The following is a 65,770-nucleotide window of genomic DNA, read 5'->3' as shown; positions in this document are numbered from 1 at the left end:
ACCTAGTGTTGACCTTGTTTAGTACACTTTTCAGGTAAATCTCGGGAATCCAAGAGGTGATGGCAAATTGAGTCTTGCACTAGTATTTGGGCTTGGACTTACATGGATCCAGGATTCATTCGCCTTATTTTATGCATTTTTTTGTACTTGATTTTGTTGTTGGATTCACCGAACCCTCTCTTTTTATTCATATAGTTCATGTTCTATGATAATCTCATGCATACGCTATATCTTTTCGGTAATATTTCGAGCTTAGCTCGGGGTGTTACAGAATGGTGGCCCATGCGTGGTCGTAGAGAATTAGGCGGTTTGACCTAGACTACGGCTTAACTAAAAACTCTTCATATAGCATGCATGGTTAAGAATTTTGAATGCAACGTGAATTGTATGAACCTTGTAAGTGTACACTAAGAGTTCGTAGACAGGATCATATACGTAATGATATGAGTACAATTGGACAATGTGTTGGTTTGAGATGAGTACTATGTGATCAACGTGTTGTTTTGTGACGAGTACAATGTGAACAATGTGTTATGTTGTGGAAAGTACAATGTGATGAATGTGATAACATGAGTACAATTTGGTTAATGTGGACAATGTGTTGTTGTGTGGTGGTCAAGTGCATGAGGTCAATGTGGTTACTTAAGGTCAATGAGGTCATGTGCATATTGTTGGATTGAGATGATTGAATTGATATTGTTTGATGATTTAGGGCAAGATGAAGTTATGGCATTAACATGATATAATATTGTGGCAACCCTAAAAGAGCCTGATCAATTATTTTATGGTTACCCGGTATTATAACAAGTGAATGACATCACGAATTGCACACGTTTGGCTTGGAGTATAATAAGGAACCGATATGCTTAATGGGAGTTGATTGGGTGGAGGGTTAGCCGCTGGTACACCTTGTATACATACCCGGTCAATGACTTGGGAGCATATCGGATTCAGATTATACTTTGGACCACTTGTTTTAGTTGTTCGGTTGTGTGTTGTATTGGACATGAGTATATGGTTTGATGATGAACAATTATTATGAACTTGGTATGATGACATGATACATAACGATTCCCCTAGCACATTAGTACTTTTGCCTTAGTGTAAAGATATGATTTATGTGTGACATGTCGGTACGAGAGCATTGACTATTTGTGTGACTAACATGTAAGAACTTTAAGACCAACCTTCGGGTCATAAACTTTAAGATCATTACTATGGTGGATATAATTAACCGTACCGGTAGGTGTTGCCAAGCATTTATGGTGAGAAGCGGGGTGTTGTACAAAATGACAAACCAGAGGAAAGAGGGTTAGGTGAACTTTTGCGGCGGGTACTACTGAAGTTCGCAACAATCCTAATGTAGTGACAGGTACATTTACTCTTAACGATAATTACGCCACAGTGTTATTTGATTCCTGATGTTGAGCATAGCTTCGTTCCTTCGATAGATATTCATCCCCGTGCCTTAAACCATGTGCTTGATATTGAAATGGTCAATGGTGCTCTAACTAGACTTAGTCAAGTACTTCGTGATTGTATCCTGGCTTTAAACGACTTAGATTTATTCATCGATTCTATGCCATTCGATATGGGAAGTTTTGGTGTCATTATGGGTTTAGATTAGAGGCTGGCGATTAATACGGCTATTGATCGTGGTGAAAGAGTGGTTAAGATATCATTGTCTTACGGTAGGGTCTTAAGGGTTTAAGGTGAAATATCGGATCCTTTTAGTTCAAAAGTAATTAGAGTTATCGCTACAATAGTTGAGTTGAAGACCCTTCCAACTGTTCATGACTTTCCCGATGTGCTTCTGGACGATTTATCTGGTTAACCCCGTCTCGACAACTTGCTTTTTGTATCGAACTAACTCCTAACGTTGCATCTGTAGCCAAAGCTCCTTATAAAATTCGCCTTAACGGAGATGCAAAGGTTGGAACCTCAACTTAAAAATCTTTAAGAGAAAGATTTCATCCATCCTAGCCAGTCGCAATTAGGAGCTCCTATTCCATTTCCATGAAGAATGATGGGTCTTTTATGATATGTATCGATTACCGGGTGTTGAACAAGCTCATGGAGAAGAACCAGTATCCATTTTCGATAAATGAGAACTCATTTGATCAACTAGAAGGTGTTAATCCCTCCTCCAAGATTTACCTTCGTTCAGGTTAGAGCAAACTGTGCGTCCATAAGATGACATCTCAAAGACGACGTTTCTTGCAAGGTATGTGCATTTAGAATACACCGTTGTGCCGTTTGGCTTGACTAATGCACCGACGGTGTTCATGGAATTGGTGAAGCGGGTGTGACAGGCCAACTTGGACAAGTTTGTCATTACCTTTACTAGTGATATACTTATTTATTCGAGGATGAAGGAAGATCTTACCGAACATATACGCGAAGTGCTAGAATTGCTTAGAAAAGAGAAATTTCCTCTAAATGCGAGTTTGGATTAGGAGAAGTTCATTTCCTCGGTCACATGGTGAGCAAAGATGGATTCATGTAGATCCTAGCAAGATTGAATCAGTCAAGAATTGGAGGCGTTGAGAGGGGCGAGAAGCAAGAAATTGCCTTTCAAACTCTCAAGGACATGTTGTGTGATGCACCAATCTTGAGTTTTCCGGATGGAGTAGAGGATTTTGTGATATGTTGTGATGCTTCGGGTCAAGGATTGGGGTATGTGCTTATGCAACGGGGCGAGGTCATTGCTTATGCCTCCTGTTAACTTAAAGTGCATGAGAAAACTACCCCTACTCATGATTTAGAGTTAGGAGCGGTCGTTTTTGCCTTGAAGTGTTGGAGACATTACCCTTATGGCACCAAATGTGTAATCTACATTGATCATAAAAAGTCTTCAACATATTTTCAATCAAGTGAGTTGGATGTGAGACAAAGAAGATGGCTTGAATTTTTAGCGATTATGATTGTGATATTCGCTACCATCCGGGCAAAGCTAATGTTGTAGTCGATGCATTGAGTAGAAAGGGAAGGGTCAAGCCGATAAGAACAAGAGCCATGAGTCTCACGGTGGGACAAAGTATTCATGACTGGATCATAGAAGCACACATACAAGCTACTTTACCAGGGAATTTTGGTAATGAAAATTTAGATGGCATAGAGCAACAATTCGATAGAAAAGAAGACAATGGGCTACTTAGTTGAAAGGCTTTGGGTTCCCATTTTCGACAATTTGAGGACATTTCTCATGAATGAAGCCCACAAGTCGGCTTATTCGGTCCATCCGGGCTCGGATAAAATGTACCTTGATTTGAAAGATTTCTATTGGTGGCCGGGCATGAAACATGACGTGGCTAAATATGTGACTGAGTGCCTTACTTGTTTACGAGTGAAAGTCGATCATAAGAAGCAACCCGGTTTATTGGCGCAACTGGTGACACCGGGATGGAAATGGGAACGGAATGCAATGGACTTCATCATGAAGTTACTGAAGACAAGTAGTGGTCGTGATACTATATTGGTGATTGTGGATCGGTTGACAAAGTCGGCTCACTTCTTAGCCCTTTATGAGACCGATAAGTTTAACACAATGGCGCACTTGTACATTAAGGAAGTGGTATCTAAGCATGGAGTTCCGGTTTCTATCATCTCCGATAGAGATACCCGGTATAACTCAAATTTTTGGAAAGCCTTTCAACGAGCAATGAGTACTCAACTCGACATGAGTACGGCGTTTCATCCTCAAACGGATGGACAAACCGAGGGAACCATTCAAATGCTTGAAGACATGTTGATGGCTTATGCTATTGAGATTGGTGGAACTTGGGAAGATCATCTACCATTAGTTGAGTTCTCGTATATAGATGGGCTTTCCTAAAGGTGGAAATGTGGGCAAGTCTGACTTTGTGACATCAGTGAAGACCAGTGTTGTAAATAATGGCCTTAACGGCCGTTATAACGCCATTAAAACTGCTAGGAGGTCCAACGTTACGTTAAGGGGGTTTGTAGGGTAAATTTAAAGGTCTGAGTCAATAATGGTCAAATAATGAATTTAACGGGATTTAACGGTCAAAAAAGTCAAATAACGGCTGACTTTTAACAAAAACTTTCATTTTTTTTTAAAAAGGGAAAATGGAATTGTTTTGGTAAAGAAGATAAGAGAGGGGGAGAAAAAATGGAGAGGGTCAATCTCACAACTTCATAAGATGAAAGAATAGAAAAGACGAAGAAAGAAATAGAAAGGGATGGTTGTTGGGAATCGAAAAAGTTAACAAAAAATGAGATGCTCGCCTGGGAATCGAACCATCAACATGATGATGGATGATATATAGATCAGATCTTGAAGAGAAGATTTAGATAATGGTGTAAAACTTCAACATGAGGTGGATGGATGAGATGTGGTGGATGGATGAGATTAGAGAGAGAGAAAAAAAGGATGGGGTAAAATAATACTCGTAAGATGAAGAATCTGAGTTAATGGTGTAAAACTTCAACATAAGGTGGATGGATGAGATGTGGTGGATGGATGAGATTAGAGAGAGAGAAAAAAAGGATGGGGTAAAATAATACTCGTAAGATGAAGAATCTGAGTTAATGGTGTAAAACTTCAACATAAGGTGGATGGATGAGATGTGGTGGATGGATGAGATTAGAGAGAGAGAGAAAAAAGGATGGGGTAAAATAATACTCAGTAAGATGAAGAATCTGAGTTGTGGGTCCATTTAATATTTTGATGGGTTCCATAAAATAGTTATAACCAATATCAACTTTAGCCGTTTATCTTTCAAAAAATGTCTATACTTCATCTTGAACTTCATATTACATTTCTAGCCTTCCTTAAACTTCATATTACATTTGTAGCCTTCCTTATCTTTTTTTGTTTCAAACTGTATCAACAAAAACAATATTTCAAGTAGTATAATGTTTAATCTTCACCTTGTTTGAAAGTTTGATAGCCACTTTTGTTGTAAAATGGCAAAAAATAGTTATATAGGTACAAATATCAGGTAGAAATGCATGCTTTAACGTACAAACCATGAATATATTACTAATATATATAAATTTTTAAATAAATTCCTTTATATTTTTTAGTCTGTTATAACGGCGTTATACCGCGTGACCGCGAAACGTTATTTACAACGACCTTGGTGAAGACTGAAGATCCGATCTCCTGATTTTCCATTAAACAAATAATAACAAAAATTCAAAACGAAATATATTTAGAAAGAAGAAAATAAAAAACTACCAATTAATCAAAATAACTATAATAATATTAAAATTTCATTTAAAGGATATGACGAAACAATCTAAGCAATTCAACCCAGAACAGATGTTTTGCAATGCACGACATTTGTTTCAATAGTTGCTGAACACTTTTTACACAGGATATGTAGCCACAGGTTTTGGCTTAACATTAGAGATTTCAGAGGTCAGCTACGATCTGTACCAACGCATGTAAAAGAGAGAGCTATCTCGTGGTAGCTTATTTAAACAAACCTTAAAGTTGACTCAACAACTTTGAACTCGTTGCGCAACCTACAAATCTTCACCACACACCCTCCCTTGTCATCCAACTCTAGAAATTCTCATTGAGCCAGGTCAATGGAGACAAACTTGGTTCCTTTGACCTAAAAAAGAGAAACAAAGGAATGTGAGCCAACATACAAAACAAACCATATTCTACAGAGGTATGTTATCACGTTATGTCCCATTGCACTTTATAGATAACAAGTTCATTCCAATTCATAACCAATATGAACCTTTTTTTCACACCAACACCCCCCTAAAGGCAAGTGTTCCAAAAAGTCTTTGCATATCTTTAATGTGTTTTTCATTAAAACTAGTAAGCGTACCTCTGCTCCTATGACAAGTTCATATATGAATACCGAATAGGCTTGGAATGTTGTAAGATTAGAGAGTTTTTCAATAAACTTTAAATTTTGAAATGCATTTTGTCCCTACTGGGACTTGATTCCCCAATTTGAAAGTAGGATAGATTCAGCTCTCCAGCCACTGCTGAATGCAAAGTCAAAGGGCTCAAACCCCTGCAGTCAAATGCCATCAAAGGGGCAGGTTCCCCTCTCTGACTGAGCTTAAGAGTAAGTGAATGACCTTTGCCAGGGTTCATAGATATGGTCCCTTCATTGTTACAGAACTTGCACTGCAAAACCACAAACACCCATGTTACTAGATAAAAAAAAAAAAAGAACAGCTTATGATTCTGTTAATCAGGTCTTATGGTGATGCTAAAATAGTGAATTATCCACGAAGGGTTTCCCAAACCTTTTGCTCGAGAACTTTCTCGTTGAGCCTCATCCATGTATTTGCAACTTGGCACAACCATCACATTTCAACTGCACGGCATAACGTTACTTAGAAACATAATAGCATAACTGACGCATACGGAAAGCGAAATAAGTAATTGACCCTGTTGATTCAAAGGAATACTAGGAACAATTCTTCTAAATTTTCGTTGATTCAAATAGAATACCGAAATTTAAGATTTTCACACCAAAACACACACATGTGATTAGGGGAAAAAATGAGTTTTTGATTTCTTCAAGTTTGATCATTTATAAATAAGCAAGCAAATTTCAAATGGGCCGAAAAAATTAGTGGGCCAAAAGTTATAACAAAATAAAAGTCCAAACAAACACGAAAAAAACATAAAAATGTCCAAAAGTCATAGAAAAAGGCCGTTTCGGGCCTCGAGAGTCGACCTTTGGCGGTTTGCAACTTGATGCTCCTCATTTCTGTGGTCGTTTTGACTGGTCATAAGCCATGTAACTCAAGTTATGCCCATTTTATTGAGGCACTACAACATAGCCTGCTCATCTATATCAATAACAATTGTCCATACTTGAATTACATAACAATTGCTATAAATCATCTGTACATAACATGGAGAAAGAGGTCACAAAAACCTACCTTTTATACAGAATTCACCGACACAAATCACAATCGATGAACTATACAACAGCATATATACATAATTACATATGGAAACATAGCCAAACAAGCTAATCAAACTAACAAATGATATTAAACTAAACGCAGAACAATCGCTCTAAATCATCTATACATATATCGATCAAAAAAAATATATTCAGACAGAATAGCAATAACGTACAACTATGAAGAGGTTACGAAAGCCTAACTTTCAAACTAAATCGTCACAGATAAGCTATAAATTCATGTACGGCAACATATAGATACAGATATATACATATACGTACAAAGTCGCACATAAATGTTTCATGTATTTCAACTAAAAACATCGAGAATATATGAGTATGTGATTAAGTGTAAATGAAATTGACATAGAGAGGGAGAAAAGAAAGAAGAACTTGAAGCAATAAGTGAAGTCAGGATCATCAACACCGCGGTGAGGCTGAAAGTTAGTGAGGTTTTCGAGATATGCGGTGACATACAACATGAACTTCACCATTTATTGGGGAACAAGATAGACCCGGTTTGAGTTATTTGATACTACATGCGATATTACATTAAACAAGGGCTTAACGGAAAGTTTGAATGCTAATTGATTTATAAAATAGTTGATCGCCTCAGCCTTTGTGTCTTCCCGATAGGGCTGTAAACGGTTCGGTTCGGTTAGCTAAAAATTTCAAACCATTTTTCGGGTTTCGATTCGGTCGGTTAGTTAAAAATTTTGAACCGTTTATTTCGGTTAACCGCAAATCGGTTACCCGAAAAATTCGGTTAACCATTTATTAAAGTTATGTTAATATAAAGTTTAAGTTTTCAATTATAATAGTAATTTACATTGCATTAATTAATTTTCTTATGTATAATAGTTATTTAACTACATTAATATTTTGTTTTATAAATAAATATACATTACATCTAACTGTGAATTACTTTTTTCTACCGTTATATTTATGCAATGCTAATTTCTATTTAACAGTATCATGATTTACTATTTAAAATGTCTTTTATATGATATTACAAATATTTTTGATTAGTATCTTAAACAAAGTTAACAACTTTTATTAAAAATAGTATATATATATATAAGAAAAATACTTAGAATATCCAAAACTAATTATAGATTGTGAAAGAGTTAGTAAAGTTGTTAATATTTTAGACAACAATTACCAAAAATTAGCTAAAGAGATATGTAAATGATGTATTCATGTAATACATATATGTGTAAATATACATATATATAATTATATGTAATATATCAAAATTCGGTTCGGTTCGGTTAACCGCGGTAATGAATATTGAAAACCGTAACCGAACCGTTACACTTCGGTTTTTATGTTCTCGGTTTTTTCGGGTTTCGGTTTTTTTCGGTTTCGGTTTTTTCGGTTTCGGATCACGCGGTTCGGACCGGTTTTCCGGTTTATTTCTTACCCCCTACTTCCCGGGTCCATTCATAGTTGGATTGTTTCACAATAAATCTAATAGGTATTTCTTTGGTGTTGTTGCAATAAGTCCTATTATTAAAGGCTAAGCTCCATATCGGACCACATAAACGCATGAGCATAAAGGTGCTTCATTATACAATTAGTGGGTTGGAATATATGACTTTTGTCATTTAGAACTCTTAATATTAAACTTGGTTAGTTACTCATTTGAGCTTCAATTCAAACTTGGTTGTAGCTTTTTTTTTTCCCTATAAATGAAAAGGTGCCATATGAATGAAAGTTGTGGGCAGCATTGCATCTAGTCTTTTTAGTGCTGGAAGATTTACATATAAATTAAATCAGATCGTGGCTGAATCATCATGACCTCAAATGCTGTCTAACCCACACTCATTACCTTTCATGCTGCCTACAACTTTCATTTATATGGATTCCATGATTCTGAGTTTTCTTATGTTGATCGTGGGCAAGTTGAAAGACATTCTAATGCTTTGCCGTCTGATAGCTCTTTGATTCACAACGAGGAGACTGCCGTTCCCAAAGGTTCCACCTAAAGGATTGTCGGTAAATACAGTTAAGAGATTGCAACAGTGTCGGGGGTGTAAAAACATATATAAAGTTGCATCGATCGATGGAAATGTGTTGACACAGATGGAAGTTCCTAAAGTTTACTTAGAGAGTTTACCTAAGGTACAAAGTTTCATTTATCAAGTATAACCTGATATTACTTTCAGTGAAATTTAATAGCAGCCTACAAATTAACACTTATAAGGTAGAGGTGCCAGAATGACTTGGTTAGGTGGGTTGACTGTTGAGTAACGGGTCAAAATGTGCTCAAGTTGAAATGTGTTCTTTTTAGTATGGGTTGAATCAACCCACAAACATGCTTTTTTAATGTATTGTCACCATTGTTATATGTGGTTCATACATCAAATATGATTACAAAAACTACTTTACCACTATGGTACGTACTCAAATATAAAGCATTATGAGGTTGTTAGTAACAAAAGTACAATATGGGTGAAATCAACCCATTTTGACGTGTTACCCAACCCGCCTGACCCGCCAATGTTGCCAACTCTAACATGATATACATTATACCTTCGGACGAAAGTGTCAATCTCTAACATGTCAAGCGGCGGACCAATGTTCGTGATTCTCAACTTCTCAACAGAACATGACTAATTTGCCCACGTACTTCTCTTCAGATTCAGTCAGATTATGGGCTTTGACCTGGTCTTTGATGACCAAAAGTGGATTCGAGAACCAATCATAGAACGAATCTTTAAGCTTGTTTGCAGTAGTTATCTCCGTAACATAATCTTCTGGGGTACAAAAATGAAACAACGTTTTTCATTATAAGAAGGTCACAGAAAGGACAATTTCCATTATCCAAACTCATAAACTCCGGGTAGTACCGTTGGCTTTTGACCATAGAAGTGCTCGATAGAGACGGTAAGCCTGGAGACTAACGCTAATCACTCTAACAGTAGCCTTGCCAGATTTCGCATAATTAATCTCTGTAATGGCGACATTCTCGAAATAAATTCTCAATCAACTATTCACAACATGTACCAGATAAAAATTAGTAGCATAGACGGCTCGAAATGAAATTCATTATACCAGATAGAAACAAAAATAAAATAAGTCACCTTTTTATGGACTCTTTTCTAAGCTGTGGCAATTAGAAAGACGTGCATCATTTATCATAATGCTACAGAAGTGAAACCAACGAAAATGTAAAAAAGAAGTTTTATGAACTAATAGTAACCTGAGTCAATCGAGTCTTGTGGGAAAATAGAACTCACAACTTCTGTGTTTTGTTTTTTTTTTCTGGTGATCAGTGATTCTGGTACTGCAATCTTCTTATATGTTTCCCACAATGAGGTCCTCAAGCATGCCCAGCACTAAGACTAATCCAACATTTTGTCATTCAAAGGTGTTTCTTACCTTTGCCTATCCCAAAAATGACCCATAAAATAGTTTGTGTTGCCCCTGCTGCCGTGTTTTAGTTATTCACAACCAACCCCTACTGAGTGCATATGCTGTCACACGACCATGGAACCCTCTTGTTTGGTGTGTTTTCTGGAACCAACAACAGACTGCATTGAAGGCAAAACACTTTATGCATTATAAAAAAGCTAGAGGCGAATAATTGAAATGATGCAAACAATAAATGGAAAGAACCAACCTTTTTTCGATCTGATCATTGCAAGTCCGAACACTCGTCTTTCCTTTTTTCTTCTACATCTTTCTTTCGAAGATAAGGCTTAGCCATGGAAGGTAATGAGTGTGGGTTAGACAGGTCACAATGCAAGCTAATACATGTTTTGATTTAATCAATATTGGCAATGTGTTATATCTTAAATGGTTAATTAAAACTTATGTTCGGATCACTTAAGGTTCCATGAAAGATCGAGAGCAGGGATGTCTGTAGTCTGTATAGCTGAAGAGAATAGCTATCCATAATTCTACGAATTTGAAACGAACTCTAAAAATCAGAAATAAAGAACTTGGGATCTCGATTGTGCCACTCTGTCTATGCTAAGCCAATCAAAATCTGGGAACAATAATATTATGATAAACATGACTTTGTTATTGTAGTGACTAACCTAGAGAAGATTTCTTGAATAAGATGCTTATAACCACATAACAAACCAGGAAATCCAGCTTTAGACAAATAACTAAGAGCCCAAGGGGAAAAAAAAGGAAGACTTCACTAAAGATATTAAAAGCATTGACATCCTCCACGTATAGTGAGCGAGTTGTCAAGATAACACCTGGAACATACAAAGTCAATGCAACCTTGGAAACACACTAAAAAGTATCCAAGTGACTTACTAATTAATAAAACAGCTAGCTAAATTTAAGTATAAAAGCTTACTGGTAACACCATTATGTTGGTAGATTATATACCATATACATCTTTGAGGTCAGAAAGTAACTTACACCCGAACAAATTAAACAGCATCAGAGGTGACCTAAACCCTTTATCATGGGTATAAATTGCAAGCCATACATTCTCAAATCTTCAAATAATGCATTCTTAACCAACCAACAATAAGGATAAAGTCAATAGGCCACGCATGGCAGAAAAAGAATCTAGTAAAACCCTGTAAGTACACAATGAACACTAAGACTATCCGCATCAGTGCAGGATATCCTTTTAACAAACATCCTAATCAACATGCTACGTCAGTTTTTCATCCATCTTTCCCACAAACACTTTTTACCCACAACAATAATATATCCATCCTTCTTACAAACAACCATATAAATTCTAAAGTAATTTTTGTCTTTTATTTTTATCTCTCCTCATCCTTCTCCATCCTTCTCTACAAACAACCATGGATGGACATCCTCCATGTCACCACGCACATCAATAGTCTTCCTACAAACACCCCCATGTCACCACAAATTTCCTATGGACATCCTTGTTGTGGATGGTCTAACTGAGAACTCATATTATTATTGATATGTAATGATAAGTTTTACAATACTTAGCATTGAACATACACATTAAACTTCTCCCATAGGCACATACACATAGCAAATCATCAAGTGAAATAAATTTTGTGCCAAAAAGGAAACACATATAATGGCCGCTTTGAGCCATTCCTGGAGGGAATTAATGAACCAAGCTTAACAACACACAACTATTTGTATAATATTAAAGTGTTAACAATAACTTTTGAATCATACATTTTAGCAAAGTGGAAAAGGAATGAAGATATACATTAAAAAATTCAAAAAAATGTAAAGGAGAATACAAACATCTAATACTATATTATAAAGGAGGACCTCATTCTTTTAAATTCTCAAAGGATGAATTGAAGTACCTAAATTGCCCCTCTTTTTTATTCACTAATTTAAATATCTCTACCTAATATACCTATAATACCCTTAAATCTCAACTACTCATTTTTCTCTTTTTTCTCAAATCTCAACCACTCATTTTTTCTCTCTCCTCCATAAATCATTTTATTCCTCTAATTTATTTAAAATCTTTTATCTAAAAAATCGTATGTCGATAAATTATAAAAATTGTATGGGTGTTCTTAAAATTATAAAAATTGTATGGGTGTCATTCGATATACTTTCGACGAATTTTCAAATTCGAAGGCGTACGGCTAAGGTATTTGGCTATCACACTCTATGCCTTATCACCTCTTATTATTTATCACCCCACCATCTTATCGCTGCAACGCGCGGACACTATTTCTCGTTATTTCTAATATAACACCTATTTAGAAATCTTCTGAGAATGGGAAGAATGCAGATGGGAAGTCAAGAATGGGTTGATCAAGAATGGGTTGATCCTGTCTCATCATAAACCAATGAAATTCCATAAATATCAATAAATTCTCATTAACCAATTTATAACTTATGTACACCAATTCTTAATTTATGTACCCATTATTAAATCAATCAATATCATCATCTTTTATATATATACAAACCCTATGATGAAACAAAATAAAACATAAATTAACATACCTGATGGAATTCCAAACGCAATTGTCTTTGATCTTTATCCCAAACTTATATATAATAAACCATTAACACAAACCTTTGAATTGCCAACCCTTTACTTTGAGAAACCCTTTGAATTACCAACAGTAACACCCACGATTAATGGAGAATGAAATTAAATAGAACAATACCATTATGAAAAGAGATTATTTAGTTTCAATTTGATTCTTGATTTATGCATATCATTATAAGATAATAATTAGTTATAATAAAATTTTGGGAAAATCTATTCTGCGGTTAACAGCAATACTATTGCTCTCACAAACAATTTGGCACATGATAAATAAATAATCATCTCCCCGGAATTTCCCCAGAATGTGAGGACAAGAGTAGTTGTTAACAGCATATTAGCTAAGCTCTAAAATTTTATAAATAAATGACCTGTATTTTTTTTTTGTTTTCTTTGAACGACGTGTTAGTTGGTTAGTGGCTTGAACCCTAACAATGACATTCAAGCATGTAGTATATTAGAGGTTGGAACCCGAAAGCACCCATGGAGACCAAGACTGCGATAACACACGTCCGAAGAGGTAAATGCGCGAAACCATGTGAAATTAAGATTCGATATTTAAGGTCAATTGCTTTGATAATATTGGTCGAATATTTTTGGGCAATGTTTAAACATTCCAGATATTTAAACGATAGGAAAATTATAAAGATCATTCACTAAATAAATTTTATGATATCGTTTGGAGGATCTGTTTTATGCATTTACAGTTACCTTCTGTATTTTTAGCTGTTGGACCTTCCGGTGTATAATTGCTAGTTTTGTATTATTTTGTTGGTGTACTCCCGGTTTTACCTAAGATCTTGAGTTCGATCCTTAGGGATGGCAAAATCTTAGGGTATTTCCCTCTGAATACTTGTAACAGCTCATAGTCAATATCTCGTTGTCTATGGTACATGCAAAGCTTCACCATTATACGGTGGGGTTTTTCCGGTGTCATATACCGACGGAATGTTAAAAAAAAAAAAAAAAACTGAACTTGTAGTAGGAGTCTTTGTGGTGTAATTTCCCTAACTAATCTTCTGCATGATATTTAATATGAGCTGTTTTGGAATTTATATATATTGAACAATGATCGTTTTTAGTGAGTATGACATTGAACAATGATTATCAGGTTGTTACCTCTTAAGTAATTGACATGGACCACATTGTATACTCACTGTCTCACTTGGTCATAATTCTTAATGATGCTACATTCTTTCACACATTTTTTTCGACTTTTTTACACGCACCAAATAATGAATGTTTTGCTTTCTCTCACCGACTATAATACAAGTAACTAGATTAAATCCGCACGTTGTGTGGGGCTGATTAAGAACGTAAACTAAAATTAACTGAACATTACATTATTAGTCATAGTTTATGATAATATAAAAAATAACCAATCTTTTATTATACAAAAGGGATTAGTTCCCTCGAATGTAAGAAACTTTGAACGAATGTCTATAGTAGGAAATAACTAAAACTGTGTGTATTGTATGTAAACAACTTTCAAATAATGTTTATTGTATGTAAGAATTTCCGTTTCAACCAATTACAATCTGACAAGTGGCACCTGTATATGGTTGTCACGTATGTTTTCTTACATACAATAAACATTTTTTCAAGTTGCTTACATACAATATACATAACTTTAGTTTTTTCCTACTAAAAACATTCGGTCAAAGATAGTTACATTGCAGGAAACTAATCCATATACAAAATATATGTCATATTCTAAATTTGAAAAAGAAAGATGTAAATTTCAAAAAGCCATGTAAAATATTGATAAAATTTTGTTCATGGGGTTGATGATTAATGTAATAATATTGCAATTTTCTTGTAGAGGGTCAATTAAACTTACACATGGATGTTTTAATATTAACAATTACTAGATTGTTAAAATTATACAATTACAAAATCACAAATTATTATTATTATAGTAAGTAAAACTTGATTTTAGACCCGTGTCCAACACTAGACACAGGATTTACGATATTAACAATATTAGATCTCCATACATTTAAGTCATAAAAGCTTATAATTTTTTAAAAAAACACGGTTTTAAGTGTTATATTTTGCAAGTTGTAGTACAATAATCATAGGTTCCTCACTGTTATTATTAGCCTAGACATATTGATGGAATTGTTTGTCGTAGTCATTCCACAAGGCACATGTTATATATAATAATTTCTCTATTATAATATATTTTGAAACAGATATACTCATAATGTGATATTATTAGGAAAAATAATTAAGAATTAAAATATAAACATATTTGTGATCCCGAACTTGACATTCAAGTATATGTATTTAATCATGATGCGCGTTCATAACAAGCATATGTTTATTTTTCAATCACTTGTTCTATGATAATTTGATAACAATTAGGATTCTTCTAATATTTGTTAATAAGTCATTAGGTTTTCAAATAATTTTTTGTAGAAAATATTTCATAGGTTAAATTTTTTTTAGTTAGTTAAATGATTGTAAATTTTAAAAAATATTCTCAAGTTGATGGTTAAAAATAAATATAAATTAAATATTCAATTACTATTATTATAGTAAGTAAAATAATAGAGTAGATAAAAATCATAGTATAATAATAATATTTGATGGTTGGATCTCAAGGCCAACATGTTGGATAAATAAAGACAATAATTCTTGACCCTTTTCATAAAAATTAAGTGCATGATTTTAGCCAAAATGTTGCACATCATTTCCAATCTGTACCTCAAATTCAACACACCACACCAATCTCGAGATTAAATCTAACCCGTGACTTAATTTACTGCTAAATTAAGTTGGTATTTTGATCACAATAATGAAAATTTTTGGGTCTTAACTTTGTTGTGTCATAACTACTGATCAGATTGTTTCTCATACAAACAATTTATTTAAAGATTGGACATGCTACAATAATACAGCACAATAACCAATTAAACATTAATTCATTTTTAGCTACCTTTTCTTATTTATGACAAGATTGGATATCATTGACATGTATCGTTCAGAAAATCAAAAAAAAAAAGGCCCTTCTTATCATTGTGAATTTGGAATAAAAATAACTTAACTTTGGGTTCCTTGTAATGTATGTATATGCCAAACATTGCTTACTATCCTTTTCCTATCTTCAGTATGTGACAGAAACAAGAAAGAAAACAATTGTCAGAAACCATAGATATCAACAATTCTTTATGAAATTAGCCTAAAAAATGTCCCACCTTTATCTCCAGACTATATTGATATCCAACTTTTGACCCCTATACTTTATCCATATTACAATTGGGAATATAAAGTGTACAGTTGTACACACACCAGGATGAAGCACAAACCCAATTGGAAAAAGGCTGGATTCTTTTAGCCTTTTAGGACAAAGCATCCTAACATATATCTTTCATCATCCTTAAAACTGTAATAAGCACAAGAATATCTTCTTTTTCAATACAACAGACATTGCAACTGTTCTTCACATAGGGCCAATAAACAACAAACAATACTATACGACAACAATACCCGGCCTACCCGGCTGGACTTCAGAGCTCCGGGAACTCTTTTCTTCCCAACAACAGTAAAACGAAAAGAAAAGAAAAGAAAAATGTCAAGAATGAAAATGAAAAGGTGCATTAAAAGAAATCAAATTCAAGATAATTATCAGACCCCTTCTTCTCTGGTGCGACCGCAATAGCAGCAGCTTTTTTCTCACCAAGATTTGCTGCCGGTGATGGAATCCTCTCAATTTCAACTGGTCTAGGGACCTCTGGTGGGCTGGCACACCGAATTAATGCCCAATTGACACCTTCAAAGAATGGGTGTTGTTTGATCTCAGTAGCTCCCCTCTTATATGCCAATCTGTTTTGTGGTTCTTTCACAAGCAAGCCTCTGATCAAATCCCTGGCTGAAAAACTAACCACCGGTGACTCGGGAAACCTCAGCGGCTGACCTACCACATTCATTAAAGTGGCTCGGTTACCCGACCCTTTAAAAGGTGTCTTCCCAAACAGCAACTCATACAAAAAGATCCCGAGAGTCCACCAATCTACGGCACTACCATGGCCTTCGTTTTTAATTATTTCAGGGGCTAAATACTCGTGGGTGCCAACAAATGACATTGAACGTGCCCCAGTTGGCTCAGCCATGAGCTCGGGTAATGGGGTAACTTGGTGTCTGATCTCTGGTTTTGCCTTTGATTTTGATTTTTCTCTTTTCGATTTACTCATAAAGAGTCGGGGTGAGAAACACGATGTGGGGACCACACATGACGGTTGGATACAAGAAGTTGGTTCCATGCATGCAGGCTGAACACAATAGGCAGAGTTCCTTCGAAGAGGTTCGTTATCTAGAGATGCTGACTTTACAAGTGTAGGGCTTACCGAACAACGAAGGGAAAGATCGAAGTCAGAGAGCATAATGTGACCATCTTCCCTCACTAGGACATTTTCTGGCTTTAGGTCACGATAAATAATTCCGAGCATGTGGAGGTATTCCATAGCAAGGAGTATCTCTGCGACATAAAACCTACAATATGGAAATCTCAAGGTTAGAGCCATTATCCGAAGATCCCTGCTCACATTGAACTTAAAAGTATAAATGATATTGTTCAGATAATTATCACACACGAATATAAAGAAAGGAAAAACCCTGCAACAACAAAAATAAGACAAGGGGCTTGAAGCTTGTTATTATGACTTCCATAAGCAAGATAATAATAATATTATTAAAGCTAGGCACAGGCAGATGAAGTTACATTATTCTAAATTAATCAGTAGCTGATAGTGATTAAATTAAGAGAAAAATATACATTTTCCTCAATAATCAGTATCCTATGATAATTAAGCTACGGATAAGCAAACTTACGTCTTTCTTAGAGTAATACAGTTTATTTAGGATTGTTAGGAATAGGTAACTATGGTTTTCCCTTATTGATCAGCTTTCTTGGTTGACTAAAAAAAGCTAATAAACCATAATCATAATCTCTTTTACGCATACATTCAAAACTGAATATTCAGCTTTCAACCTTCAAAACACCTCTATAATCTCCATAAAGATTAAAACGGACAACAAAGACAAAGGAATGTTAACAGCTAGACTCCATGTTCTACATATACAGCACCTAAATGATCCACGTATGGTTAAGAAAAGCATGATAATCCATTCATGCTTTTCCAGAAAACCAGAATGGCCAAATCATAGGAGTCTCAAACAGTCAGGCATAGGAAACTTATATGCATCCGTTACTGGAACTAGAGTTGACAAAATGGGCAGGTTGGGTAATGGTACTCTGGTCAAAAGGTGTTTTTTTTGGTAAGGGTTAAGTTGACACCAAATTACTTTTGTCCGAAATTCCCATGTTGTTCATATTTAACTAATGGGTCAATTAGTTATAATAGGCAACTGAAGACCAGTTTGACACATTTGACCCATTTAGTTTTTACATATTCCCTAATTTGACCCATCAAAGATGAAACATAAACCTGTTCACACTAACCAATCAAAATTGTCACATCTAATTTAAGTAGACGAAAGCTTTCTCAGAACACCAAAACACAAGGGTAGAGATTAAGGATCATACTTTACAGCTTGTTCACAAAAACGCTTCCCTGGTTGCCTCTGTCGTAGAGTATGCAAATCACCCCCAGGGCAGAACTCCATCACCAAACATGAGAACTTATCCGTTTCAAAATGAGTATACAAAGTTGGAAGGAACGGATGATCCAAAGATTGTAATATCTCCCTTTCTGTCTGAGCTCTTAGCAACTTTTTGCGACTCTCGAGTGATACTTTATCCATGACTTTCATGGCAAAGTAAGATTTAGTGCCACTAAGCTCAGAAAGATACACACTCCCGATATCACCACAACCCAACCTCTTCAATAACCGAAAATGGCTCAAACCCAAAACCCCGTCTTTCGATCTAACAGCTTGAATAGCTTCCCATCTTGAATCATTTGATTTATGGGGTTTACTGACACTGCTACTTAAACTGCTACAACTACTTTCATCACTTACATCTGTGCTCGTGCTTCCCCTACATATACTACTCTTCCCGCTCTCAACAAGATCAGTTTTTTCACTAAGTTTTCCGCTCCCACTCATTTTTGCAACACTGCTAACCCCATCGCTAACTTTAGCAGATGCAGAGCTATCTTTAATTGCTTCTTTGGGACTTGATAAACTTTTTTCTTGATCAAATGTGGCTTCAGAGTCTGTTTTATCAGCTGAAGATTTTGGATCTTTTTTCTGTTGATTCCTCTTAGACTCTATCTCGACTTTTTCAGTTGATTTTGTGGGAGTCGCAGGCTCTATAGTACTAGTACTTTCTCCCATGGATTGAATCTCGACTTTTTTGTTAATAGGTTTTGAATCCATTTTTAAGCTGCGATTTTTGTTTAGATCAATCAGAGCCACTACAGCATCTCCAACTCTTTGAACAACTGTATTTAAAAAGTATATAAATAATAAGTTATGATACCAATTCACAGCGAGCTCTATATAGATCTTCAAAAACGAATAAATCATAAAATTCCAAGACTCTCGAGAAACTACTAACGGAGATTAATTTATGGCAGTATCGTGCGGGCAAAAAATTCTGGTTCACATCAAAATCGCTATTAAACAAGTTTCAAAATTACACACAAATCGAATAAATGAAACTCACAACTTCAACAAACCAAAAATGGTAAAGTAAACACGGCTAGTAACATCTAGGAAATATATCACATAAATAATTTCCACACCAATCCCACTATCAACAAAGTAACTAAATCTGCAAATCCCAAACAAATCGAGCAATTTCATTTACAGCTTAGACAATACATCTCATAGAAAAAACTTGCATCCCTAAAAAATATATAAAAATAAGCAAATCAAGAAAATTTCTATTTTTATTTACTATTAATTCAAGATAATAAGCTCAAGCAATTAACAGCTAAAATCACAGTCAATATATACTGCAAAACAAAAATCACGATCTGGGATCAAGATTTAAGTTATCTCACTAACTCAAATTAGTAATATTACCTCAAATCATACAAGTAAGTTTTCAATACACTTAACACCAATCAATACCTAGAACAAGATAAGAAGAAACCAGTGAACCCCAAAAAATAAAAATAAAATAAAAAAAGGTTAAAAAGCAAAAGTGTAAATGAAAAGCAGACAGATCTTGAAAATAGACCACCATACCACCTCCCCTTTCAAAACCTTTACCAAAATCAACCCCACAAAAAACCCTAATCCAAAATCAAGTAAAAAGCAAAACCCAGTTTGCATTAACAATCAAATGAGCAAAATTTCTAAAGATTTTATAGATAAAAGTATATTATAAAAAAAAAAAACTTACAAAGATCAAAACTTTAAGGGGTATAATAAATCATCAAGAATCAAGAATCAAGAATGGAGCTGGGAATAGTAGTTAGAAGTGAGGGAGGGAGGGGGGGATTTTCTGTTCCTAATTTGTGGTGGTGTGGTGTGGTTATGGTGGATGGGAATGTGATTGTGTTGTAATGGAAGAGTGAGAAAATTATTTGAGGAATCGATGAGGCTAAAGTTAAAGGTTTGCCACGTTCTTTCATACTATTTTATATATTTCTTTTATTTTATTATCTATATATTATATTATATATGTTAATATTAATATTAATAGTATTTCGGATGGACGAATTGTTTCAAAATATATAAAAAGTAAATAAAGTGAATTTTAAAAGAATAAACGCTTTTGCAGTAGAAAAAGAAATCATAATCAAACTACAATTGGCAACAAACTAAATTAAAATGGATAAAAAATAACAATAATATAACAATTCAATATCAAATAATAAAAAATCACGAACAAATTTTGTTTATAAATTTACTGAACTTGATTTGTATATTAAACATATGAAGAAAAGGAATAATATAAATGAGAATGCTTAATAAAAATATGGATTGTATATATATTAATTTTTTAAAAAGGGTAATTGGATGGTAATTGTAAATATATTTATTGGGATAGTTTAAAAAAAATCTTGAAAAAAGAAGAGAGCTAGAGCTAGATTAATGAGAATGGAAAGTTAGGTCTAATTAGGGAATTAGGGGGGGGGGGGGGGGGGGGGGGGAGTGGTAAACCATAAATTTATGATACCTCTCAAATTCCACCAAGAAAATCATTATAACTCAATTTAACCTTCCAATCCTCCCAACCATACCTCCCAACCCTTTTTACTGGCGCCCGATAAATATTCAACCCTCCCAAATTATTATTTTGTTTTTTTATTTTTTTTCTTTTTCTTTCGTTTCTTCTTTTTGGTCACAACCTCTTCAGCTTATACTTGGACATGATCTATGAATGCATCTGTTTGGTTTCGGGCAACAAAAGCAACAACTATGAACCACAAATAGACATTGAATATGAATAAACAACCTAATAAAAAAACATTGAACCACAAAAAACACATAGTTTGTTGTGGTATTGAAGCTCTCGGTGGTGGCATATTCGATTGATTTGGTGTTTGATTCGGGGGATTGAATGGTGTCCGATTCACTAGAATTCGTCCTCGTCCACCACCATTTTTTGGTTGATTCACTACCTTTCTTGAATCCATGGTAGAGAAGAAGAAGAAGAGGGGAGGTTTTGTTGATAGGAATGAAGAAAAAAGGGGAACACGCGATACAAAAGAGGGCAAATAAAATCTTTTTTTTTTCTTTTAATGGGCTGCTACGTTCGGAATTAGTGGACCCACACTCTCTCTCCATCTATCACCAACGGTATATATTGCCACTAGCCATGTCGTTACCCCATAAATTCGTTAGTGGCGGTGGTGTAGCCGGCGGTTATGAGGCATAAATTTGCCATAAATTCCCCCACTCCGTTCCCCCTTAGAAAAATATTTAGATAGAGTTTTAATATAATTATCTATTTAATAAGCAAATAAAAAATAAAAGAATCTAAGAAAAAACGAGAAAGCTAGATTAATTAGAAGGGAGAATTAGGCGTAAGAAGGGGGATTAGGGGTGTCAAGTGTACCACTACCCCTTCAACCTTCTATTTTAGTTATATTATAGATTAAATTATTACTGTATTATAATATGTTTTTAGGTAAAATAAAACAAGTATTAAAGTAAAACAAATAAACCATTGAAAATCACTATGCATAATGAAAATCATCATGCATCAATTGTTTCGTGAATCTTCGTGCATTAATTTAACCATAATCTAAGGGTCAAGATCTTGTCATATTTGTTTTATCTTAATATTTGTTTTACAATACTCAACCCCATTATAATATATATATATATATACAGGAAAAAGAGAATATAAGGTTGTCCGGCACATAAGCTTAAGTGTGGAACCCCTCACATACTAATATTTTATTATTTCTTGTTTAATGAATAAATGCATGGGCCCCCATGATTTTTATGGATTAAAAAAAACAATATGTGAGTGTTCCACACCTAAGGTTAGATACCCGACAACCTTATATTCTCATCCCCATATATATATATAATCAAACTAGTTATCATAAAACAATACTAGCATGTTGCCTGCACAATGCGATGACGGTGGCGACGATGATGTTGTGGTGACGGGTGGCAGCGGCAAAAGGTGGTACCGACGATGAGTAGCGCAGGCTATTGATATAATAGCTCGTGTAGTTATTTTAAGAGTTAAATGATTTGTGGTGTAATTTATTTCATTAAAAATATTTTAACTATATTAGTGGAGATAACTAAATTCGTAAATGAAGAACATGGTGGTTTAGGAAAAAGAAAGAGGATATTTCTGTCATATCGCATATAGATATAGTAACTTTCAACATTTTCAAAATTATAAGGAACTTTTTTTTTATAAGTAGATATAGATTAAATAGGTAATTTATCGATATGGTGTACAAAGATTAATCTATATTCATATATAAACATATTGTTAATTTTTTACCTTAAAACATTTTAAGGCTTGTGACTTTTAAATTAAGACACAATTTTGGTCATTCAGCTTTAACTTGATATATCAAGGTCATCCATTATCATACAATACTAAAAAAAATATGGTTATTTAACACACTTGAGATCTCTTCGAGGACAATATGGTCCCTTAATATTTCTCTCTTATCTCATTTTTCTCCACCTCGTCGAATTTCAAAATTCGCTAGAATTATAACACTCGTTGTAGTTAATCACGCATCTCAAACTCCAACGTCAAAAACATAAGTAAAAGTAAAAATTATTGTCCATCGTCATGCGCAGACAATTTCCTAGTAAAGTATAAGTATATATACACTAATAAATAGATCTTTTTATGATATATAGTGATTTTTAGTTAAAAGAAAATGTTTGTCTGATTTCAACATATCTATTTTATGTGGATCTAACATTACACTATTCATTTTTTTTACCTGGACGATTTATTTGACTCATCCTTATATGTTTATTACTATATAAATATTTTGATCACCTTCACTTTCCGACAGAGTTAGAACAGAACTAGTTGCGAGTTAACCAAAGTACTTTCAATAAATGCTCAATTGAAAAAAAGTTAGATGCGAAATGATCATTGTATCCTTAATGAATAAATTTCAGTCTCGTATCTTCTAAAATATCTCAATTATCCCTTTTAAATTAATTACATTTTCATCAATTATATACACCACTCCTTATAGCTACAACCACCGGTCGCCGTCACCACCACACCGTAGTCACCTTCGTATGACGCAGTATCGCGCTAATACTTTTTAAATAATTTCAGTTTGTTAGAATTTATTTATTTTTATTATAATTGCATATTATAAATATAAAAAAAGTATTATTTATTTAATATAAAAAAGTATGTTTATCTTAATACTTGTAGCTAAATATTATTGTAAAATATATGTCATTTCATACTTGAATTTTAAATGTAATCTTTTAAAAGTCAAAAAACATAAATACTTTATAAATTGATATAGAATTAAACATACATATATACATATCATTTTTTTAAATTTTTTTTAAAGTTATTTTCGATTCAGACGTGCTGGAGACAATTTTAACCAAAAAATCTTTGGACCTCCAACCCCCTCTTCATTGGAAAATATCTTAAGATGAGAAACCCAAGATAAAACCCGAGACCTTTGAAAAAACTCACCACCAATAGAAAATACCCCTGACCAATCCACCAAAATGAAGTTGGTTATATATGCATATCATTTATATTCGTTTATATTTACAGAAGTATATATACATATCATTCATATTTATATACATATCAATCGTATCAGTGTTTATCTTAAAAGAAATATGGATGTTTATAATTTGGGAAGTGATAAATTTACAACAACTATTAACATTTATAATAAATGTATATGTTTTACTGCACAGTTTATAACTGTATAATGCATATATTGTTGTAGATGACATATAATTGTTGTAGATATATCATTTTCCTTTTAATTTTGATATATCTTAAACAGTATCTACTTTCATATCTAGCTAACATGAAAGAGTTCAGATCGAGTTGTATGGATGAAATTTTATTGATGAACATTAAATTTCTATATATACTTTGAAATGATGAATGTATTTATATTTCCATCTCAACAAATAAAAAGAAAAACATATGGGGCTTCTTGTGGCTCCAACCTATACATTTTATGGTTTTAGCTTTTAAGGCAACTTTGTAATTTTCTTTTCTTGTGTATTGCCTAAAACCAACTACTAAAAAAGTTTCAATTATTTTTCTAGCTTTCAATTTTTTTTCTGCCTTCCATTTTTTTATCTGGTTTCTTTCTATGTAAATCTGTTTGAGACAAAAAAAAAAAAAATTTTAAAATAAAAGTAGAAAAGAAGAAAAAGAAAAAGGTGGTCGTTAAATGTTAAATGTTAATTGTTGCGTTATACCGAGTATCAGTCAAAGTAGTCAAAGGTAAAGTCAAATTTGTAAAAGAAGTCTGACTGGTTCATAGAAAATGACATTTTATCCCTTAAATTGTTGATCTTTGAGAATAAGAAGTTTATTGATTTCAGAGATGATTGATTTTTGTTTGGAATAATTTAAATTTAGTCAACTACAAAAGTTGAATGAATTAATTGGTGAATTTGGTGGTTAGTTCACCTGCGTCTAAAAATATGGGTTTATACACAGTGACATATTATCGTCATCAAAATAAACTACCAACAAATTATGTCATTTTAAAGCTTGCTATGCTAAGATGATAACCAAGACAAGTTGTTTAAAATATTCCAAGGAATCTAAATTTTGTCTCGGATCCTTTCTAAGTGACAAAAACCAAAACATGTATCCCTATATACTATACTACTATATAATATGTTGACATAAGGGAAGATGCATGTGACATTTGTATTTTAAGAAAATGTATAACTTAATATACATATATGTTTATAGATACAACTCATTTATAATACCTCTCATAAATATGGATTAGTTGATAACTTGCTATGTATTTGTTTGTATGAAATGAACATCATGACAACAATGGTGTCAATTTAAGTATATGACCCACAAACTAAATCTGAAAAGGAAAGAAAGTGGCAAGGAAAAAAGGGGCGGACCCCTTTTATGAGTCAAACTTGGAAGTACATACTTATAATATTATCCATGTTATTATCAAAGTAAAATAAAATTGTTCCATCACAACAACAGTATTATTATTCTTGTTACAATCCAGGGATTAAGTTTATTCTTTCTCTTTCGGTTTTGTTCGAATATATTATCTATATATACACCAATATATACTCGTATTTGACAATTTGGTTCTCAACACGCAGAAAATTGACACACTTCACAAAAATGAGCCGCAACTTTAATACTTGATCATTGGAAGAATAGAACCTTAAGCTTCTTTCAACAAGAGGAGGAATTCGATGAACGTAACTCGAAAACAAAAAAAGAAAAGAACATTTATCAAGAACAGATGCTTTGAAACAGCCACTAGCAAGAATTCCACGTTTGTTTTCAAAACCAACTTCTAGATGATTGACTAATGAAAGGTATGAAACATCGTTCAATGCTAGTTTTACAGCTAGCAATCAAGAAACTTAAGTTAGTATGTTCTAAACTTGGAGCTCATTGATGAAGTCAAAAACCTTTATAAAACGAACCGAATCTTACCCATCTACACTTGTGCTACCAAACATGCTGAAGAAATCATTCTGTAATAACAACCAATCTAATCTACGAAAACGTGTTGATCATTCTTAAGACCTTCAAAAACGTATAACATGCACAGGATACGGTCATGGGGATCTAAACTAGACCTTTCCTCTCTTGAACTAAAATCCACATATATAGCTTAACTTCATTTTATAAAACTTTGATGGTTACCCAACTAAATGAAGCACGTACAAGAGAAAACAAGTCATTTTATCGAAACACATATAAATATGCAGGGTAACGTCATTAGGTAAATGAATGTCATTTTTTCGTAATTCTTATCATAAAACATGATAAGAAGCCAAATTGTAGGTTTGTTTCATTACAAAGTATTAGTGGGTGTATCTATCTATCTATCCATCTATCTTGAGGAGTTATGATCTTTTAGATGAATAATCAATCACGGCTACTTTTGACAACCAAACAGTTTGAAGTTGAGTACTGTTTGTTCTATGGTCCGAATGAATAAACTCAGTTCGAATACATTCATTGAAACGAGCCCATCTAATCTATTATAAGATGTGACCATATATTCATTACCAATTCCTTTACAAACCAAACACCTCCTTAGTTTTCTCAAAACATTTATAACCGATAATGATCTTCAGTTTACACGAAAAGGACGGCGGTGTTTAGACAACATACATAATACCTCCAAACATCAACACTAATTATACAAAAGCCAGTTTTTTTTAAACAAAACTTCTGCAAGATCTAGCATTGTCAGCAGAAAAGCCAGTTTTTTTGAACTTCACTATTTGAAAATCAAACCACAGATTAGGTTCCCATATGGTACTAGCCACGCCATATGCTCTCACATCATTCACACACAACATGTCTAACCACATTAAATCCTAGGCACATTAGTGATTCATTAAAGAAAATATAGCATACATAGATTCTCACACACATATATATGGCACGGCTTTCCCACAAATCAAATAAAGAAAAAAAATATATTATCATGAGATGTCACGCTAACACAATATTACTACCACAAGTACACACTACAAAAACATGTTCATAGAATCTTATGTTTGCGCTCCAAAGCATTTGTGATCCTCGTAATGCAGTATGCTGCACTCAACGGATACCCAGAAACTGCAAAACAGTAAAGGGTTGAATATATGTTGATACTATAAAGTATAAACAGCTATATAAAGTATTAACATTGAAGAAGAATTCAACGGATTATATTAATATGTTATGCATAGAGAATGAACTTACTTGAAATAAAATCCTCTATGAAATCATTTTCGATTTTCCCATGTGCCATTGCACCAACCTGAGTAAGTAAGAATGTAAGATGAGGTCAAGTAGCTAGCAAATGACTTTTTAGTGGCGGATCTAGAAATAAAAATCAAATTTGTCGAATTATAATTTATCCACTTCAAATGCTTAAAAATGCTTACTTTATAATTTACCTAGCTCCGAATCTTTGAATAACATGTGTCCAATTATAATTATCTAGAAAATTTCCGATCTAACCTAGGTCAATGGACCTATGTACCAATAACATAGAACCGCCTTTGCTTCTTATGCTATTCATCATTAAACTCGGTTTTAAGGTTGCATATATAGCAATCATTATTGCAAAAATGGCAAAAGTGAACTTTAGATCAAAATCTCCACGTGACTTCTAGGATATTTAAAATCAGTTATTATTTCAAAGTTAGTTTTTTCTTTTCACGTTTTTCCCAAAGACAATAATTCATTTGCAGCATAAAGTACAATCCATGGTTTGAAAAGTCAATTATTCATTTTCAATTTCAAAAAAGAAGCCTAAACTACTTTTGTCCAATTGATACATACCACAAAAACGAGAGTTGCATCGTTGTCCAATGTAGCCACATAGTCATGCATATCAACCAACTTATCGGAACTATGTGAAAACCCTGGTCCACAACAAAAAATAGATTTGTAAGTCATAAATCATAATTCCATTTATCCCATCAATATTGCAATAATTCTTCATTTAAGAAATAATCAAATTTAAAATGACCAATTTACACTACCACCTTTCACGTAATTGATGCTATTAATTAAGAACCCGCAAGATTTCTTTTTGTCCGATTTTAAGATTACAAAATGGGTTTTAGATTAAAAAGCAGTCCACAAAAATTGCAACTTTTTCACCAATGCAGACCTAGATAAAAAAAAATGTCTATAAAAGCAAGGGGCGAACCTACCCATTAAGTTCAGTGTGTGGGGTGCAACACATAAGAATATAAGATGTCTTCATTATACTAGTTGCAATAGCCATATTGAGACGCAATTGCATACCTATCTTGCGAGAGTTGACTGGAAGATATTGAGTTACTGGGTTCTTGATCACACGCATAAGCTTTTCCCGTTTTCCAACAGCAGAAATACTTAGTTTTTGTAGTAGTTGTACTGAAAGCATAGAAAAGTCACACACAAGAAAACCAAATGTATAATGAAGATATAATTAAGGTAATCAGTTGAACTTACACATTATTCCTGCAAACCGTTTAAATGTTCTTGGAATACGTACATGAGGTTTAATTTCAAAAAGTACACCTTTCTCAGTTCTAACATACAAAGCTCTTAGTTTCCCAGCCTTATTCAATGGACTGTCTAAGATGTTCAATATTGCCTGCACCAATTAAAGTTTATGTCCAAAATCAATGCAAAAACAAACAAATACTAAATAATTTTACTTATTAAGTTTAAAGGGATGTTTGGGGTTGTTTTTTTAAACAGCCTATGTAAAGAAGCAGATAATGAGCTTTCTGTAATCAACTTATTTCACTCTAAGGTTCACCTTGTAACTCTGAAATCTGAATCCACCAAGAATAACCAGTGGAACAAGCCGATATAAGCCGATAAGAATAAACATATTTATTTATCCGACCATGCAAAAGTTCTGAATTGCTTTTATAAAAACACAATAAGCATATCAACGGTTTAAATCTCAGTCACCTCCTAGCTTTCTAGTAATAAAAAAAAAAGAACATCAATCAGAACCATTTTAAAGGTCACGTGTGTTTTATTACCTCTTCTTCATTGTCTACATGTTTCTTTTGTTGCCTAAATTTGACTGATCCTATTAGTGGTAGCTTTCCAATTTTTGTTTGGGTTAAAGCCTGGACAGAAAATCGATTTCTTTTAAAGCTGCTACTCATTAAAACTTGAAGCACTCCAATAAAGAGTCTCAAGGAAGACAGCAGTTGCTATGGTAAGCAAAAATATATCGAGTTCTCATGATTTGATTTGTATTTGTTAAGGCTGCAAGATTTAACTTTTCAATTTTGTTAGTGTTTAGTGGATATCTTAAAATTCATTTTTAACTTTTTAGAGAAATTTTTCACGTTCTTGGAAGAATAATGTATCATCCTTTTGGTCACCTGCTGCAATCAAAATGAACACATATTAAGAGGTTTTACAGCCAAAGATTTGAAAATGGAACTCTCAAATGCCACAGAAATAAATGAGCTATTCCCACTTTCTAAGGTAGACTCCATAAAGATTTTGTTTGTGTAGCTTACTTTGATGACAATGTTATTTTGTGATATTAGTGTGTAATAACTACTTCTTCAAGTTATATGGCTCCTGAAAATTCATGCAACAAAGAAGAAAGTTGAACAAGCAGATGTACATTTGGCTCCTCAAAGGGTAGCAGCCTATCGAAAACTAAAAATGATCAATAAGATTGTATATCATTCTACCTCTACAACTCCATTTTTCTGCTTATAATTGATGTACTGCTACTTTAGAGACAGTGAAATTGACCCATTCACTTATTGAGTGGACCAATTAGCTTTATCGTTATCTCTAACAAATCATACGAATCCAATTAATTAACAGAAATGAGTCAAATGGGTCGAGAAGTTCAACCTGCTGTTACTTTTATAACACAGAATCTTTTAAGTTCTAACTCACTAAAATTAGAGACTTATATAACTGATATAATACAATCATATTATTTTTATACATTGTACTAATTACCTATGTATTTTTATAGGTTCGAGACATGAATTGTTTCAGGTCAAACATCCTTAACCCGTTCAACATCCAATTTGAGCAGTCACCCAAACCTGTTCATTTTTGCCTCCTCTAATCCTATTACACTGTCATGTCACTGCATGTGTATATTTCCCCTAGTCCTATTACACTGTCATGTCACTAGTGGTCAGGAGTTGATTCTACATTGTGAAGTCTTGTGGCAAGTACTAAAGAAAAGAAGAAACGTAAATAAAAGATTGTATAGCCATATACTATAACAAATTAATCCCTTTCCTACATGATTAGTGTCTTCATACACGGCAAATTTCATTAGAACTGATGGAATAGGTTATCAGATCTAAATTTTTAAATTTACTAATTAAATTAATCATGCCATGGATGATGTCAAATCACAAATGATACACTTACTACCTAACGAGATCTCATCACACACGTTTTTGACATTTCAAATAAAAAACTTAAAACCCAAGATAGTTACAAACTATAACCATAGAATATCAGATACTTCAACTAAATTATTAGCAATATGCCTCTTTTGACGTAATTTAAATTCTAACAATCACATTGCCACCAAGCCTGGATCTAGAGCCAAGCAGGCCTGACCTTCGCACAACAACGAAATATATAAATCACGCAATCAGGCAGAACTGAAGGAATGCCAATACCACAAGAGACTCGGGATTCATGCAAGCCAAGAGAACATATAGAATCTTTACTAAATAGCTTTGTTGATTACACACTAATTTAAGATTTGTTCTGTGACTCTGTGTATTACATGAACCTATAAAATGCTGCTACCTCTTTAATGCAAATATGTTCATTTTCTATCGTTTCTACTTCACATTTGTAGCCTAAGTTGTACTTTCTCATTCTTATTTGGGCGGGTCATCTGAGTTGGTAATGATTCAAAATAGATAAATGATTCGTACAGTTGAAACATTCAGGTCAGGTTACGTGTGCCCATAATTTGTCCAAAACTTTGTATCTTTTGTATCACCATTTTGTTGCTATCCATCAAATGGTTCTATTATCTTCTAGTACTCTCATAATTTATAAACCATACAAAAATCTCGATAACAAATTTTTCAACCATTTAAATATAGTAAACTGAATCTCACTAACCTGGTGAGAAATGTCAGGCCTGTACTCAGCTGGGTTTCGGTTATTTTTCTTCAAGAAATTTGCATGATCCTCTGAGTTCAACAATTGATAACTCTGGACAAAAACATACATGAACAGAATGCATCAATACATGCACAAAAATTTATATAATAAAAAAAAAAGGCATGATGTCATAATCCTTTTAGTTCAACACTTCAACATTAACCCTAACTTGAAATTAGGCGTTGTAAACTTAAAATTCTTTATTCAAATAAGCAGATAAGCAATTTTATTAAAGCACTCAAACCTACTTACCGGCTTTAAAATTAAGCAGATAAGCAAAATGCAGTAACATAAGCAACCACACACACCCTTTATAATGCAAGAATCATTTTTACAATCTACAGAAACGTTATAACTTATAAGTGATAATAATGGGCTCTACATGTCAACATGGTAACATGAACATACATATTTGATTGTATAATACCGGCTCAATCTCATGAGAACTACTTCCCTTCCCTGCAACATGGTATTATAACACATACCAATATCTGAACCAGTACTAGAGACCACAACGACAATGCGGATACCTCTGGCCGAGGGGCAGAGAGACTTTCTCGACAAGTGAACTAGTATTCGATTAATGCTCGAAAATACCATCAAAAAATACAACTACTAAAACTTACCAAAAAAATGTAATCTTGCAACACCCCTGACCCCACAAATTAAATACACACAAAAACAAAAAATAAAAACTTGGAAGCAAAACTAACCTTGCCAACTTTAGCAACTTCTAAAGAAGCCTTTTCAAGAATGAAGATAACACCAGGGTTATTCTTGTCATTTCCAGGTTGCTGCAAATTCAATGGAATTCCAGAAAGTTGTTGAGCAGCTGCTTCTGCTTTCTCTTCATCATCTAATTCTTCTGTGCTCTTCAATTTCTTGTGGGTCCCATCATCTTCTTCTTCTTCAACAACAGTTTCTTCAAATTCATTTTCCTCTTCTTTATCGTATCTTTCAGCTTTGTTCTTTCTTTTACGCCCTTTAACTCCAAATGGTCTCACCATCTTCTTCTTTTTTTATGATTCAAGAATAATACCTAATTTTATGATAATGGGTATTCAGGAATTACTCTAAAGATATAAACTTTATTCGTTAATTATATCATTACAATGAAAAATAAAAATAAAAGAATGAAAATTTATTACCCTTTTTGCAGGCTGTGTTTGGGTGTTGTTTGACGGCTGTGTGTGGGTGTGGTTTAACCAGGGTTTGCCTTTTGCAGGGGTTTATCGATGGAGAATAGAAAAGAGTAATTTTCATTACACACCCCTTTACCTTTATATAACTTTCTCCCCAGTCCTCTGGTATTTTAAAAAGGGGTAATCAATATTTTTAGCTTAATGAGTTCGAACTTTATTAAACTCAACACGACTCAACTCATGAGTTTGTTACAATTTTCGACACGGACCTGTTAACATGACACGACTTGATTTTTCTGTTTCGTGTTTGACTTTAATGTGTTTCGTGTCTTAACAGATCCAGACCTATTAAGACATGAATAGTTATTGTGTCTTAACAGGTTTGAACATGTTAAAACACGATAAGACAAGTATTATATATAGACATGTTAAGACACGTTAAAGACCCGTTAAAGACATGTTAAGGACACATTAAGACACTTTAAGACACGATAAGGTATGCAATGAAAATCGTGTCGTGTTCGTGTTCGTGTTTAGAAAAACTAACACGATAAGCTATCGTTTCGTGTTTGTGTTTAACCCTATCGTGTTCGTGTCTTATCGTGTCGTGTCGTACACGATATGCCAGCTCTATTTGTTAATTAACAAAAAACACTTTTATATTTTATTCTATAGTTTTTGTAAATCATTAATTATCTGAAATAGTTTTTGAAAATTAATTTAAACTTATGAAAATAAATAAATTACACAATACCTTCTAATTTGTTTCTTTTTTTTTTTTTGGCGATATCTTATATCTTCAAATTCTAACTATATTGTAAAAATGTAAAACAATTTATACTAACAAAAGCTTGAGCCATTAATTACAACTACAAACTTCAAACATATCGTCATATACATTTTTTCCACTAAAATACAAATAGGAATGGTTCCTACGGAGCTCTATTCTTTGTGAATACGTCCATGTTGGGTTTTGGTTTGGTGAATGGTGTGATGGCCTAGTGGTGAATCTTGAAGTTTTTATCAGAGAAGGCTTATATTTTTTGTTCATATATTGATTACTAATGATTTATTTGCTATTTTGCAACATAGAGATTTCTAACAATATGTTAGATTACCCTTGTTAATTATGAAATGATAATGTTGAAAATAATCGGTTACAACAGGTCAACAGTGTATTATTTTCAGGTGGTATGTTTAGTGTAACCTAACATATAAATAAATTTTATATTTTGTTTTGGATAATACATTAAACAAACACCATTTTTCGTCAATAGATGGAACAGATTTTTTATTTTTAAAGGGTCAATAGATGGAATAATTCTTTTTTTTCTTGTCTAGTCCAAAAATGAACATGTATTTTTAGCGTGACCTAACATATAAATATATTTTATATTTTGTTTTGGATAATACATTAAACAAATACCATTTTTCGTCACAGATTTTTTGTTTTTAAAGGGTAAATAGATGGAATAATGTTTTTTTTTTTTCTTTTGTCTAGTCCAAACATGAACATATTATGTTTTTGACTCTTTCCATGATTTTTGTTTGCTCACAAAGTCTCAACTCTCAACGATGACACTAAACAGACATAGTAGGTCTATTTGTTGACCATATATTAATTCAGATATGTAGTATCAAAATAATCAAATAATTGGACTCCTGTCCTACTTTTCTACTCCAGCAAATAGCCAAATACTACTATTACATGTGCCTAAATATGAGCCTGTAAAGTTTTGTCTTTTTCCTTTTTATATACTTAGTGTGCCCCCACACACCCACCACTAACCATCATTCATTTTCTTCATTTTACTATCAATCAAAAAATATTAAAAATCCTCTATCATCTTTTTCAATAATTTCTTGTTGATTAATTATTAACCATGAAAATGGAAGTTGTGCCATACACTGATCCAAACTCCAACTCAAACTCACCACCGTGGCAAGAAATGTTCCGATCAGCTGCCACCCACAAACCCCCCACTTCACCACAACCACCACCACCACCGGCACCGGCGCCGGCGCCGGCCAAAGATGAAGAAAGCCCATCACTTTCCGGCGACCCACAAGTTCGTCTTGCACTATATATAGCTATGGCTCATGCAGGTTTTGCTTTTGCATTTTTTATACTTTTTGGTGTTTATAAATTGCTTGAACAATATCTGCGGCCACTTTTGTGGGCTGTTCTTTGTTCAATCCCTCTTAGAGGTATTCAGCAAACCCTTGTTTCATTTTGGTCTGAGCCTCTTAAATTAGGACTTACTGAAACTGTACTTGCTATTCCTGTTTGGATGTTTCGGGTTTTTGTTGGTGCTTTAGTTGAAGTTAGAGAATTTTTTTTCAAGATTATTCGTCGTAAGAAGAAGAAACTAGACGTTATGAAACGCAAACGATCCGGGTTTTCGATTTTGTTAAGATGGTTGGTGTCTTTTTGGGTATTTGTTATAGTTTATGAGAATCTTGGTAGCTTTGGTACTCTTAGTGTATTAGGATTAGGGTTTATGTTTACTTCTAGTAATGTGGACTCTACAATGTCATATGTTTCGTCTTTTCGTAGTCATAGTTTTAAACGTAGCCCATATTCAGCTATTTTCACGAAAAGGATATTGAAACGTTTGGAAACGATTGTTGCTATTGGGTTGATTGTGGGAATGATTGTTTGTTCGTTGACTATGGTGTTGTTCTTTTCATATAAGGTTGGAGTTGAGGGGAAAGATGTTGTTTTTTCTATTAAATCTCATGTTGAAGAAAGTAATTATGCGGAAAAGATTGGTTTGAAGCAATGGATGGATGAGAATGATGTGTCGGGTATGGTGGATCGTTATACTACTCAGTTTTATGAAACTATCTATGATCAGATTGATAGTTTGGCAGCTCAGTATAATATGACTGAAATCGTTGAGGAAATTAAAAATATAGTTTCACCACGCTTTACAAATACTTCCTCTCGAATGACCACCTTAGTTACACCTAATCCGTATGCTGAGAAAGTTCTTAGTCTGAGAAAGAAGGTTATTAATCGCGAATGGGCCAAGATTTATCCTGAACTCAATGTTTTATTCAAAGAAGTTGTAATCAGTAGGGCGGATATCACAGAAAAAGCAAAAGCAATTGCTTTTCAGGGGAAAGACGTGCTCCAACGTGTTTTGGCTAATAGTAAATCGTTAATTGGTGGTAGTAGTAAGCTTGTCTTTGTAGTGATTGAACTGATTGTGTCTGGAGCAGCGGGTGTTTTAAATTTCGTTTCTCAATTGACAGTTTTCATATGGGTTTTATACTCTCTTATAACATCAAACTCCGGTGGTGTTACCGAACAAGTAATGTGTATGATCCCGATCTCAAAGTCGGCTAGGGCACGATGTGTGGAAGTTCTTGATAAAGCTGTTTCGGGTGTTCTTTTAGCGACTGCTGAGATTGCTTTCTTTCAAGGATGTCTCACATGGCTTTTGTTTAGGTTATTTGACATTCATTTCTTGTATATGTCAACTTTCCTAGCATTTATCAGCCCATTTTTCCCCATAATTCCGTACTTTATATCAACGGTACCTGTAGCATTCGAATTGGTGCTTGAAGGTCAATTTCTAGTCGCGGTGTGCTTGTCGATTATACATATTGTGCTTATTGAATATGGCACAACTGAAATTTTAGAAGATGTACCTGGTCACAATGGGTATCTCACCGGGCTTAGCATTATTGGTGGAGTCGCATTGTTCCCATCTGCAGTCGAGGTAAATTTTAAAAGATATCCCTCATTTCTTTTTATTTCGGATAGCTTCATTTTTTGAAATACTAAAAGGTGGCACAATGAGCGGGCACGGTGGGTTAGATAACAAGTTAAAAGTTAAAACGAGTGACACGTAATCATTTTTGTCTGTATCTTTTCCGTTCTAAAAATATGTAACTTAATTGTAATTACAAAAAAAATATTTTATCTCAAATACAATTTAGTTCTTATAATAATATGATTTAGGAAGTTTTATTCTCAACCGGTTTGGCTTTGGCCCATTCTCATTTTAGCTACACATAAAATTTTGCCCCCCCCCCCTTTTTTTTCCTCCCTAAATGACCACCTCTATGAAATACTATGAATTTAAAAATTCATGGTTTTATATCGTTAATATTTACCCTGGAATCTATTTGCAAACTCTTAATCAGAGACCTCTGACAATGCTGTATTTAATAAAGACCTGGCGATTTCACCCAGTGGTAGAGACCGTAGAGTGATGGAATATCCTAAATCCCTACAATTTCCATCCTCAACTGTTATAAGAATTAGGAAGATCAAATTTGGAGAGAATTTTGTTACATTCTAAACATTGTCATCTCTAGTTAGTGGCTTAACCGTATCTTAAACGAGCCATTTAGGAATGATGCATAACGATCATCTTTAAGTCTGTAACTGGTTCAGTGAAGCCGTTATTGAAGCCTAAAGACTCGTGACCTAGTAAATTATGTGTATACCAAAAGGGAGACCTTGGTGCTGTTGAATCAGAATTATATAAATACTCACACACACTTAAGGAGTTTATCTCATTAATATTCTGATTACTTACTAAACGGAAATGCAAAGGAAATATATAGATAAAAATAGCCTAAAAACTAGGACCACTAATAGCACTACTCCAACGTTCCCATGACTAAAACAATCCTATAAAATAGGAAACATGAACTGACCTATTCCAAATACTTAAAACCAAACCAAAAATACTAAACTGATTAATAAACCTATGACATTTATTTTAACACCCTCTCTAAATGTCATAGTCGATACTTTCCATGATCTTGACATGTTTCAACAACATTGTTCCTATGTGTCCATTAGCTTGGTTACTACTCCTTGGACATTACATCCAATTCATGGTACCTCGTCTTTGACCAGACTTCAAGTAGCCCCGAACACTCTTTAAGAGGCCCTTATACTTCTACAAAAACACAATCAATCGATAGAAGGGATACCGTGTCAACTGCCTTCAACCGACTTCAATCAAGGATTAACCAAGAACTGGTCAGATCCGTAACCTTTGAATGAGTTTTCTTCCTTCGGTCAACCTAACAAACTATCCCGACACACGGTGATAGCTCCCCGACACACGGAGATCATCATGAATATTATAAAACTTTATGTGTACAACACCTATAAATATTGTACCTTTTCATGTAAGTCTAAGGACCACATATTTTGTTCTCTCTTCCATTTGCAGACAAAATAACACATCTTTCAATCTTTCACTTTTATCACACTCTACTCCCGGATGCGGAGAGAGATAAAATCCTTACCCAGGGGTACTTCTCTCTAATCTCTAATGAAGAGAGATTAGATATAATCGAGAAAGTTACGTGTCGACAACTATGTATATATATATATACATATACATGAATATGACTAAGAATTCACTTTCATCTGCAAACTTCCATGTGAATATGACACCAAGTAACATATCAATTTCTCTTCTTCACTTTCATCTTCAATTTCATGTGAAGATATACTGCTCTCATTGGAAACCTGAACACCACACAAACACAATGAGAGTTAGAGAGAAATGAGGGAGACGATGCTTTTCCGGCCAGACTTCCTGCGAGTATCCCAGCCATACTTCCCTCCTTGTTTCTGGTTACTAAAAACCTCTTCCACACAGGTACCACGGTTCTTTTCTCGTTGCCAACGCTGCCACAGCCGCAACTTCGAACATCTCCATCTTTTTGTAGGAGGCTCAAATCAGAAAACCCAACGGTGAAAACCTTAATCTACGTGTCTCAAACCCCCAATTCAAAAGACACAATGATCCACCGATAAACGAACCCAAGATGTTCGTTTTCCTACAGTTGCACACACGTGCAAAACGTTTTCTGCAGCCCACTTCAACAGCCCATAACTCCTTACAAAAACTTTTGTTCGGAAATCCCAACGGTCAGATCCTAGCAACAAGTGTCGTGAAGCTTCTGCTCAAATCTCACGACGATCCGAAGGCGAACGAGAAAGATACACATACACAAGAATCGCTGCCCAACAGCAGCCCTTTTCCTCTCCTTTTGTGGCTACCAACAGCCACAAGTCACACCAACCCATCACTCTTTCATATCAACTGGCACTCTCTTTGCTACAGAGAGTCACCTTCGGGTCATCATCTGCTCCTCTTTTCAACCTGTGATCGACTCATCACAACCCTTTTGAACCAAGATCGGGTTCTATTACATCTCTGCTGCTGCTGCGTTTTGCCCTGCAGCCAAGGGCTACACCCTTTTTTAAACACGACTCTCAAAACGGTCCAATATCTTAACCCGCTCTGATACCAATTGTTGATTCAGAATTATATAAATACTCACACACACTTAAGGAGTTTATCTCACTAATATTTTGATTACTTAACTGAAATACAAAGGAAATTTATAGATAAAAATAGCCTAAAAACTAGGACCACTAATAGCACTACTCCAACGTTCCCATGACTAAAACAATCCTATAAAATAGATAACATGGACTGACCTATTCCAAATACTTAAACCAAACCAAAAATACTAAACTGATTAATAAACCTATGACATTTATTTTAACAGGTGCATCTAGGCACCTTGGCCTTTTGTGGGCTGGATTGTGTCGTAGAAAACATTTTCTCTGCTTTTTGCCAATATACTATCTTATAACTTGAACATTGGGTTTCAAAAGGGCCAAATTGGGTGGGTTTGATAACGGAGGAAGATGGAGGAGACAACATCCTTTTTTTCATTATGGTGGCTTACGTCTTTTGAACAGAACTGAAACAGCATCACGTTAAAGCATAAAAAGCTTTATACCGGTTCAAAACAGTTCACGTGTTAGGTTGCCTTGTTAATACTGTCTGTGTTCTTTTGATTTCAAAGATAATAAATGTACTAAAAATAGATACAAAAATAATATATTACAAAAACGATTTAATAAATTGTGAACTCTTGAAAATATTGTGATCGATTGTCAACCAAACAACTTATTAGCTTTTTAGATATGTTTTTGAATAAATGTCACGTTATATGGATTATTTTACAATTTATGTGAATGAGTTGAAACTGCACGCATTAACTTGAATATATATAATTTTCCAGTAACCATTAGGACTTACGACTGGTTAGCCTACAAGACGATATCTTGTTTTGAGGTTCACGTTCGAGGAAACTTGTAAAGAAAAACAAGATCCAACATACTAATCATATGTGACTATGAATCTATGATTATAAGATTCGGCAGTGTTTGTTAATACAATGTCTTGCTTTCTTGATGCTTTTGACGGATTTTGACTCTTGGATATGGTGATGCAGGGAGCTATATTCGGGCCCTTGATAACGACTGTTGTTATAGCTCTGAAGGATTTGTATGTAGAGTTTGTCTTGGATGACCCAAGTAAAGCAGAAAAGGACTAAAATGTCCTCCAAGTTTAGTAGCAGTTTGCAGGAAGATTTTGTGCTTGTATATTATCAGTTGAATCAGCTTGTATTCAATTCATGATGCTCCATCCTTATTGTGTATGGTGTTACTAGATGATTTTACTAGGGTATATTGATTCTTATTTTTTGTAATTGTACTCTCTTGGTATTTTTGTATGTATAAAAATTACTGTGCTGTTACAAGTGACAAATATTTATATGTATAAAGTTGATTTGTATTTTTGGGTGTTCTCTGTAGTAGTTATAGATGGGTCCGGTAACGAGCTGAACTCCAGATCACTATGTTTCGAGTACCATTGTATTAGTTATACCATCCAACTCATGGTTCTAAAGTACTTAGGGGGAAGGGAGTGGCAGCGGCATGCCTGGCGGGTTGGCCAAGCCGCTGGCTGCACACCGCCGCCATCAAGACGGCATCATAGCGGGCTGGGGGCTGGCGGGTTAAAAGCCCTGCGAGGCATGAGAGAAAATAGTCGTTGGGGAGCGTGTGGGGATCATTGGAAGCTGTGCACTACTCTTTGTTTAATATTGCTTGCTACCTGCGCATGTTTGTATATATATATATGTATACACAGTGTATGTATTTTTCATGTGAAGAAGACACTATTGAATTAATTTGTATATTTCGTTTTAGGCCCCTGAACTTTTATTTGCTTATATAATACTACTTCTAGTTTTGTATAGTTTAAGTTTAAACCTTATTCTTTAGTAAAAAAAATATATTTTGTTTAAATTATAAATGTTTGTTGTTATTATGAATAAAGTTTTATAATTATAAAGTTTAAATCATGTTTATACAATGTTTAGTTTATTTTAATGAAATAGAAAAAAAAATTGGGAGGGTTGAAAAGGTCATGAATGTCATTGAAAATGGTTGGGAGGGATGATTGGGAGGGTTGAAAAGGAAAATTGAGTTGGAGGTATTTGATTGGTGGGATTTGGGATGGATGAAATTTTGGGAGGCATGACTCCTCTCCCCCTTACAGATATAGTTGGCTATGAACAGATTTTAAAGTTGCTGGCATTGCTTTAGACTCGAATTGAATATCCTCAAATAAATATCATCACAACTCATGTTGTACCATCATTCCATTCTTCACCCAAGTCACTTTTATTTTTCTCATATAACCCACTAAGAACAAAACATGATGCAACTCAATATAACAAGGAGGCGACTGAAGTTAGGGTTTTGGCTATGTTACGATATTGGAGATACAGATTTGAATGTACTGATTTTGTATTATAAAAATGGGGATGTTCAACGTTCTGTCAAAAGGTGGGTTTGCTTTTCATTCTCATGTCAGAGTGATAAAAGTTTGATCTCAAAAGGTAAAAAGTATCAGGTCCTAAGCTTTAATCTTAAAAGCAAAATGATATACCATTGTGGCAACGGAGGTTGACCTGCAATAACTTTGGACTGACCGCAAAGCAGGTAGTTGCCCATGGGGTTAGTGGCTATGAAGATAGTATTAGTTTCCATATTAGTATTAGTTTACATATTATTAGTTTCCATGTATTAGGTTATTAGACTCTATAAATACAACCTCTTGTAATCCTCATTAATTCAATTCAATACAATTAATTCAATACAATAAACCATTTGCAAAACAGCTCAGATACCTAAATTCATACTTAGAGCACCGTGGGATTGGTTTTCATAGCCATTCACCACTGGACCACATCATCACGTGACACCAGGTCACATTCTCTGGGTATGAAACTGTTTTATTAAGTAATTAACATCAGGCTAATCCATTACGGATGAAAGGTTTCACTGTGATATGTGGTGCTATCGTATCAAGTTCACTTGTGTGGTCCATGCGAGCACAAATGCTCTTACAAACCAAATTCCTCCTAGTTTAAACTAACCAATTGCGAATCTACTTAAATTCATCTTCTGCCTAAGTTCAGAATTTACCAGCATGATACTTAAATGACCCACTTGTAAAAAAGGTTGAAAAGAAAATTGAGGATGGTACTTGAAAAGCAAATGTACATAATAACTCTTTCCAATTACAATCAACCTTAGTATTTAATGGCTGGAGTACACTCACAAATTCAAATATTATCAAGTGTTATACAATCATAAACAAAAGATGATATCCTGAACCACATCCACATTTTAATGAAACCACATTCTTGGAGACTGCATTCCTAATCCCTGACTAGGCTTACTTCATGTATTTGTGAAGAAACTTGCGATGGAAGTCGCTGCGTATAGTATCATTGATGAAGCGCTTTGGAGCCTTGGTTTCCCCACGAGCCTGGTTCTTGAAAACAACGTCATCGTCCCACCTGAAATATTTATGTCAGAATGCAATTACACAATGGGAGTCGGATAACAAAAAGGGTACATTTTTAGATTATGCAAAAGAGGTACCAACCTTCGTTTTACACTGAAAGATGTTGGGTTGTTAAGCAAAGGGTTTCCTCGTATTAGTTCTGCCTCTTTAAGTTTAAGCCCCTCTTCTTGCTCTTCTCGTTCCTGCAAAAAGCAAGTCATCTATGTTACAAGCAAATTCTTTATAAAAAAAACCCCTCTAAACACAACCTACTAGCCAGTCAAGCGAACCTATAAATCAATATTAAAATTCTTATTTAACACCCATTTTTTATGAAACATGGTATGTTTCATGTTACAGAAGGTTGCACTCGGGCGGCAAGGAAGGCAGGTAGAGAGGATTGGGCAAGAGGTTAAAAACGTCATGAAAGTACACGTATATACGCGTCATCTCAGATTGGCCTGTAAACACTTCTTTTGCTGGTTTCTACATGACTAATGCATTAATCAATATTGCATAACAATATTATTATACTAATTATCTAACTCTTTAAAATACAAGAGTTCGGATTTTTGGTGGGTTCTGACACATTCACCTTTAGCTAAACCGTTTGAGATATAAAAAACATGTAAATCAACCCATTCATAAGCAAGTAAATCATAATTGTCGCCTCTAGGTGGCCTGAAGGTGAATTACACTTGAAAGTTAGGTATGATGTCTCACCTCCCCGTAAACTATCAAGTGTAACGAGCACGGTACCCACGCAATGCGGCGGTGGTTGTGGCGGCAACTGTGTGGTGGTGGGGGCGACTGTTGGTAGTGGAGGCGGCGTCGAGTGGTGTAGATAATTGATGTAGAAGGTCAATGGAGATATTTTGGATAAATGACTAATATTGTAAATTAATCATTAATGGTATTTTAGATAATTCCTCCGCAACTTTTAAAGAGAGGGGTTTTTTTTTTATTAAAAAGTATAAAAGTATAGATTAGGTGTATAGGGGAATTAGGATTAAGAAATAAGGGTATTGTGGGTATAAAAAAGTGTTGAATTTCCTAAAATAGGAGAGGCCAATATGCTTTATAAGGGATTATAGATAGATTATAGATAGATATAGGGATAAGTACCTCAAAATGTAACTAAGTATGGCCAAATGTCTATTGTAGGAACCAACTACAGTTTTGGATATTGTATGGAAGTAACTTGGTAAAAGAGTCTAAAACATTAAAAAGTGACTTGTTCTATCATTAGCCGGTATATACTCTATTTTCTTTTTAATTATTTCCGACGTGGAATATGTGAGCTGGCAAATAACAACAAAAACTAACTTACATATAAAAACAAACGTTTGATCAATTTCTCATTTCACACACACACACACGACAATTCCAAACCAAATCCACACATACAACATACGAAATCCAAAATTCGTCTTCGATCAATGTCTATTTAACTTTTCCACTGCTATATCAATGTATGTCCTTCATTTATCTACAAGTAATTCATGTTTTGTAGCAGATATAGAAAGGGGGGAAACTGAAAACCCTAATTTTTCATTTTTTCAAATTTTTTAATTTTATTGCAATTGCTTTCTATGTCAGAATATGCAAGATTCAATTCCTCATATATTCCTTGACCGCAAATACTAAGTATCTTTGGGAAGGCTGTTAAAAAGTAAGTGTCATCTCTTGAATACTCCTAACAGTTAATAAAATGTGATAACTTGGTTCATTGCATAGGAATGCAAGATGAATAAAGGGGTATTACACATAGGATAAGTATTGTTGTATTGCTACTTGTGTATATTTGCTACGAGAGAGGCGGAATAAAAGGCAATTCAAAGTTGTTGAGTTGTGTAAAGGAAAGGAAGTAGACCCGAATCTTACAGTTATCAGATACAAGAGTACGGGATTATAGGTTCAGTCACCACCAGCTCACATATTCCACGTCGGAAATAATTAAAAAGAAAATAGAGTATTTATCGGCTAATGATGGAACAAGTCACTTTTTAATGTTTTAGACTCTTTTACTAAGTTACTTCCATACAATATCCAAAACTGATAGTTGGTTCCTACAATAGACATTTGGCCATACTTAGTTACATTTCCAGGCACTTAAGTATTTACCGGCTAATGATGGAACAAGTCACTTTTTAATGTTTTAGACTCTTTTACCAAGTTACTTCCATACAATATCCAAAACTGATAGTTTGTTCCCACAATAGACATTTAGCCATACTTAGTTACATTTCCAGGCACTTATCCCATAGATATAGATAGAGATATGAATATATGATAAAGAATAAAACTTTCCCAAGAATAAAATAAATGACACAATTACTTACTTTGCGTAGTTTCTCCTCAGCTCTTTCCTTCTTTATAAGCTCCAGCTCTGCTAAAAGTGCAGCTTCATCATCCTCGTCATCGTCGTCATCATCACTGGTCACGGAAATAATTGTAAGCCATATTAAAAAAAATAATAGGGTAGTCAAGTTTACTCAGTTAGGCTGACAACTCTAATTATCAACTTTGATCACTAAAATATGGGAATAGTTTCTTTGTTATATCACCTCTGAAGCACATATCGGTGTCCAATATAATCTTATGTGCACAAACAAAATATAAAGGGACATCATGACAAAAGAATACAGATTAATCAAGTTTATCAATAGACGGCAAGATAGAACAACATAGGCAAACATGTGATGTTAAAAGACTGGTTGATTCTAGAGGGGGCAGTTACTTTAGTTCTAACTGTTAAACAGGCAAGATATATAAAAAGGATGGGGGGAGGGAGCTTCTACTGTATAAAAAAAATGGGTCGAACAAGCCAAACTCGCCAAAAACCTACGTTCAATACACGAAGCCATCTAAATCATATTCAAACAATTAGATTATAAACAAAATCATAAAATAAAAAAAATATATAATCAAGTCCTACACTAACTATTTATAGTAATTAATTCAAATAAATAATATCAAGATAACCCATCGCATGCAACAGATTTTGATTCTGACCTATTACCCAAGAAACCCAATTTCCTACTCTAGTTGATGCACTAGCAAATAAGTGATGCATTAGGCATTTCCATAACATATATAATCAAAACAGTATACAAGATACTGAATTTAACATTGTTAAAATCAGCAATACCTCTCGTCATCACTATCAACATCCCCATCCGCATCATCAGCATCTATACTGCGTGGAATGATGCGTTCCTCATGTTCTCTCCTTGAACCTATTAAAATAATTACTTGGTCAATTAAAACCTTGTATATGTGGAATGTGTTAACAGTCGATACAAAAGCAATCAACAGAATATAGTTACTAGGTGCAATACCAACCTTCCAGTAGATGATGACTACTCTTTCTACGATCTCTGTCCTCTGCAACCACACACAATCAGTTAAACAAGTAAACCACAAACATCCACATTAAAACTACAGTAAAAATAGAAGTATTGTAAAAAAAAAAAAACCTTTAGATGAGAAGTGCCTCCGCTCACGCTCTTCCAACTCCTCTTTAAGGTCTCTCTTTTCTAGTTCATCCTGGGTGTCTTGACCTTCTCTTCTGCAGTAAGAAGCACAAATCAACATTTTAAAAAATATTAATCACATTGAAACGGTAATAAATGAAAGACGCCAGAATGAGTAATACAGATTCATTCATATGACCACAGGTTCAATATATCACATCAAATTAAAGTAAAAAGTGCATATATCTAGAAAAAATTTACTCGAGTCAGGATATAGGTTGTCAGGAATCTTAGGGTGCTGAGATCCAAAGAAAAGAACGATCCAGTGAGCACCACAAATATTACTAATAAAATCCCATATGTTTCGTAGTGTTCAATGATTCACATGTGGTAAGGTTAAAATAACAAACTTATACTAGCATAAAGCAGGCTATTGATAAACATATCACAATGTATCCAAGCAAGTTGGTGGAATGAAAGCCAAGAAAGAGATGGACAGCTATTATTAGTAAGTATATTAAACCCAAGTTTTTCCAAAAAAAAAAAAGCATCTAAAGTAATAACGATTGTACGGGATTTCAGAAGAAGTTCTCAGCACATATTTGCTATGCAAACCAAAATGAGATTATTCCCAGAAACAACCACTACCAACCCAGAGCCAAAGGGTGAATAGGAGAGCTTGATATGACGACAACTCAACTTAACAAGATCATTAATATCACACCTCAATATACATAGATGGATTTACATTCGCTGATTTACATAAAATGGTAAAAATATAGAACAAGAAAGGTGCGAGTAGATGAGTGTATGTACGTGTGTTTTTCCCTTTTCCGTGCATGATCATATATCGCGAGTCTCGTTGTTCTAATTGTTGACCACTAGAAAACAACAGTATATTGTATAATACAACTATAACGTGTAATATGCTGTCAATAAACTAAAACAAAAAGACATAAATAAAATCCTACATTACAATAGATTTACGCCATAGTTATCCTACGTATCTATCATCTTCCTAACAACCACACTTTAAGTCACATAACAAAGTGTTGGTGTATATATAACCTTATCGTCGACTTAAATAAGACTAGTTTTAATTCCAGCTTAAAGTTTTTTGAACGGTATCAACAATAACCTCGGGCACATAATAACATAAATTAAGAAGAAGAAAAAAAAAAGGAGAAGAAAAGGGACCTGGGCTTAAGGGTAGTGTGAGAAGCGATATCTCTTGAAGAATACTTCTGAGATGGCCCGAAAATACGGGTTCCGCCTTGTTCATTCCCTCCTTTAGCTGGTGCCCATGTCGGCCTTGCAGCTGTCGTCATCTTTCTTCTTTCTGTTTTCCAAATAAAATCAGCTATTTATTGTTATTATTATCGTGTCAGACCCTAACCCTAAATTGATAACAAAATATAAAAAAAGATGAATACTTGAATCAAAAGCTAATAACTTTAATAAAATTCAACGAATCAAGGTATAAAATAATTCTATTGTAAGGATTAGGGTTTTACCTTATGACGGACGGTGATTACTATTCGCTTCGGTTGCCGGAATATATAAGGGAGATCCCGTTAAGCCGCAACTCGGTTATCCCTTCTTTTCGAAATTTTTATATTTTAGATTTTCGATATTCTATTTTATACTCATCCTCTAAAGTTAAATAGTTGGACTTTACTCATTGTTGCATTAAATTCAATATTTAAGATTTAAACATCACTTTTTAAACTTAATTGAATAAATCCTAATCCTTTATACTCTTAACAAAAAACAACTCTTTTCTTAAAGGTTAACAACTATGCTTCTAACAGCACCCTATTTCTAGGAGTTTGTGAGGAGGAATGATTTTATATTTATACATGTGATTTTCAGGGGAGGAGTTTGTGAGAGGGAAGCATGGAAAATCCATGTTTCTAACAGCATATTGGTTTTTCCCTTTCTTAAATTATAGGAAATGATAATCGTATATTGTTTTTTATTTATCTGCCATAATGTACACATTCTACAACAAACAGTACAAGTCAGTAATACATATTTGTGATAGATGTATAAAAATAAGTGGTACTAATGTCATCTCTCTTAAATTATATACATACTAAAAAGTAATTATATGCTATGTACATGTCCTTTAAGCATAAAATGTACAAGTTCTTATAGGGCATACTAATTTTTATCAATTTTCATTTTAACCACTAAAGTTTTTATTGTTTAACTTTCACCTCACATCAAAGTTTTTGTTTTCACTTTTTTTGACAGTAAAGGTTTAGGTTCTCATGTTTTCATCAAACAGTTCACACAGTTATGGTTTACTTTTAAACATTTGGTTTTGATTATTTTAATCTATTTTTTTATATACGAGAGCAAGTACCCGCGCATTGCGGCGGTGAGATAGTGGGGTGATAGGTCATAAAGTGTGATAGCCAACTGTCTTAACCGTACGGATTCCGCCTCGGATTTAAACATTCGTCGAAAGTATATCGAATGAATAAATGATTTATGGAAGAGAGAGAAAAAAGATGATGGATTGAGATTTTAGGAGAGAGAAAATGTGTTTAGTAATATAGAATTGATAAAAGAAAATTTTTGGAGAAGTAAATGTTGAAACTTAAAATGTTATACAGGGAATTCGATTTATAATATAGTATAGATAGACATAGATATAATGTTTTTCAATATATAATAACTTTTATCATCGTGGCTTCTTACGTTCATATAACATTTAAAATATTAATATAGTTATTGTTTATGTTTTTATACGTTTTATTATTCTTTTACAAATTTTTTTATTGTTATGCTACATATTTAATTGTCTTTTTTTAAAGAAAGTTTATATCTTTTAACTTTTACCTCAAGTCAAAGTTTTTATTTTCATTTATTTGACACTAAATTTTTGGGTTTCATGTTTTCATCAAACAATTTTCACACAATAATGGTTTTACCTTTAAATATTCGATTTTTAATTATTTTCATTCGTCTTCGTATATATAACATTTTTAATATATAACAACTCTCATCATCGTTACGTTTTACGTTCATGTAACATTTAAAATATTAATATAGTTATTGTTTTTGTGTCTATACATCTTATTATTCCTTTAAAAAACTTTATTACAGTTTGGGTTCGAATATTTGACATAAATTCGGGTTCAAAACATTATCGTGTAAAATACGTATGTCGCGACAACGCGCACGTAAAAATAACTAGTTAAAATTAAAAACCAATAATTTTCCAAAAATATCGTTGCTATTTATTTTTTAATTTAAATATCTTAACTTAATATGTCTGTTAAATTAAACCTGTATATTGTACAAGACTAACCAAGCATAAATAAAAATATATTAATAGTTATAATATTTTAAATATAATTTTAGACATCATAAAAAAATATCAATTTACGATTAGGAATGACAATGAGACGGGTTTGGGGCAGGTAGTGTTACATGAAATAAATTTAAGAGGTCAGATTTAGACGTAGAATTTATAGTAAACTAGACGTATGTCAGCGCAATGCAACGACGATGGTGTTAGCGGCGACAGTATGGAGAGGACGACTATGACAATGGTGGTGGCGAGAGGTGGCGGCGGTGACAAGTGGTGGGGGCGACAATGATGGTAAATGTAAAATAATTGATATTGAAGGTGACAATCTAATTAATTAAAAGGTTGAGATACCTATATTGTAAATTATTTCATTAAAAGTATCATGAGTATATTATGTGGAGATGTTTAAATTAATGAATAAGATAGAAAAATATTTTGGGTCGTTCAAAGTTTTAATTTGAAAGAAAATGAAAAATTGATATTTTACATATTAGTATAGATACCAATTTATGAGAAAATATATGGATCAACGATCCATATTATGAAAGAGTAATGCATTTTCTTGCATGAAAGTGTATATGGAAAAAGTTTTGTGGTGATGCAATTTTCAACAATCCACAGTCGTGGCTCAATCGGATCGGATCGCGGAAGAGACCAAAATACTATGTTTATGTGGAAACGAAATAGGTCATGAACTACGGACGTAAGTGTGGAGCAATGGAGAAGGTTTGATCCCTCAAGTTTTAGATAGTTGATGTCTTAATGTTTAGATAACGGGCGTTTTCGACTTTAATGATGCGTATTTGGAGTAATAATATTGTAATCTTATGAATGAAAAGCAAGTTTAGTTGGTCGTTACATTGTAAAATATAATTTAATAATTTATCAACAAAAATTTAATAATTTATCAACAAAAACTATCTAACCGGATCGACTGTGAAGGTGTGCAAAGGTGTCATTGATCCGGACTCACTTCTTTTGATGGCCCACTACTTGGTGGTGGTGGTGATGCAGGAGACGACGGCAATAGGCGGTAGATTTTGAACGGAAAGAGACGACCGTATAAAGACAAAAATGAAAGTGAAAAGTTAAATTTTTATACAAGATCAACATTCGATATTTCGAAGACGGATCTTCAAATAAGAGGGAGTATTATACGCGCTGCACACTTTTTCCCTTCAATTTTTTTTTATCCTAGTGGGTTTTCTTGGTAAGGTTCTTAATAAGACAACAAACACCATACATGCGTATAATAATAAAGTGTGAATATCTAAAAGAGATTTTTGTAATATTAAATATATTGTGGATATTTACTTTCATACTCGTATTTATGTAATTGTATCTTCTCTAGAATCTTCTTATAGAGCATATAAATACAAGGATATATTGTAACCCTAATTGATCCCTCTTTAATAGAATTATCTCTTCTCCTTTTTCAATCCTTCTCTCCAAATTACAACAAGAACTTTATATTTAGTTATATATTGTTTGATTTGGATTTTAATAAGACCTTTTTTTATGGATTTATAATTATTTTTGAATCGAATCCTGGAGTTTTTAAGTTTTTGGAGACAGAACTGTGCACTATACCATGTCATAACAAAATGTAGGAAACTTATAACAAAATGTAGGAAACTTGTGTAATATAATTGAAGGAATCGTTTACTTTTGTGTGTCATCATATTCGTTAAGTTTATTTATTGTCAATGATAATATGTCAGTAATCCTATTTGTAGTTATTAATTAATGAAAATGTTAAGTTTATTTGTTATTATGGCTATCCTTAAGCTCATCAAAACAAAAGATAAACTCATTAACACATCATTAAAAATAAAATTATGATACTTTTCAAAGATAAAAAAAAAAATTATGATGATAACTACTACCCAACTATGTTACAGTTGGATAAATGAAAAACATGTATATTGCGGGCAGCTTGGTGTACGTGACTTTTGAAGTTTGATAGCTTTTTTTTGAAGTTTGATAGCTAGTTGCCTAGTTAGCCACCAAAGAAAATCACAAAAGAATATGGATATTGATTTTCACGTGTTCAGTGGCACGTGATAAGTGAGAATCATGTTATGTACATCCATCCGAATCAACAACAAATAACAAAGCAAAATGAATATTGAGATTAACGCCATTTATGTTTATTAAATAATAGTTTATTAAACCGGGTTCAACCCGGGCATATTGATAAAAGTTTTATAAAAATGTATCTTCGTCATTGAAGTTACAGAGGCATGAGTATCGAACCTATGACCTCTGTTTCCAGAGGCATGAGCTCTAACCACTGATCCAACCAACCAATAATTTTTTTTCTCTCTCCTTCATAAATCATTTATTCCTTTAATTCATTCAAACTCTTTTATCTCAAAAACCGTACATCGATAAATCATAAAAATTATATGGGTGTTCTTAAAATTTCATGCTCTTTCATTAGAGATGTCATTTGATATACCTTCGACGAATTTTTAAATCCGATGAGGGAGTCCGTATGAAACGTCTCGACTCAATTTAGTCCCAAAAGTATGAACATAAAAGAAAAGAAACGCAAATTAGTTAAATTATACTTAGAAAAATACGACCAATTTTCGCCAAAAATTAAAGTTTTCAAATTTGAAAAATGACAAATTGAACCTTCTTAGAATGTTAATATAAGTCTATTGTATGAGTTTCAGGTTCCGGAAAGGTCAAACGAAGCCTCGGAAAAAAAAATGTAAAAATTACAGAGGAGCACGGCTCTTGTGTCCTGCAGAGGCCGTCCACAAGAGCCGTCCTCTGCACAAAGGCCGTCCTCTTCAGGTTTCGTACTTTTGACACATTGAACAACTTTCGACCCCTTTTTCTCAAAACCGAGCTTCTGACAACTGATTAGCAACTTAGTTTTGACATAAATCAACTAACACTACATTTCCAAAAGTCTCCATACCATCCATTTATACAAACCAAGTTTCTACAAGTAAGCGGGTCATCTTACCCATTTTGACGCAATTTTCGCCCAAAGTGCAACTTTACATCTTTTCTAAAAAGCTTTACACCTGATCTTTTACATAATATAACAAAATATGACCATCAACCAAAATGTACCAAGAGCCAAAATGAGAGGGATAACTAAGCCTCTAAACCCAAAAGCTTGTCATTCATCCATGAATGACCTAAATACCTTCAAATCTTGCAAATCTTTACTTCAACCACTTCAAGCTCTAAATCAACACTTTCAAATCAACAATCCTAGTTCCTTCTTCCGGAACTACCTATAGAAATGGTAAACAACTAAAATATAAGCAAAGGCTTAGTGAATATACTTGCATACATTTACGATTATGAAGGAGGGCAAGTACAAGGACTATTACATGTAACCTATGGCATCGTCATGACACATTTACATGTTCACCTTGCACACTAACAACACATATATGGATCCATATAAGCCAATCAATTACCACACATGGACTAACAACTTCACAATGGTGGTCTTTCCACACATGGACAAATAACTTTTACATGGTGGTCTTTCCACACATGGACAAATAACTTCAACATGGTGGTCTTTCCACACATGGAAAAATAACTTCAACATGGTGGTCTGTCCACACATGGACAAATACTTCAACATGGTGGTCAATTGACCTAACATAAACATAAAGGTATGCAAATATACTCACCTCCTCCGCAACAAAGACAATAACGCTAAACGAACAAGCACAAGCAAACTTCAACCTATGATCATATCGTAAAAATGCATAAGCTTACATTCACAACTATGACTAGCTCAACCTAGTCATACTCAATCACTAGCCTTTCTAGACCCAAAACCCAACCCATTTGTCATTGAGTTACTTCCATCCTTAAGATCAATATTAGGTAGTTCAACCTACCATTTTCATCCATATTTCATTAACTAGCAAAAACTCATATTTTCTCATAAACTCAAATTATCACATAACCCTATAAATTGCATAATCAAATGCATCATATATCTCAATGACAACTAGGTTAACTAAGAAATTGGGAAAAATTAACCATAATTCAAATTCTAGCAAAATCCCCAAAATTGGTTCACACATGAACCCTAAATTTAAAAGGAAGAAGAAAACTAAATTAGAGGAAATTAATACCTCAACAAACAATAGGTTAATTCAAGAATTAAGTTGGAAATTCTTCTTCCCCTCTTTTCTCTTTGAAATTCGGCCACCACCACTAAGACCCACAAACCCTAACTTTTGATTCTTGAATGGAGATTGTAAGATGGTGATGTTTAGTACAATGATTTCCCTTTGAATTAGAAGAATTAAGCTTTTGATTTTGAAAGGAGATGATAGAATTGTATGAAATTGTAGAGAAGAAGAAGGAGAGTGGAAAATGACTCATAAGTCATATGGATGGCTGGCATTCTCAGGAGGTGCCACAACCCATCCCACCTTTTGTGGGTATTTTACCCGCTATCCACTAAAGTTCTAACTAAATTAACCCCTTATTCAAAAATAAAATACTAGGAAATTAGTTTAATGTCAAAACTATGAAAATGGGTTAATTTCTTTTACCTTAAAATCTTGGGGTGTTACACCGTACGGTTAACACATTTGACTATCATACTCTATGACATATCAACTTCTATGACCTATCACACTTTATGACATATTACACTCTATGACCTAACTATCACCCCCACCATCTCACCACCGCAACGCGCGAGTACTTATTCTCGTAAAACCTAAAGGAGAAACGAAGTTTGGATTCTCTGATAAAACTCAACTTTTAATCAAAATTAGGCCTGGCAAAATGGTCAGGTCGGGCGGGTTTGGGTAACGTGTCTAAACGGGTGTGGGTCTAAACGGGTAATTTCAAGATTGCGAGTTGAAGGGGTGCGGGTAAAAGCGGGTTGGGTGCGGGTCAAACCGTTTTTTTTTTTTTTATGTATGTATAAGTACATGAGAACTTTAAAATTAAACTGTCACATTAAAATACGACTTTGACACTCGAGTTTCAGTTAAAAGATAAAAGCATGATGGTGATTTAAACGAATGCAGTAAGCAAATATAATCAATTATTGAATTTATATGTAACACATAAAACCAAATTTTAGAAAACCACATTGCAACAAGCAAATATCAACTATATCAATGAATCAAATAATCCCTATAATTAGTCTAAAAAAATAAGCATAAAAAACCCAGATTCACTGTGAAAAGTTAAGCATTAAAATACCCTAAAATTACTATAAGAAAATTAAGCATAAAAAACCCCAAATAAAACTAGAATTAATGTATAAAAACCCAATTTTATTATATAATTATTGGAAAAAAAACCCCAAAATAACTATAAAATCAAAATTAAAAAAAAAAGAGTAATACCTGTGAAAAGATGTTCAATGATATACTAGAACATGTTTAAGAGAGGGGTTGATTAGGTGAAGAATGGATGATGGAGACTGGAGAGAGAGATAGAGAAGGGTGAAGACGTGAAGTAGAGACCCGCTCATACCTGTTGTATTATCTGATTGGACCCGTTAACTATGACTAACAATTTTGAGGGTTAAGTTAGAGACCCGCCCGTGTATAATTTTATTAGCCCATTTACCCATTAAATTGAAAAAAGTTATCCAATACATCCCAATTTAAATGACATGGGTATGAATTGCCAGCCCTAATCAAAATCATTATATCAGAATGATGATGTTATATACCTTTTATAACTTTTTTAAATTTAATTCTAATTTATAAATTTAAATTAATCTAATAATATAATTATGAGAATTAACTCATAAACTCTATATTATTTTTTAAAAAATCACTATTTTATTTTTTTAGTTGTTATTGAATTATGACTTTAAATATATTTTTATCAAATAACGTTATAAATATTGGTTATAACTATAAGTATACTACTTTACATCGTTAATATCTTACGATATTTATATATAAAACATAAATCTGATCTCTCTCTTTCTCTCTCTATATATATATATAGACCCGTGTCCAACACTGGACACGGGATTTACGATATTATATATATTAATGGCTACCATAGCCAAGAGAAAAAAACATTTTAAGTTTTTATCTAGACCATTGAAAATATAACAAAAATCAATCTAAACCATTAAAATACAAAGTCAAAGTCAAAGTTTTATAAATAAGGAAATTTAGAAATTATATACAAATATATTAAACATGAGAGAATCCCACTCAATATTCAAAATCATTACATACATCTAATATGTTATAATTTTGCTTATTAATATGTTTATCTAAAATGTATCTAATTCTCTATTATCTCAATTTCTTTTGTAGGATGAATTTTAATTGAGATTGATGATGATATTCACTTCGTATATATAATTTCGAACCTGGTCAACGACCGGGTATAGATCTAGTTAATAATATTAGATCTTCATACATTTAAGTCATAAAAACTTACAATTTTAATAAAACACGGTTTTAAGTGTTATATTTTGCAAGTTGTAGTACAATAATCATAAGTTCCTCACTGTCATTATTAGCCTAGACATATTTATAGAATTGTTTGCCGTAGTCATTTCACAAGGCACATGCTATATATAATAATTTTTCCATTATAATATATTTTGAAACAGATGTCTCATAATATGATATTATTAGAAAAAATAATTAAGAATTAAAATATAACATATTTGTGATCCCGAACTTGACATTCAAGTATATGTATTTAATCATGATGCACGTTCATAACACGCATATGTTTATTTTCAATCACTTGTTCTATGATAATATGATAATAATTAGGATTGTTTTTATATTTTTTTGATAACAATTAGGACTCTTCTAATATTTGTTAATAAGTTATTAGGTTTTCAAATAAATATTTTTTTGTAGAAAATATTTCATATGTTAAATTTTTTTTATTTAATTAAATGATTGTAAATTTTAAAAAATTTTCTCAAGTTGATGACTAAAAATAAATATAAATTAAGTATTCGGGGATAAAAAGTGTAAATTATTGATGAAAAACAAAAAAAGTGTAAATTAATGAGACTTTTTCTACAAATTAATATAAATATTAATATAATAATATATTTGGATAATGATTATTAGGATTTTTAATTTGTAATTTATCTAAATGATGACATCATCAAAAGTCAATTTGATGAAATCGAACGATATGATTGGTTAATTAGTCATTAGTTTAACTGTCTTATAGTATATATTAAGATATATATATATATATATATAGTATTTAGAATAGTCAAAAAATAAAAAAATAAAATAAAAGTGACAAAATCACCAAATTTCAACATCTTTTATTTATATTTGTTAAATTAATAAAATGACAATATAATATAAAGATTAGGTATGTTAATAACTGATCACTAAAATCTTTTTTTTTTTTTTTATATCTAACATCATACAATTCTTTTTCTATATATATTTAAACTTATTTAAATATATGTAACAAAATATAACATTATTGTTGTTAAACCTGTTTTATTTATAATTTGTCAATACGATATTATAAAATATTAATATTTTATTAGTTATAGATGTTTATTCGTGTATTACGCGAGATATAATCTAGTAATATTAATATAACAATAATAATAATATAATATGAACATAAATTCTTAAAATGTTCGTTAAGAGCAATTTTTAATCTTCGAACGAAGAACTTTTTATATATGTATAAATTTGTTAACTCCAAATAATTTACACTTTTTAATGTTTTTTTTTTAAAATTCTTATTGAATACTTAGATTAAATATTTTTCTTATTTCTGTGAGTTCCACCAAGAATTCTAATTATCAGCTAGCAAGCTACCCGCGTAATGTGGTGACGGTGATGACAGCGGTGACTGGTAGTAGTGCTAACGAATGTTGGTGGTGATGGCGACATCAAGTGATGTTGATAGTTGATGTAAAAATAATTAATGTAAAAAATTAATGAAAATATTTTAGAAGATAAAAAGACTGATAGTATAATTTAATTTGATAAAATCTTTTATCTTATAAATGTAACTTTTCAACATGGTTGGTATAAGATTATATAGATAGTATGAAAAAGATATTACAAATGTAATTGTGACCCTTATATGACTTTTGCCATCATGTATCACTAGTCCATATTGGGTTGCCTTTGATATATACTATACATTTTTTTAGAATTTATTTTGTGTGACGATTTCGAATTTATTGTACAATAAGACAAATGATGTATAAGCTGATGAATAATTTAAATACATATGGTTGTTTTTATATATATATATATATATATATATATATAAATATAGCCTGTTAGTAATTTAACTTTTTTCCACACAAACTCAATAATAAGATGATAAATTTGTGTATAGTTATAGAAGTTTTTAAATTTTTAGTGTGTATGTTCTAAACTTTTATCCATATATATCAGTCTGAACAGATAAAAACATTGAATAAATTTCTATATAAAACTAAGATTGAAAATATATCTATAAATAATATTGGTTAGGCATTTTAAACAATGAGTTAAATAATGTAAGTGTAGCGATGCACTACTGACTTTGACTAGTCACCAGGCGCGCTCACATAAAACGAATCACAGTTTTATATGAAGTGAGCGAGTGTGAGTGTATCACATTATTATTTTATTTGATATTCAGCCAAAGCCAGCGGCATCTTTTCTTCTTTCTTTTTTTAATTTAATTTAATTTAATTTTGATTACAAATACCCACCCAATCACATCTGCTGCTGGATTCATCCTTCATCCTCTATTCATTTGAAAGGAAGGAAGTAAGAATGGGCAGTAACAGTAAGAGTGGGGATCTGAAGTCGAGGTTCATGGAGGTATACAAAACTCTGAAAACAGAGTTGATTAACGATCCCGCCTTTGAGTTTGATGACGATTCACGCCAATGGGTCGATAAGGTCAAAAATCTTGTCATTTCTCAATCTCTCTATTCATTTGTTTTCTTTCTCTCATTACTTTTCTTCTTCTATGATTATTATATCATTTACCTGTTGTTGATTTTTTTTAATACTCTCTAGTGCAATGTAATTAGTTTATTACTAGATCCATCGGGGGTATCTATATATATATATTATTATAATAATCATAGTTGTTGTAGTTGTCGTCGTCATTGTTACTATTAAGTATACCAATTTATAATAATTATTATTATCTGTAAATAAGTTTGAGGAAATCTTCGGATGGGAGTCCGTCTTTGATAGAGAATTTGATGCTGCACCAATTTGCCACGTCTCACCCCTCTTGTTTTAAATAATCACAATGATGATAATAAATACTAGTACATGTGCTGGTTTAGGCAGGAAGTGAGGTTAACTTAATGCGTCCGACTCTACTCTACTCTATTCGTTGATAGATAGATAGATACACCTAACAGTTAGTAACTAACTAGGTAGGAGGAGGCGGCACTCGATTTGCTCTTATATGTACTTAATTTGCTACTGAGGTTATATAATCTGACTATACTTGGGTACTCAACAACTTACCATACGGATCAGTTTTGTAACCGGCCTAATTGACTTTCCTTCCTAAGCTTTTGTACATAGTTATGTAGAGTCTCAAATATGATCATCATTTTTTTTCAAGTTAGGACGGGTTTTATAATTTTCAGTAGCCTCCAAGTACATTATAAGTCCCTGCATTATAACTACTTTGAATGATTGTTGACCCATTTTCTTTTAGGCAAATTGTTGTTACCTATTTGAGTCACTAGAAGCTGAATTGACCTATGACTCACCGATATTTAACTTGCTTGACCTGTTTGTTTAAAGTTAAATTTTTTCTTAGTCATTTGACCCATTATAAATCATTTCCCGAACTGAGCTGCTCATTTTAATGTTTGGAAACTTTCACCTTTAAGTATGGTGTAGCATACCTGTTCTTATTAATAGAGAGAGTGAAGAGAGCCATGACTGCCCTTTCCCAAGCAATGATGTTTTCTTCATGCACACAGTGGACTCAAAAAAACATAACAATGCTTCAACAATGCACAAGTGGAAACTTCCACCTTTAAGTATGGTGTAGCATACCTGTTCTTGTCCGAGCCTCTTCATTGGTTTTAAAAAGTGAGCCTTAAATGCAAGGCGCAAGCCTTAGAGCTTTTTGGCACCCAAGGCGCAGGGTGTACAAAAATCGAGCACGTTTTGGGATTTTTTGCGCTTTTGGATTAAGCGCCACAAAAAGCGAGCTCTTTTTGGGCTTTTTTGTGCTTTTGGATTAAGCGGCAGGCGCTTTTTGGGCTTTTTTGTGCTTTTGGATTAAGCGTCAGGCGCTAAAAAGCGTGATCTTTTTGTAACAAGAAAATTATTTTCCTTAATAAGTTTTTTTTCCTTACCTTTTCTTCCTCAACAAGATTGATCTCATCTTTCTTCTTCCTCAACAAGACCAACAATCTTTTGGGGGTTTCTTTTGAAACACCAAATTTGATCAAAGCCGGACTTAAACAAGGCTCTTAATGATGAAGTTTTGGTATTTTATGTGTTATTAATACTATATAGGTAATTTTAAAGTTTTTTTCATAAATATGCGCCTCACATACGAAAAGCTCGCCGCTTTTGCACTTTGCGCTTAGGAATGGACCCTATCGCTTTTGTGCGCCTTTCGCTTTTAAAACCAAGGCCTCTTCATTGTTATTGGACAAAAACCGTATCTTCACTACAACTTGAAGTCTTTTCTTCTCACCCTCTGTGGTCAAAACTCAAAATGGTCAACAAATCCTCATTACTATCAAACATGTTGACTTCCTACTCAGGCACAACCTCAATTTTATCTCCTTTTCTCTTGTACTTACAGGATCACACACTTCCACCCAAGCTTGAATTAGCCAACTCATTTTCCAACAAAGCTTAGTTTCAGTACTTGATGTCTATGTAATCTGGCAGTCTCCCCCAGGAACCAAAACTGCATTCTGTTCACACCAACTAGCAATTAGACCCTTCACACAGTAATTAGGAGCCAAACCCAAAGATGAGCCACTCAGCCAAGGTCTGTCGAGTCTTCAGGCAGGTTATGCATGCTGTTAGACTATTACTCGATGCAAATACTCTCATATGTCTGCCCTGACGCAATGATGACTGGATCACACATTAGTTGTAATGAAATCGGTGTCCAGATCTTTTAAAGTTTGGTTTGAAGTTAACAGTAATTAGGTGCCAAACTCAAAGATGAGCCACTCAGCCAAGGTGTGTTGAGTCTTCAGGCAGGTGTTGTGCATGCTGTTAAACTATTACTCGATGCAAATACTCTCATATGTCTGCTCTGAGGCAATGATGACTGAATCATACATTAGTCGTAATGAAATCGGGCACTTAAGGTCTTCAGGTGCGATTGACATCTGCCCAAATCTTCTAAAGTTTGGTTTGAATCTAACAGAACTCATTTTCGAGAGTTGCTTGTCAAATGCATAAGTCAACCCATCTTCAAAAGATCCTTGGAACGTAGGTGAACCGGGGGTTGAACCACTTTGCGAATCGTTGTCATATGAGAAATCACTTCTAAATAGTTATGAGTATCATGAGATGTATGAGATAAGCCACTATGGATTTTTTTCTTTTGTCATTTTTAGTTCTAGCTTCTTCCATGAGTTTCTTGAAAGCCCTTCGTTCTTGAAGAGCTCATCTTGAAAAGGTAACACGGAGTCTAGATGCAGCCTGGTGGAAAGTTACTAGTTAATTTCCGTCACAACTGCTGTTGAAATTTTTACTTTCTTGCAGCAATCCAATTATCTCATCACCTACTTGCTTCTCAAATGGATCAAGTGAAAACTCTTTTCCTTTGAGGTCGCGCTATGTAGCAGCGGACGGGTACGACGAAGGGGTACGGGGACAATACGGGAACGGGGAACGGCAAAGATCCTTATCTTTGTCAAAAGATACCGTATGCGTTATAGTTATAGATGATTAAGCCCTTAATACATATATCCCCAACTTAAAATTGCATGTTTTGCGAAACCACACTTTATAAGTATTTGTATTTATTAATTGAAAACTTGCACTTTGTGGAAATATGCAACTTTTCTTCTTAAGTTGGGGATATACACAATTCTCCCTAAAAAAACAAGAGGTTGATAACCGAATTCCATCATTAAAAGCCAAGAGAAGATACTTTCTAAAGGTTCAAGATAAAAATTATCAACTTTTAACTACATGTGCTGTACATGTTGGGTAAGAGCTAAAAACGGGTCAGGTCGGATTTTACCCCTGAGTTTGAAAGAAATAGTATAAGATCTTACTTTAAACATTCTGAAGAACAAGATTGTTTGTTTATAATCATCTAAATAAACTTCGGGCCATTTTTAACCCGTTCAAATCTCAATTAGATGTTCAGTGGTTATCCATTTGGCCCATTAGATACAAATATAACCTAAATCAACTCATATTTAAGTAAATGCGCCAAAAGTGTCACCGTTGGTTTCAACATAAAATTTGCCATCAAAAGGTACAACAAGTGAGTTGAATTTTTTGCATTAACCGAGAACTAATTGTTTGTAGGACGATTTCTTAAACCCATAGACTGTCTTCCAAAGCTATTCTTACGGCCTTGCATCATATATTTATTGAGTTATGGTCTCTCATCTCACTGTACTCTTTCCAGTTTTTATCTTTGTAACATGCAAAGTATCATAAAGTCATTTGTGAATTGTTATTATCATCTTTTCTCAAACTTATTGAATAGTTAGGAAACATTGTTTCACTACAAACTGAGGTTTCAAGTTCAGTCATCTCTACTAATCGTGATTGATTGTTTTTGTTTAATGTATGTATCTGCAGATGCTCGACTACAACGTGCCTGGAGGTAAGACTGTTTACGCTTGCCTTTTTTTTTTTTTTTTTTTTTTTTTTTTGTGTTGATTGCAAATCATTTTTTTTGTATTGAAATCCATATTGAAATGTGATTCCTTTAGGGAAGTTGAATCGGGGTCTCTCGGTTGTTGACAGCTACCAGTTACTTAAAGGAGGAGAACTGACAGATGATGAGGTTTTTCTTTCGTCTGCCCTTGGTTGGTGCGTTGAATGGGTAATAACAATATACCTGCATCGATATGAGGCTAATTAGCTGTTCTCAGTAGTTCTTTTTATTGCATATTTACTTAATATCCTTACTTCTATTGGATTATGCAGCTTCAAGCATACTTTCTAGTGCTTGATGATATCATGGATGAGTCTCATACACGCAGAGGTCAACCCTGTTGGTTCAGATTACCCAAGGTGCGAGTTTACATCAATAAACTATTCTTTTGTATAGTTGCAATTTGATTTTGTGTTGTTTTTTTTAAGAGCATTTTGTGCATTTCTAGTCTGATAATTTAATTTTAGGTTGGTATGATTGCTGCAAATGATGGAATCATTCTTCGCAACCATATCCCAAGAATTCTCAAGAAACATTTCCGAGGAAAGCCATATTATGTGGATTTAGTGGACCTATTCAACGAGGTTGTATATTACGTGTGAATGGTTATATTTAATTTTGCAATACTTGGTAATTACTATCTACAAATAGAGGTGCCAAATGGTTAACAAGTCAAACATCGTCAGGTCAATATAAGTGATTTTTTTACAGTTTGAAACAGTTCATATAGGGTTCAGGCGTAATTAAATTTTTGTCTAAACGTTGGAAAATTTTGTAACTAGTCTTTCAACAATTAGTTAATTATATGAATAAAATCGTTTTGGAGGTTTTATACATTATAATATACTTTGGGTGCTTTCCTCCTGTTTGAATTGTTCCCTTTTGAGCTATTCTTTCTTTAGGCTACTTGTTAGAGATCAAACATAATCCGTATCGGTTAATCCGTATCAACCGATACGGATTATGATGGTTGAAATTGCATCTCTACTTACTAAGTAGTGGTTACCATGTGCTTGAGCAGGTAGAATTTCAAACGGCCTCTGGACAGATGATTGATCTGATCACTACACTTGTTGGAGAAAAAGATCTCTCAAAGTATTCATTGTCTATGTATGTGGCCACCTAAAATTTTCTCGTTATACAATCTAACAATAATTTGTGTTAATGTTTCATATGCTGACGTACACCTTATTGTATTGTTTTGCAGTCACCGCCGGATTGTGCAGTACAAAACGGCTTACTACTCATTTTACCTTCCTGTGAGCAAATTTCTCTCGACTTTCAAGCTTTCTTTTTCATACAAAAATCTTACCATAATGCATCTTCTTTATCACCATTGGGACGTTTAAATCACAATTTTTTCCTGCTTAAATCGACCATTTTCTGTATCTATGTACTAGTATGTTTGTGATAGGAAACGGATTTCCCATGAGCTATTTATCCCATGTTTTTTGTCTCTAATTCCCTAAATGGCTCTTAGAAATTGCAATAATGTGCTGGGTAGCAGGTTACCAAATCATAATGTATGGTGTTTGGATATTGTACGCAAGTTTTTTCAAAAAAAGTCTATATTTTTATGCACTAATAGCCTGCACCAAATTTTACTTGGTTCTAGGTTGCATGTGCACTCCTTATGTTTGGTGAGGATCTGGACAATCATGTTCAAGTGAAGGATGTACTTGTTGAAATGGGTACCTATTTTCAAGTGCAGGTGTGTGATCATATTTATAGAATTATATACACTTAGTTTGGCATGTTTTGATGTTTGACAATAACTACTGTTTGTGACCGTGCATTCATTAATAAAGCCCTGTAAATGATTGCAGGACGATTACCTAGATTGTTTTGGTGCTCCTGAAGTGATTGGGAAGGTAATTTCAGCTATATCTCCTATTGTTTCGTATTTATTTAGCTCCTGGCTTGCTGTAGAGTTTGGAGCTCACAATATACCATTTATCTCACTGTCACAGATTGGAACTGATATTGAAGACTTCAAGTGTTCGTGGTTAGTTGTGAAAGCATTGGAACTTGCTAACGAGGAGCAAAAGAAAGTCCTACACGTAAGCAACCATAACCTTTCCAATTCTGTTTATGGAGCTATATACATAGACATGTACTTCCATACATAGTTATAGTTATAATGTAGATATATGCACCTACGACCTTGTATTTGGTAATACACAAACAGCTGCTCACAAATTGTTTCTTTGTATACTTACAATGTTTACACATCCGATTCTGTATCCAGGAGAACTATGGGAAAAAGGATCCAGCTTCCGTTGCAAAAGTGAAGGAATTATATCACGCTCTCAATCTTCAGGTTTGTGGTTTCTCTTTTATGAAAACCATAGAATTTATTAATGTACGTTCTGAGATGAATCGATGATTATGTTGATATATATGTAGGGGGTATTTGAAGAGTACGAGAGCACGAGCTACAAGAAGCTGATCACATCCATTGAAGGCCACCCAAGCAAAGCAGTACAAGCGGTGTTGAAATCTTTCTTGGGAAAGATATACAAGAGGCAAAAGTAGGTATTCATTTGTATTTGTACCAAATGATTTCTTGTTTTTAAGTCCTGAGTGGAATATCATTCACATTGTTTAGATATAAGTTGATGTTGTTTGTATGTTTTGTCATTATATTCTTCCCGTTTCCTACTAGTCATGCAATACATTGTGTCTTGTTTTAGTATGTGTAACATGACATCCATCCATAATGTTAGTAAACTGTTTTTGGCTTTCCGATTTCTTACATTTGTAGTTTTGGTAATGGAAAATGTTTATTATCAACCAATCTATTTCTTTACATATTAGCTATATAAATACTTTTGTTTTCATGTTAAATGAATAATTCAGCAAGTTGGGATATTTGTGTGGGTGAATGCCATTGCTATTGCTATCTGTAATGTAGTGATATATCTTCCTTTTAATTTACCACCAATAATCAAGTCTAGTTGCTTATGTCATCTATCTGATAGAAGTTTAGTCTAGATAAATGTTTTGAAAATCGGACCGGACACTGAACCGGACTCACAGTATTTTACTAGGCGGACCGATCGAACCGATTGTACCTTGGTTGGATGAGGTGTATACATATAGGGGGCCAATCAAATAAGAACACCCTTAAAATAAGAACACGATGAAAACACTTAAAAACATAATTTTGATGCATTAAAAATCTATAAAACTAACATAATGCATAACTAATTATCCTTATTTAAGTATTTAACAACACATTGATCTCTCAAAATCGAGAAAATCATGTTTTTCATTTAGTGCATCTATCTTGGATGCATATTCATCATAATAGATAAAAAACATGATTTTTTTGATTTTCGCGGATCACTGTGTTGTTAAACACTTAAATAATGACTAGCATTTTACTCGCAATGCGGCGTTGGTGATGGTAGCGGCGGTGTGGTGTCGGCGACAGTGTGGTGGTGGAAATAGTGGTTGGTAACACAGTGTGGGTATTATTGTAAAAAATTAATGTAAAAGGGGTAGTGTAGTTATTTTAGCAGTTGATGGGTCTTTGTTGTAATTACTTTATTAAGAGTATTATAGATATTTTAAGTAGAAAATTGTTTAAATTAATGAATAAAAGAGATAGAATTATTTAATTCGCTAAGGGTAGTATGGTAATTTTGCATAGCGACATTTTTATGAGAGAGAGTTTTGAAAAGAGTTTGGAGAGAGTGTGTGATAATCTTTATAAAGTAGTATACATAATTAGTTTTCACTATGGTAGTTTAAGGACTTTTAATGCATCAAAATGACGTTTTTAAATGTTTTCACCGTATTCTCATTTTAAGGGCATTCTCACTCGAAAACCATACATATTGTTTTTTTAATCCATAAATTTTATAAAGGTCCAAGCATTTATTCATTAATAAAAAATATTAAAAATTTTGTATGTGAGGGGTTTCACACCTAAGCTTAGGTGTCAGACAACCTTTTATGGTAGAAATCTATAGAGAAGGTTCTTAAGGAGAAAAATGAGAGGATGTTCATTTTTTATTTTATTTATTTATTTATTTATTTTGCTTCTTGTTTTGATTTTTTTTTTTCCAGTTTTTTCATTCTTTTATTTATTAAATCAATCCATAATTTATTTCTTTTTTTTTTTTTTTAAATAAAAATTTTAAACCCGGGTTCGTGAGTTA

At 33.4% G+C, this 65,770-nt stretch overlaps 5 protein-coding genes and 1 long non-coding RNA gene across 6 annotated transcripts; 2 read left to right on the top strand and 4 right to left on the bottom strand.

Annotated features, from left to right (window-relative positions):
- Positions 1-8,669: 8,669 nt before the first annotated feature.
- LOC122580673 lies at positions 8,670-10,108 on the bottom strand. The gene is made up of 3 exons (XR_006320835.1): positions 9,998-10,108; positions 9,447-9,903; positions 8,670-8,895 (listed from the first exon to the last, which is right to left on the bottom strand). It is a non-coding gene; the product is annotated as an uncharacterized LOC122580673 (long non-coding RNA).
- Positions 10,109-16,282: 6,174 nt separating this feature from the next.
- Positions 16,283-20,254, bottom strand: LOC122609979 (serine/threonine-protein kinase D6PKL2-like). Its single transcript, XM_043782944.1, has 3 exons — positions 20,207-20,254; positions 18,437-19,298; positions 16,283-17,382 (listed from the first exon to the last, which is right to left on the bottom strand). The coding sequence occupies exons 2-3, from the start codon at positions 19,231-19,233 to the stop codon at positions 16,491-16,493; spliced, it is 1,689 nt and encodes a 562-aa protein (XP_043638879.1). The 5' UTR covers positions 19,234-19,298; positions 20,207-20,254; the 3' UTR covers positions 16,283-16,490.
- Positions 20,255-26,713: 6,459 nt separating this feature from the next.
- Positions 26,714-32,396, bottom strand: LOC122578685 (ribosomal RNA small subunit methyltransferase nep-1). The gene is made up of 8 exons (XM_043750703.1): positions 32,290-32,396; positions 31,855-32,180; positions 31,100-31,192; positions 28,463-28,607; positions 28,274-28,384; positions 27,803-27,885; positions 27,218-27,275; positions 26,714-27,091 (listed from the first exon to the last, which is right to left on the bottom strand). The coding sequence occupies exons 2-8, from the start codon at positions 32,146-32,148 to the stop codon at positions 27,012-27,014; spliced, it is 864 nt and encodes a 287-aa protein (XP_043606638.1). The 5' UTR covers positions 32,149-32,180; positions 32,290-32,396; the 3' UTR covers positions 26,714-27,011.
- Positions 32,397-34,057: 1,661 nt separating this feature from the next.
- On the top strand, positions 34,058-39,919 carry LOC122579709. The gene is made up of 2 exons (XM_043751931.1): positions 34,058-36,011; positions 39,574-39,919. Exons 1-2 carry the CDS (start codon positions 34,167-34,169, stop codon positions 39,673-39,675), a joined length of 1,947 nt encoding a protein of 648 aa, XP_043607866.1. The 5' UTR covers positions 34,058-34,166; the 3' UTR covers positions 39,676-39,919.
- Positions 39,920-41,653: 1,734 nt separating this feature from the next.
- LOC122578741 (protein CWC15 homolog) lies at positions 41,654-47,080 on the bottom strand. Its single transcript, XM_043750767.1, has 8 exons — positions 46,972-47,080; positions 46,655-46,796; positions 45,461-45,552; positions 45,327-45,368; positions 45,133-45,220; positions 44,324-44,417; positions 42,084-42,184; positions 41,654-41,994 (listed from the first exon to the last, which is right to left on the bottom strand). Exons 2-8 carry the CDS (start codon positions 46,783-46,785, stop codon positions 41,871-41,873), a joined length of 672 nt encoding a protein of 223 aa, XP_043606702.1. The 5' UTR covers positions 46,786-46,796; positions 46,972-47,080; the 3' UTR covers positions 41,654-41,870.
- A 10,299-nt stretch (positions 47,081-57,379) lies between these two features.
- On the top strand, positions 57,380-64,347 carry LOC122579947 (farnesyl pyrophosphate synthase). Its single transcript, XM_043752215.1, has 12 exons — positions 57,380-57,658; positions 61,526-61,550; positions 61,660-61,772; positions 61,877-61,963; positions 62,072-62,188; positions 62,626-62,714; positions 62,812-62,863; positions 63,220-63,315; positions 63,431-63,475; positions 63,575-63,664; positions 63,853-63,924; positions 64,011-64,347. Exons 1-12 carry the CDS (start codon positions 57,530-57,532, stop codon positions 64,137-64,139), a joined length of 1,044 nt encoding a protein of 347 aa, XP_043608150.1. The 5' UTR covers positions 57,380-57,529; the 3' UTR covers positions 64,140-64,347.
- The last annotated feature ends 1,423 nt before the right edge of the window (positions 64,348-65,770 follow it).

The sequence above is a fragment of the Erigeron canadensis genome, chromosome 8, assembly GCF_010389155.1.
Source record: "Erigeron canadensis isolate Cc75 chromosome 8, C_canadensis_v1, whole genome shotgun sequence".
Classification (NCBI taxonomy): domain Eukaryota; kingdom Viridiplantae; phylum Streptophyta; class Magnoliopsida; order Asterales; family Asteraceae; genus Erigeron; species Erigeron canadensis.
This window is presented reverse-complemented; position numbering and strand designations above follow the sequence as displayed.

What these genes read in the sequence shown, in the direction of transcription:
- LOC122578741 (XM_043750767.1), bottom strand. Translation starts at nt 46,785, where the DNA reads ATGACGACAGCTGCAAGGCCGACATGGGCACCAGCTAAAGGAGGGAAT. An exon ending in CACACTACCCTTAAGCCCAG is followed by an intron (nt 45,553 to 46,654) that starts GTCCCTTTTCTT and finishes TTCTTACTGCAG; the next exon opens with AAGAGAAGGTCAAGACACCC. An exon ending in GAGGCACTTCTCATCTAAAG is followed by an intron (nt 45,369 to 45,460) that starts GTTTTTTTTTTT and finishes GTGTGGTTGCAG; the next exon opens with AGGACAGAGATCGTAGAAAG.
- LOC122609979 (XM_043782944.1), bottom strand. Translation starts at nt 19,233, where the DNA reads ATGGATTCAAAACCTATTAACAAAAAAGTCGAGATTCAATCCATGGGA. An exon ending in TTTTGTGAACAAGCTGTAAA is followed by an intron (nt 17,383 to 18,436) that starts GTATGATCCTTA and finishes TCCATATTGTAG; the next exon opens with GTTTTATGTCGCAGAGATAC.
- LOC122579709 (XM_043751931.1), top strand. Translation starts at nt 34,167, where the DNA reads ATGAAAATGGAAGTTGTGCCATACACTGATCCAAACTCCAACTCAAAC. An exon ending in TGTTCCCATCTGCAGTCGAG is followed by an intron (nt 36,012 to 39,573) that starts GTAAATTTTAAA and finishes ATGGTGATGCAG; the next exon opens with GGAGCTATATTCGGGCCCTT.
- LOC122578685 (XM_043750703.1), bottom strand. Translation starts at nt 32,148, where the DNA reads ATGGTGAGACCATTTGGAGTTAAAGGGCGTAAAAGAAAGAACAAAGCT. An exon ending in ACGGTTTGCAGGAATAATGT is followed by an intron (nt 28,385 to 28,462) that starts GTAAGTTCAACT and finishes CTATGCTTTCAG; the next exon opens with TACAACTACTACAAAAACTA. An exon ending in CATAGAGGATTTTATTTCAA is followed by an intron (nt 27,092 to 27,217) that starts GTAAGTTCATTC and finishes ACTGTTTTGCAG; the next exon opens with TTTCTGGGTATCCGTTGAGT.
- LOC122579947 (XM_043752215.1), top strand. Translation starts at nt 57,530, where the DNA reads ATGGGCAGTAACAGTAAGAGTGGGGATCTGAAGTCGAGGTTCATGGAG. An exon ending in CACGCCAATGGGTCGATAAG is followed by an intron (nt 57,659 to 61,525) that starts GTCAAAAATCTT and finishes ATGTATCTGCAG; the next exon opens with ATGCTCGACTACAACGTGCC. An exon ending in CTCCTGAAGTGATTGGGAAG is followed by an intron (nt 63,476 to 63,574) that starts GTAATTTCAGCT and finishes TCACTGTCACAG; the next exon opens with ATTGGAACTGATATTGAAGA.